The 72,089-nt window shown below is 45.5% G+C and overlaps 2 protein-coding genes across 3 annotated transcripts in view; both read right to left on the reverse strand.

Annotated features, from left to right (window-relative positions):
* Positions 1 to 17,099: 17,099 nt before the first annotated feature.
* LOC121554980 (small ubiquitin-related modifier 1) lies at positions 17,100 to 29,012 on the reverse strand. Its single transcript, XM_041868723.2, has 5 exons — positions 28,789 to 29,012; positions 23,761 to 23,835; positions 23,133 to 23,210; positions 17,575 to 17,646; positions 17,100 to 17,182 (listed from the first exon to the last, which is right to left on the reverse strand). Exons 1-5 carry the CDS (start codon positions 28,798 to 28,800, stop codon positions 17,114 to 17,116), a joined length of 306 nt encoding a protein of 101 aa, XP_041724657.1. The 5' UTR covers positions 28,801 to 29,012; the 3' UTR covers positions 17,100 to 17,113.
* A 23,933-nt stretch (positions 29,013 to 52,945) lies between these two features.
* Positions 52,946 to 72,089, reverse strand: part of carf (calcium responsive transcription factor) — a 20,051-nt gene continuing 907 nt past the window's right edge. The window contains exons 3-15 of one of the 2 annotated variants that reach the window (XM_041868648.1): positions 70,880 to 71,341; positions 70,497 to 70,614; positions 69,836 to 69,959; positions 69,649 to 69,730; positions 67,584 to 67,773; positions 59,948 to 60,068; positions 59,663 to 59,806; positions 59,189 to 59,464; positions 58,782 to 58,932; positions 57,609 to 57,672; positions 57,418 to 57,530; positions 56,946 to 57,294; positions 52,946 to 53,595 (exon numbers count right to left, since the gene is read on the reverse strand). In XM_041868648.1, the coding sequence (XP_041724582.1) occupies positions 53,537 to 53,595; positions 56,946 to 57,294; positions 57,418 to 57,530; positions 57,609 to 57,672; positions 58,782 to 58,932; positions 59,189 to 59,464; positions 59,663 to 59,806; positions 59,948 to 60,068; positions 67,584 to 67,773; positions 69,649 to 69,730; positions 69,836 to 69,959; positions 70,497 to 70,614; positions 70,880 to 71,341 (2,253 nt within the window). In that variant the 3' untranslated portion in view covers positions 52,946 to 53,536. Of the gene's footprint in view, positions 53,596 to 56,945; positions 57,295 to 57,417; positions 57,531 to 57,608; positions 57,736 to 58,781; positions 58,933 to 59,188; positions 59,465 to 59,662; positions 59,807 to 59,947; positions 60,069 to 67,583; positions 67,774 to 69,648; positions 69,731 to 69,835; positions 69,960 to 70,496; positions 70,615 to 70,879; positions 71,342 to 72,089 lie in introns of both variants that reach the window. The other variant, XM_041868646.1, reaches the window with a different exon arrangement.

Below are 72,089 nucleotides of genomic sequence, written 5' to 3' on the forward strand. Positions count from 1 at the left end.
GTAGACCAGGTAAACAGGTAGACAGATCAGTAGTAGACCAGGTAGACAGATCAGTAGTAGACCAGGTAAACAGGTAGACAGATCAGTAGTAGACCAGGTAAACAGGTAGACAGATCAGTAGTAGACCAGGTAAACAGGTAGACAGATCAGTAGTAGACCAGGTAAACAGGTAGACAGATCAGTAGTAGACCAGGTAAACAGGTAGACAGATCAGTAGTAGACCAGGTAAACAGGTAGACAGATCAGTAGTAGACCAGGTAAACAGGTAGACAGATCAGTAGTAGACCAGGTAAACAGGTAGACAGATCAATAGTATACCAGGAGTCTGCTGGTAATACAGCTGGTTGAAGAGCAGTAGCTAGTTGGTATTTCTGAACTCAACAGTGCTCTAATGTTGTATCTGTCCGGTCATTCAATAATATGTGAATTTTTTTACATAATTGAAATTGTAATAATTGTTAAAAATAAAGAGATATTTCTATAAATTTTATTAAAAATTGTACTATTAGTCCCAGACTGGGAAATAACTGCTCAGGTTCAAGTTTTCATATTAAAACTGATATTTGAAGAATACTGACTAATTCCTGTCTATTCCTTGAAATACAATTTTAGTAATTTGAGGAAAGGAATTTTTGCTGTGGAACTCATAATCAAAGCAAAGAGGAGGATGAAGATCATTTAAAAACTCTTTATCTCTGTCTCTTCTCATAAGGAACTGTACTGTATAGTCATTGAATAGACTGTAGCTAGCCTCAAGTCCCCACAGCTTCATTCGTGTGAAAAGACACACATTTTTGTGCAACTTCATTCATAGGAAAATAATTTTATGGGGGGTAAACTTCGGAACAATCTTTAGAAAGTTATTGGAGCAATGCATTTTGTGTAGTGGTGTTCTACACTGCCTTTTTTTGGTCCCACATTTATTTACTTAGAAATACTTATAATATAATAGCAGCCTTATGTTTTTTTTTAAAATTATTATTAATGCCAATGCTGTTTTCTATGCTTGTTTTCATTTAATACTTTTGGATACTGGTACTGTCAGATTTGATGAAGGTTACCAGATTGGAGTAAAAAGCTGTATTTGTCCGTTTTCTTTTTTGTGGTATCGATGATGGTATTTGATTGGGGAATGGGTATACATTTTTATGATGGTAAATTAATTAATCAATAAATGTGGGGAAACAGAAGACCTGCAAAAAATATCTGTTTGGTTTAAATTCCCCTGGTGCAACTGCATGGTATTTACAACTATAACGAGTCTGGACTGTGATAAATTAATCCATATCAATGCAGTTAAACAGGTTAATGAAAAATAATGAATTATGTTGGCTTACACTTAAGGCACTTCCAAGGCTGTTTCATGATGATTTTTATATATATTATGTTTTTTACCTCCTTTTTCATGGTATCCAATTGGTAGTTACAGTCTTGTCCCATCGCTGCAACTCCCGTACGGACACGGGAGAGGCGAAGGTCGAGAGTCGTGCGTTCTCCGAAACACAAGCCGCACTGCTTCTTGACACAGTGCCTGCTTAACCCGGAAGCCAGCTGCACCAATGAGCTGGAGGAAACACTGTACACCTGGCGACCGAGTCAGCATGCACTGCACCCAGTCCGCCACAGGAGTCGCTAATGCACGATGGGACAAGAACATCCCTGCCGGCCAAACCCTCCCCTACCCTGGACGACGCTGGGCCAATTGTGCGCCACCCCATGGGTCTCCCGGTCGCGTCCGGCTGCGACAGAGCCTGGACTCGAACCTGGATCTCTAGTGGCACAGCTAGCACTGCGATGCAGTGCCTTAGACCACTGCGCCACTCAGGAGGCCATGATGATTGTTATGGTCATGTCAACCATGTTACATACTGAGGCTATCTGCCCAGAGGCCTACTAGGCTGTCATGGCAACGGTCGTTAGAGCTCACTTTACCACGTATGAGCCCTGGTCAGAGACCCTGTTGCAGCTTTCACTTTCTTCCGCTACATTGGTGGCAGTGTTGGGATCACGTCCAGCTCACATCTAGTTATGTGATGTAGTGGTGGGAAGCATTCTGTTTTTCAACATTGTGTTGGGTGTAATTACATTGATATACAGTGGCTTGCGAAAGTATTCACCCCCCTTGGCATTTTTCCTATTCTGTTGCCTTACAACCTGGAATTAAGATTTGATTTACACAACATGCCTACCACTTTGAAGATGCAAAATATTTTTTATTGTGAAACAAACAAGAAATAAGACAAAAAAACAGACAACTTGAGCGTGCATAACTATTCACCACCCAAAGTCAATACTTTGTAGAGCCACCTTTTGCAGCAATTACAGCTGCAAGTCTCTTGGGGTATGTCTCTATAAAGTTGGCACATCTAGCCACTGGGATTTTTGCCCATTCTTTAAGGCAAAACTGCTCAAGCGCCTTCAAGTTGGATGGGTTCCCTTTGTGTACAGCAATCTTTAAGTCATACCATAGATTCTCAATTGGATTGAGGTCTAGGCTTTGACTAGGCCATTCCAAGACATTTAAATGTTTCCCCTTAAACCACTAGAGTGTTGCTTTAGCTGTATGGTTAGGGTCATTGTCTTGCTGGAAGGTGAACCTCCATGCCAGTCTCAAATCTCTGGAAGACTGGAACAAGTTTCCCTCAAGAATTTCCCTGTATTTAGCGCCATCCATAATTCCTTCAATTCTGACCAGTTTCCCAGTCCCTGCCGATGTAAAACATCCCCACAGCATCAAGCTGCCACCACCATGCTTCACTGTGGGGACGGTGTTCTCGGGGTAATCAATCAATCAATCAATTTTATTTTATATAGCCCTTCTTACATCAGCTAATATCTCGAAGTGCTGTACAGAAACCCAGCCTAAAACCCCAAACAGCTAGTAATGCAGGTGTAGAAGCACGGTGGCTAGGAAAAACTCCCTAGAAAGGTGAAAGCCTAGGAAGAAACCTAGAGAGGAACCAGGCTATGAGGGGTGGCCAGTCCTCTTCTGGCTGTGCCGGGTGGAGATTATAACAGAACCATGCCAAGATGTTCAAAAATGTTCATAAGTGACAAGCATGGTCAAATAATAATCAGGAATAAATCTCAGTTGGCTTTTCATAGCCGATCATTAAGAGTTGAAAACAGCAGGTCTGGGACAGGTAGGGGTTCCATAACCGCAGGCAGAACAGTTGAAACTGGAATAGCAGCAAGGCCAGGCGGACTGGGGACAGCAAGGAGTCACCACGGCCGGTAGTCCCGACGTATGGTCCTAGGGCTCAGGTCTCTCAGTTGGCTTTTCATAGCCGATCATTAAAGAGTTGAAAACAGCAGGTCTGGGACAGGTAGGGGTTTCGTAGCCGCAGGCAGAACAGTTGAAACTGGAATAGCAGCAAGGCCAGGCGGACTGGGGACAGCAAGGTGTCATCATGCCCGGTAGTCCTGACGTATGGTCCTAGGGCTCAGGTTCTCAGATGAGAGGTGTTGGGTTTGTGCCAGACATAGCGTTTTCCTTGATGGCCAAAAAGCTCATCTGACCAGAGTACCTTCTCCCACATGCCTTTTGGCAAACACCAAACGTGTTTTCTTATTTTTTTCTTTAAGCAATGGCTTTTTTCTGGCCACTCTTCCGTAAAGCCCAGCTCTATGGCGTGGACGGCATAAAGTGGTCCTATGGACAGATACTCCAATCTCCGCTGTGGAGCTTTGCAGCTCCTTCAGGGTTATCTTTGGTCTCTTTGTTGCCTCTCTGATTAATGCCCTCCTTGCCTGGTCCGGGAGTTTTGGTGGGTGGCCCTCTCTTGGCAGGTTTGTTGTGGTGCCATATTCTTTCCATTTTTTAATAATGGATTTAATGGTGCTCCGTGGGATGTTCAAAGTTTCGGATATCTTTTTATAACCCAACCCTGATCTGCACTTCTCCACAACTTTGTCCCTGACCTGTTTGGAGAGCTCCTTGGTCTTCATGGTGCCGCTTGCTTGGTGGTGCCCCTTGCTTAGTGGTGTTGCAGACTCTGGGGCCTTTCAAAACAGGTGCATATATACTGAGATCATGTGACACTTAAATAAAGTCCACCTGTGTGCAATCTAACTAATTATGTGACTTCTGAAGGTAATTGGTTGCACCAGATCTTATTTAGGGGCTTCATAGCAAAGGGGGTGAATACATATGCACGCACCACTTTTCCATTATTTATTTGTACTAATTTTTTGAAACAAGTTATTTTTTTCATTTCACTTCACCAATTTGGACTATTTTGTGTATGTCCATTACATGAAATCCAAATAAAAATCCATTTAAATTACAGGTTGTAATGCAACAAAATAGGAAAAACGCCAAGGGGGGTGAATACTTTTGCAAGGCACTGTATCTAGTAAACAATGGATAAGCAACAATGGGCGTGACAGACAGAAGTAGTCGCTACAGGTGTGATCAAGCCTTACATCAAAGTTACCTGAAGCTGAATGGAAAGTGCCATGTCCGGACCAGTTACTCAGAAGAAAATCCTCTGTTGCTGTCTTTACATATAGTAAGTTAACTTACCAGTGTGGACCCAAAATAAACACATTCTACTCATTTACAAACTACCTGTTTAAAGTGTTATTACAACCATGGTGTTCTTTTGTTACTGAAACGTATAAATGATATCAAATAACCTGACAATGATCCACATCATATGGGTAGACAAATAATGTAAGTGTGCTATGCAGCAAAACACAACTATCCTTTTAGGATGCAAACCAGTAATATGAGTCACTGTTGATCCGTCCTGTTCTGATATAATGAGATGGATGTAGGATTTTCTACGGCCTCAAATCGAGGCCTTTCCCAGTCATGAAGGACGAAGCTAGGTCCCTCTTGGTTCTCATTGGTGAAGACTGGACTCAGGTTAGGGGTTATATGTCAGACTCTCCTATTGCCCAACATGTTATACCCCAGACGTTGTAAATAAACCCTTTTTAAGGTGATATAACTTGCACCATTATTATAGGGCTGTAAAATCTCCCGAGTGGCGCAGTGGTCTAAGGCACTGCATCGCAGGGCTAGCTGTGCCACTAGAGGTCCTGGTTCGAATCCAGGCTCTATCGTAGCCGGCCACGACCGGGAGACCCATGGGGCGGCGCACAATTGGCCCAGCGTCGTCCAGGGTAGGGGAGGGAATGGCCGGCAGGGATGTAGCTCAGTTGATAGAGCTAATGCCAGGGTTGTGGGTTCAATTCCCACGGGGGGCCAGTATAAAAAAACAATGTATGCTTTCACTAACTGTAAGTCGCTCTGGATAAGAGCGTCTGCTAACTGACAAAAATGTAAAATCCATAGCCAAATGGCATCAGACGGTGCATTTCTCACCATTTATTTTATTGCTTTCTTCAGTGGAAATACAGACTATGTATAAAAATGCCAAATATACCAAAAGCTAAATCAAGCAGAGATTTACGACTATTCAACCATGTTAATCATTACTGAAACATGCAAACTACAAACATTTAACCAGTTAAAGATAATGAATACATGACAACTAGATACAAACATTGTATAAAAAATTATTCATACTAAAAGTCAAGAGTCGGCTATAACATGAGTACAAACAAAGTGTTTGTGTGTGTGTGTATTATGGTCTGTATTACAAATCATAAAAATGTATCCCCATTCCCCAATCAAATATCTTAATCGATACCAAAAACAAAACAAAAAAAACTCAATTTTTTTCTCCAATCTGGCAACTCATAAAAATTCTACCTAGCCTTGTCTAAAATGCATTATGAAAGAAATGGTGTAATGTTTGCAATGTACACGAAAAAGTGGAGCCTTGTATTAAACGCATTATAAAGAAAATTGTGCAATGTATGCTCCACGAAATATGAAATGCGTTATGAAGAATATCGCCTACTGATGCCTACAAGAAAAAATTGCCTTTCTGACTACAAGTGCACCAGTATCCCAAAGTAATAAGTGAAAACATTCATAGAAAACTATATCATTTAAAAAACAATAGATAATAAATAGCGAGTAGCAGCAGTGTAAAAACAAAGGAGGGGTGTCAATGTAAATAGTCCGGGTGGCCATTTGATTAATTGTTCAGTCTTATGGCTTGGGGGTAGAAGCTGTTAAGAAGCCTTTTGGTCCTAGACTTGGCGCTCCGGTACCGCTTGCCGGACAGTTTTTTGGGCCTTCCTCTGACACCACCTAGTATATACACTACCGTTCAAAAGTTTGGGGTCACTTAGAAATGTCCTTGTTTTCAAAAAAATAAATAAAAAAAAGTAAATTAAAATAACATCAAATTGATCAGAAATACAGTGTAGACATTGTTAATGTTGTAAATGGCTATTGTAGCTGGAAACGGCAGATTTTTAATGGAATATCTACATAGGCGTACAGAGGCCCATTATCAGCAACCATCAGTCCTGTGTTCCAATGGCACGTTGTGTTTGCTAATCCAAGTTTATCATTTTAAAAGGCTAATTGATCATTAGAAAACCCTTTTGCAATTATGTTAGCACAGCTGAAAACTGTTGTGCTGATTAAAGAAGCAATAAAACTGGCCTTCTTGAGACTAGTTGAGTATCTGGAGCATCAGCAATTGTGGGTTCGATTACAGGCTCAAAATGGCCAGAAACTAATAACTTTCTTCTGAAACCCGTCAGTCTATCCTTGTTCTGAGAAATGAAGGCTATTCCATGTGAGAAATTGCCAAGAACCTGAAGATCTCGTACAACGCTGTGTACTACTCCCTTCACAGAACAGCGCAAACTGGCTCTAACCAGAATAGAAAGAGGAGTGGGAGGCCCCGGTGCACAACTGAGCAAGAGGACAAATAGATTAGAGTGTCTAGTTTGAGAAACAGATGCCTCACAGGTCCTCAACTGGCAGCTTCATTAAATAGTACCCGCAAAACACCAGTCTCAACGTCAACAGTGAAGAGGTGACTCCGGGATGCTGACCTTCTAGGCAGAGTTGCAAAGAAAAAGCCATATCTCAGACTGGCCAATAAAAATAAAAGATTAAGATGGGCAAAAGAACACAGACACTGGACAGAGGAAGATTGGGAAAAAGTGTTATGGACAGACGAATCGAAGTTTGAGGTGTTTGGATCACAAAGAACATTTGTGAGACGCAGACCAAATGAAAAGATGCTGGAGGATTGCTTGATGCCATCTGTCAAGCATGGTGGAGGCAATGTGATGGTCTGGGGGTGCTTTGGTGGTGGTAAAGTGGGAGATTTGTACAGGGTAAAAGGGATCTTGAAGAAGGTAGGCTATCGCTCCATTTTACAACGCCATGCCATACCCTGTGGACGGCACTTGATTGGAGCCAATTTCCTCCTACAACAGGACAATGACCCAAAGTACAGCTCCAAACTATGCAATAACTATTTAGGGAAGAAGCAGTCAGCTGGTATTCTGTCTATAATGGAGTGGCCAGCACAGTCACCGGATCTCAACCCTATTGAGCTGTTGTGGGAGCAGCTTGACCGAATGGTACGTAAGAAGTGCCCATCAACAATCAAACTTTTGGGAGGTGCTTCAGGAAGCATGGGGTGACATTTCTTCAGATTATCCCAACAGATTGACAACTAGAAGGCCAAAGGTCTGCCAGGCTGTAATTGCTGCAAATGTAAGATTATTTGACGAAAGCAAAGTTTGAAGGACACAATTAGTATTTCAATTAAAAATCATTATTTCTAACCTTGTCAACGACCACATTCCAAATCAAATCAAATTTTATTGGTCACATGCTCCGAATACAACAGGTGCAGACATTACAGTGAAATGCTGACTTACAGCCCTTAACCAACAGTGCATTTTTTTTTTTTTTTTTAAGTAAAAATAAAACAACAACAAAAAAAGTGTTGAGAAAAAAAGAGCAGAAGTAAAATAAAATAACAGTAGGGAGGCTATATATACAGGGGGGTACCGGTGCAGAGTCAATGTGTGGGGGCACCGGCTAGTTGAAGTAATATGTACATGTGGGTAGAGTTAAAGTGACTATGCATAAATAATTAACAGAGTAGCAGCAGCGTAAAAAGGATGGGGTGGGGGGGCAGTGCAAATAGTCCAGGTAGCCATGATTAGCTGTTCAGGAGTCTTATGGCTTGGGGGTAGAAGCTGTTGAGAAGTCTTTTGGACCTAGACTTGACACTCCGGTACCGCTTGCCGTGCGGTAGCAGGGAGAACAGTCTATTCCCTATGCATTTTGCTATATTTCCTATTCAAACTCATTTCATGTATGTTTTCATGGAAAACAAGGACATTTCTAAGTGACCCCAAACTTTTGAATGGTAGTGTAGGTCCTGGATGTCAAGAAATAACAATAGCGAGGCTATATACATGGGGTACCGGTACCGAGTCAATATACAGGCTATATACAGCTATATACAGGGGGGACCGGTACCGAGTCAATATACAGGCTATATACAGGGGGTACCGGTACCGAGTCAATATACAGGCTATATACAGGGGGGAGCGGTACCGAGTCAATATACAGGCTATATACAGGGGGTACCAGTACCGAGTCAATATACAGGCTATATACAGGGGGTACCGGTACCAAGTCAATGTGCAGGGGGCACCGGTTAGTCAAGGTAATTGGGGTAATATGTACATGTAGGTAGAGTTATTAAAGTGACTATGCTAAGATAACAGAGTAGCAGCAGCATAAAAGAAGGGCGGGTGGGCCTTCCTCTGACACCGCCTGGTATAGAGGTCCTGGATGGCAGGAAGCTTGGCCCCAGTGATGTACTGGGCCGTACGCACTACCCTCTGTAGCGCCTTACGGTCAGATGCCGAGCAGTTGCCATACCAGGCGGTGATGAAACCGGTCAGGATGCTCTCGATGGTGCAGCTGTATAACATTTTAGAGCCTTACGGTCAGATGCCAATTATTTTCAGTCTCCTGAGGGGGAAAATGTGTTGTTGTGCCCTCTTCACAACTGTCTTGGTGTGTTTGGACCATGATAGTTCATTGGTGATGTGGACACCAAGGAACTTTAAACTCTCAACCCGCTCCACTTCAGCACCGGCAATGTTAATGGGGGCCTGTATGCTGCAAATACTGCGTACAAAATATGTTTTGTTTTACTCCAGTAATTTTGCAGTATAACTGCAGTTCAACTACAAAACACCACAGTTGACTACAGTTACTGCACTTTTACTGCAGTTTCAAAATTGCAATCTTTTTTTGTAAGGGTTATAATGCTTTTGAATGACACTTTCGGTTTTAGTGGGAAATATCGGGTTACCTGGGAAAAAAAAGGGATTGTTGGGATGGAACATTTGTAAAATACAGGGAAAATATTAAACCCTAGCCAGTATGGAGAAGTCCAAATCCCCATCCATGGCTAATTTAAGAAAGGGCCAATTTTAGCTAGCTAGCTAGCTACTGGAGGACAACACAACGAGATGCAACAATTCAAGTTGTTTCTGTCAATGATGTTGCTCTCCATGCGATTTGATAGGAGTGACGCCATCCAAACTGCCTTCCCTGGACACCTTTTTTTTTGGTGCGCCAGGACCATTCACAGTTGAGCTCACTCAATTTAGCTCAACGCTGATTGGCTATTACTTTATGCTTTTTTTCATCAATGCTACAGGCACCAATAATGACGTACTCTTTTGGACCAGACAGCATCAGATAGATGGCCTACACGTAGAGAGACAGAGGGCGCTGTTTCTCTCGCTAAGATGCTTTCTCAGGTGAGATACATTCAGCCTCTTGCAAATTGAAGGAAAATTGTGAAACACAGAGACGAAATACATAATTGTATTTTTTTTTTGTGGTCAATTTTTCGGGGAAGCCTGGCTTCCCTTGGCAGCCATGAATACACGCCACTGGTAACCACACCAGCCCAGGATCTCCACATCCAGCTTCTTCACCTGTGGGATCGTCTGAGACCAGCCACCCGAACAGCTGATGAAACTGGGGGTTTGCGCATCCGAAAAACTTCTGCACAAACTGTCAGAAACCGTCTCAGGGAAGCTCATCTGCTTGCTGGTCATCCTCACCAGGGTCTTGACCTGACTTCAGTGGGCAAATGCTCACCTTCTAAAAGGGCATTCTAGAGCGTGCATTATTTAAGTGATAATACCCTCGAAGCCGGTGTTTGGAGGATATATTGGCACGGTGTTGTTAGGCCCAAGGCGAAGTCGAGGGTTGGCAAACTGTGCCAACATATCCTCCAAACTCCGGCTTCGAGGGCATTAGCACTTTTATAAAATGGGTTACCAACATATTCAAATAATGATTGACATATTTATTCATACTATTTCATCCTTCCACAAGATATAGTCCCGACACTAATCTAGGGTTGCTACCCAAAGCCGGCTGGTCGTTCGTTCTATCGGTTCGGTTGCCAGAGTCTCGACCCAGCCGTTCAGTCTTTTTGTTCTGTATCTATGGACGCGACCCAGTCGTTCGTTCTAAATGTTCCATTGCCATACTTGCTGGCAACGTTCTAATCCCTTGCTTGCTAGCTAGCCAACTACGGCTAATTTACAGTCACGTCAAAAAGTGCAGCCAGAATAACAGCAAAGTAGCTCAATTTGCATAATCTGTTTTCTAGTGACATTTATTTTGATACATCGATAACAATAAGCTAATGAGGCGTGATTTTGCCTGCCATAGAAAATGTGCTCTCTCGTCAGGACACTGCTGTTCAGAGGAGCTAGCCAACAACACAGCTAACACAACCACTTCAAACTGAAGATGGAAAGACTGCAGACTAGCTGCACTGGCTGAGAAACGCTCCCTGTCCGTCCGTCTCGTCCCGACTCCCGACACGTTCATTACTATGGGACAGCTGGAGATCGAATTATAATATTTAAACAATGTTGCAAATGTCGGAGAGACAGACAGCAAGGTTTATACAAATCTCTGCTGTGGAAAACTAAATATTAGTCTAAAAGAAATGTGAGATAATGTCTAGGTGCTTTTTATAGTGGAGATCAAGTTCATAAATTGCCTGGCTGGGCTGATGAGACAGTGGATTGGGCAGTCAGATGGAACAGAGTAAATAGGCATTTTAACGTCATAGATTTAGCCGGTGGTAACTTGTGGAATAGACACCGGCTGGAATGCGGTTTTAACCAATCAGCATTCAGGATTAGACCCACACGGTTTTATTCAATCAGCATTCAGGATTAGACCCACCCCCATTGTATAATTAAGCAATAAGGCCCGTGGTGGTGTGGTATATTGCCAATATACCACGGCTAAAGGCTGTTCTTAAGCACAACACAATGCGGAGTGCCTGGACACAGCCCTTAACCGTGGTATATTGGCCATATATCACAAACCCCAGAGGATACAGCCCTTAGCCGTGGTATATTGGCCATATATCACAAACCCCAGAGGTGCCTTATTGCTATTATAAACTGGTTACCAACGTAATTAGAGCAGTAAAAATAAATGTTTTGTCATACACGTGGTATACGGTCTAATATACCATGGCTGTCAGCTAATCAGCATTCAGGGCTCAAACCACCCAGTTTATAATTCCCTATAATGCACGGTATATCCGCACAGTAGAATTCAATGGCTATAGTTCATTCTTACATGTTCTATGTTTGAGCTGCTTTTGAAAGAAAAGAAAAAAAGTCGAATTTAAAACATTATTGGCATTGTTTAATTAGATTTTCATAATAGCATCCTAGGACTGATGGTTTGGTTAGCTAAACTAGCGAGTCTGTTTGGTTACCAAGGCAGCTACGGTCGCTATCTAGTAAACTTGCTAGCTACTTCAGTGGATGTTGAACACATTTCTAGTGGTAAATGTGTTAAATTATAGTCATGGTATAAAAGGGATAATCAACTCGGGGCTCTATGCGTTCTCTGGGAAATAATGCAACTCCTTGGAAGGTAGTTCCACTAAAATAGCGAGTCGTGGAACACACCTTCCATGTTGTTCATTCCTCTGACCCTCGTTGATTATCCCTTACATAATCAAACCAAAACAGACCTCAAAAAGCACTAATTGCTCAGCACTACTACTGCAAGAAGGTGCCGTCTAACAGGAAGGCTCCTTCAGGTTAAGTAAAGAATTGTTCTTAGCAAGTCTAAGAAGCGGTAGATCTGTTCTATGTGTGCTATTTCTATGCTTCCCGTTCTTAAATGTTCAGCTTCAAACAGCTGAAAAGACTATTTTCGGTTATGGAAAATATATTTCACAGCGGTTTAGATGGTACAATGATTCTCTACACTACACTTGCTTATTTTGTCACATAAACTGAAATTAGGCTATTCGGATTTTAGCAACCGGTAAATGGCGGAGCGATTTCTGCATATCGCGCCTTTAAAAATACCTATTGGGAATGACTGGAATGGCAGCAGTCTTTTGACCATACCAGACCATGCTGTTTGTTTCTTTAGTTTGAATTAATCAGAATATGTTTTATTCGATTTTTCTTTACATTTTTGTAACCAGAAGAACGACTAATAAATTGATTATTGTTTTTCAACTTGAATCAAACTCTGGACGTTGGATTTGTATGCGTCAAGACCAACGTTTAACCACTCTCCATTCTGGCTAAAGAATTAGGATGGAAATTGTATTGAGACAATCATATTGGAAAATGTAGCCACTACAATTATATACACTGCTCAAAAAAAATAAAGGGAACACTTAAACAACACAATGTAACTCCAAGTCAATCACACTTCTGTGAAATCAAACTGTCCACTTAGGAAGCAACACTGATTGACAATAAATGTCACATGCTGTTGTGCAAATGGAATAGACTATACAGGTGGAAATTATAGGCAATTAGCAAGACACCCCCAATAAAGGAGTGGTTCTGCAGGTGGTGACCACAGACCACTTCTCAGTTCCTATGCTTCCTGGCTGATGTTTTGGTCACTTTTGAATGCTGGCGGTGCTTTCACTCTAGTGGTAGCATGAGATGGAGTCTACAACCCACACAAGTGTAGGTAGTGCAGCTCATCGAGGATGGCACATCAATGCGAGCTGTGGCAAGAAGGTTTGCTGTGTCTGTCAGCGTAGTGTCCAGAGCATGGAGGCGCTACCAGGAGACAGGCCAGTACATCAGGAGACATGGAGGAGGCCGTAGGAGGGCAACAACCCAGCAGCAGGACTGCTACCTCCGCCTTTGTGCAAGGAGGAGCAGGAGGAGCACTGCCAGAGCCCTGCAAAATGACCTCCAGCAGGCCACAAATGTGCATGTGTCTGCTCAAACGGTCAGAAACAGACTCCATGAGGGTGGTATGAGGGCCCGACGCCCACAGGTGGGGGTTGTGCTTATAGCCCAACACCGTGCAGGACGTTTGGCATTTGCCAGAGAACACCAAGATTGGCAAATTTGCCACTGGCGCCCTGTGCTCTTCACAGATGAAAGCAGGTTCACACTGAGCACGTGACAGACGTGACAGAGTCTGGAGACGCTGTGGAGAACGTTCTGCTGCCTGCAACATCCTCCAGCATGACCGGTTTGGCGGTGGGTCAGTCATGGTGTGGGGTGGCATTTCTTTGGGGGGGCCGCACAGCCCTCCATGTGCTCGCCAGAGGTAGCCTGACTGCCATTAGCTACCGAGATGAGATCCTCAGACCCCTTGTGAGACCATATGCTGGTGCGGTTGGCCCTGGGTTCCTCCTAATTCAAGACAATGCTAGACCTCATGTGGCTGGAGTGTGTCAGCAGTTCCTGCAAGAGGAAGGCATTGATGCTATGGACTGGCCCGCCCGTTTCCCAGACCTGAATCCAATTGAGCACATCTGGGACATCATGTCTCGCTCCATCAACCAACGCCACGTTGCACCACAGACTGTCCAGGAGTTGGCGGATGCTTTACTCCAGGTCTAGGAGGAGATCCCTCAGGAGACCATCCGCCACCTCATCAGGAGCATGCCCAGGCGTTGTAGGGAGGTCATACAGGCACGTGGAGGCCACACACTACTGAGCCTCATTTTGACTTGTTTTAAGGCCATTACATCAAAGTTGGATCAGCCTGTAGTGTGGTTTTCCACTTTAATTTTGAGGGTGACTCCAAATCCAGACCTCCATGGGTTGATAAATTTGATTTCCATTGATAATTTTTGTGTGATTTTGTTGTCAGCACATTCAACTATGTAAAGAAAAAAGTATTTAATAAGATTTTCATTCATTCAGATCTAGGATGTGTTATTTTAGTGTTTTTTTGAGCAGTGTATTATCACGAGTCAGGGAGAAATAGTTTAAGACGTTTTATTTAAAAAGAAAAATCTTACAACCTCAAACCTTTACAGAGTAACTACTCCTTTCCAGCGTCGTCATACCCAGAGGGCACCAAAATAATGCAAAAGGAACACAGTGCTATTTAGGACACACCCACTGTGTTGTCGTCATACCCAGAGGGCACCAAGATAATGCAAAAGGAACACAGTGCTATTTAGGACACACCCACTGCATTCACTTCCATGGCAACTAAAGTGAAAATACATCTCTAAGAGTGACTTAATCAAAGTGATTCCATGGTAAAGTTATAAAACGGTCTTACTCACATGTATACAAAATATACAAGAGGGTTAACATTTGAATGCATGATTTTCAACGCTAACATTGCTATACAAGTTTTGTCAGAAAAAGAAAACTGCTCAGTATTTTTGGCTGGGAACTCGCAGCCTTTATCCTTTCATGAATAAGTACAGGAGTGATGGGTTTTGTGGGAGTGCAGGGTATGTCGATATGTTTACCGTCATGATAAATTTTACCAGTCATTTTTACAAAAGAGAAAATGGATGCAAGGCTTCGGTTGATCCTCTGATTGTTAAAAAAGGTCCAATGCAGGCGTTTTTATATCAATATCAAATCAGTTCTGGCTGAACAATGAAGTACATTCATGTGATTGTTTTGAATTAAAATGGTCAAAAAAAAGAAATAAAAATAAACTTCTTAGCTTAGCAAAGAGCAATTTCTCAAGCAAGACTTTTGCTAGGACTGTCTAGGAGCAGTCCGAGGGGAAAATAGCCATTATTGGAACTCTCCTTTCGGTCTATTAACTAATTTACCGCCTGGTGATGTCACCAGGCAGGCCAAAAATCCATCCCACTAAAACAGGCTGAAATTTCAGGCAAATCTCACATTTATTTTCAAAACAGATCTTACACAAAAAAAAAAAAAAAAAACACTAAAAAAGGGGCATTATCATTATTTTCACAATATTATTCCAACCTCAGTGTGGAAATATTTACAAAACACAGGAAAATCTAGTTTTTGACTGCACTGGGCCTTTAACGTAATCAATGTACAGTAAATCAGTACTACAGAGTACTATTACAGTTCAGAGTACGAATTATGTACTATGGATTAAGGGCTCTATTCAACCTGTAAAGCGGATGCATTAGAGAGAGACTCCAACGACAGAAAGGAGATTTTCCGACTGAGCTGACACACGCAGCGTTTACCGTGAACACAGTCTCCGCTAAAGCAGAAACATTGTCTTTATATTTCAAAATCAGTCTGTAAAGCTGAACTTCCACGACGCAGACCGAATAGAGCCCTTAGTGAGGTATTTGACCAGTTCTCTAACATAAAGAGACAGGCAGTGAATGGGAACTTTGGTTATTAAATACCCCTGGTGAGTTCCTTAAAGACTGGAGACAAGCGTATTGAATGGCACCTATGGAACAGATGGCATCTGTAAAAGTAAGAAATGAACTGGATAAGGCCTGGACATAAGGTCAGGAATAAGGGAGTGGCGTGCTAGCTACATGTAACTGCCAAAATAAAGGAAACACTTGAGTAAATGAGGGATACAAAGTATATTGAAAGCAGGTGCTTCCACACAAGGTGTGGTTCCTGAATTTATCAAGCAATTAACGTCAACATCATGCTTAGGGTCATGTATAAAAAATAAAAAAAATATGCCATTCTTTTGGCTACCATGGCTATACCCCTATAGGATGACAACGCCCCCATCCACAGGGCACGAGTGGTCACTGAATGGTTTGATGAGCATTAAAACGATGTAAACCATTTGCCCTGGGCCGTCTCAAGTCACCAGATCTCAACCCAATTGAACACTATATGGGAGATTCTGGAGCGGCGACTGAGACAGCGTTTTCCACCACCATCAACAAAAACACCAAACTATGGAATTTCTGGTGGAAGAAATGGTGTCTCATCCCTCCAATAGAGTTCCAGACTCTTCTAGAATCTACGCCGAGGCTCATTGAAGCTGTTCTGGCTGCTGGTGGCCCAACGCTCTATTAAGACACTGTATGTTGGGATTTCCTTTACTTTGGCAGTTACCTGTATCTTCAATAAATGGTATGGACCTATCGCTAGTCAAATATATACTTGTCGAAAGCTATATATATATATATATATATATATATATATATATATATATATATATATATATATATGGGAACGGATGCCAAATCAACCAAACTGAAGGCAGGCGGTCTAGTTATTATGACCAGAAATGAGAAAACATCAGAATTATACTGTATCTATCCAACCTAATGAGCATTCTGATGGACCACACGGCTGGATCACAGTAACTTGAAGTAAGTTCCAGTGGCCGGTGCTGATCTGGGATCAGGCCCCCCCGTCCATGTAGTCTTATACATTATGATCTAGGATCAGGCCCCCCCGTCCATGTAGTCTTATACATTATGATCTAGGATCAGGCCCCCCCCCCCGTCCATGTAGTCTTATACATTATGATCTAGGATCAGGTCCCCTTCCTGTCCATGTAGTCTTATACATTATGATCTAGGATCAGGCCCCCCCCCCCGTCCATGTAGTCTTATACATTATGATCTAGGATCCCCCTGTCCATGTAGTCTTATACATTATGATCTAGGATCAGGCCCCCCCGTCCATGTAGTCTTATACATTATGATCTAGGATCAGGTCCCTTCCTGTCCATGTAGTCTTATACATTATGATCTAAAAGGCTAAACTGATCCTAGTTTAGCACTCCTACTCTCGGTCATTTGTCACGCCTACGTAGGAGTTGGCAAGACGGCACGAACAAACCAGGGACCAGGTGAGGATAAGAGAACAGAACAGTTATTCTCTCCTCCCTGAGAGGAGACACACAACACAACCAAACAAAATCACTCAGTAATTGTACAAATATAAAAAGAAAATATTATCAACAAAAAAACAAAAAAAGGTAAATCCAGGTAGATTATTTATTTCGACGTCCTCCAGTCTGTTCCTGATAGACCTCGATGACGTCCTCGTCTTCCATCCCCAGCTACAGGAGAGGAGAGGGGGAGGACAGAGATGTTTAGACGGGGGCACAATGGCTGTGTTTACAAAAAGGCCCAATTATGGGCGAAAGAGCTGATGTGATTGGTTTAAAAGACCAATTAGTGGGGGGGATCTGAATTGGGCCCATATGGCTGTATTTCTGCCTGCTGGAAACGGCAATAGCTCAGATACACAATGAAAACATGAAATGACCCTTGGGAATCCATAGAACATCGCTCAGAGATGCACAAAAACAAAATAACATTCAAAATGGGTGAATCTTTCCTTTAAAACCAGAGGAGGCTTAAGACACAAATCACCAGGTCCTGCATGTTGAAACCATGAAGAAGCTAAAATGGCGTGGCTCAGACAGAACAACACAGAAAGCATAGCTACCTCTTTTGGAGTGTGGTTGTCTGAGATTCTTTGTCCCTCAAATAGAAACCGTAAGGTACTCATATGGACACCCTACAAGAGAGAGCAGGAAAGGAATGTGGAGTGAATACATACAGTGTTGGGTAAGGAAGAACACACGGTACGTCCCAAATAGCACCCTATTCCCTATAGAGTGCACTACTTTTGACCAGAGAATGGCACCCTATTCCCTATAGAGTGCACTACTTTAGACCAGAGAATGGCACCCTATTCCCTATAGAGTGCACTACTTTAGACCAGAGAATGGCACCCTATTCCCTATAGAGTGCACTACTTTAGACCAGAGAATGGCACCCTATTCCCTATAGAGTGCACTACTTTAGACCAGAGAATGGCACCCTATTCCCTATAGAGTGCACTACTTTTGACCGTATCCCAAATTTGATTCAACCTTTATTTTATCAGGGTGCAATATTGAGACCATGGTCTCTTTTACAGATGAGCCCTGAATGACATAAATTACACATCAATATAAATACAAGCAGAAAGAAAAACATTCATCAGTAATAAGGTCCTCAGTCCGCTCTCTGAATTGACCTACAGCAGGGGTCTCCATCCTTTTCATGAGAGGTACTTTAAATAAAAATGAAACATGTCGCTAGCTACAAAGAAATGTCTAGCTTTCAAATAGGCACATTCCTCTTCCCCAGGTCCTTAGTATACAAGAGATAGTAGTACACTGTTTTCTGTCAATATAGCTGGTAAAAATAATGGTTAATAAACAACTAAGGGGAGCCCTATAAAATCTACCCCCCAAATTACACTACCAGTCAAAAGTTTGGACACACCTACTCATTCAAGGGTTATTCTTTATATTGTAGAATAATAGTGAAGACATCAAAACTAATAAGTTAACGCGTTTGAGCCAATCAGTTGTGTTGTGACAAGGTAGGGGGAGTATACAGAAGATAGCCCTATTTGGTAAAAGACCAAGTCCATATTATGGCAAGAACAGCTCAAATAAGCAAAGAGAAACGACAGTCCATCATTACTTTAAGATATGAAGGTCAGTCAATACAGAACATTTCAAGAACTTTTTTCAAGTGCAGTCTCAAAAACCATGAAGCGCTATGATGAAACTGGCTCTCATGAGGACCGCCACAGGAAAGGAAGACCCAGAGTTACCTCTGCTGCAGAGGATAAGTTCATTAGAGTTACCAGCCTCAGAAATTGTAGCCCAAATAAATGCTTCACAGAGTTCAAGACATCTCAACATCAACTGTTCAGAGGAGACTGTGTGAATCAGGCCTTCATGGTCGAATTGCTGCAAAGAAACCACTACTAAAGGATACCAATAATAAGAAGAGACCTGCTTGGGCCAAGAAACACGAGCAATGGACATTAGACCGGTGGAAATGTGTCCTTTGGTCTGGAGTCCAAATTTGAGATTTTTGGTTCCACCCGCCGTGTCTTTGTGAGACGCGGTGTGGATGAACGGATGATCTCCGCATGTGTATTTCCCACCGTAAAGCATGGAGGAGGTGTTATGGTGTGAGGGTGCTTTTCTGGTGACACTGATTTATTTAGAATTCAAGGCACACTTAACCAGCATGGCTACCACAGCGATACGCCATCCCATCTGGTTTGGGCTTAGTGGGACTATCATTTGTTTTCCAACAGGACAATGACCCAACACACCTCCAGGCTGACCTGGCCTCCACAATCCCCCTACCTCAACCCAATTGAGATGGTTTGGGACGGCAGAGTGAAGGAAAAGCAGCCAACAAGTGCTCAGCATATGTGGGAACTCCTTCAAGACTGTTGGAAAAGCATTCCAGGTGAAGCTGGTTGAGAGAATACCAAGAGTGTGCAAAGCTGTCATCAAGGCAAAGGGTGGCTACTTTGAAGAATCTCAAATATAAAAAATATTTTGATTTGTTTAACACTTTTTTGGTTACTACATGATTCCATGTGTTATTTCATAGTTTTGACTTCTTCACTATTATTCTACAATGTAGAAAATAGTAAAAATTAAGGAAAAACCCTTGAATGAGTAGGTGTGTCCAAACTACGTTGTTTTCAGTTTTATTTTTCTTGGTTTAAGATTTTGTTTTGTTTTTCATTCTCAAAATTCAAATTGTTCAATGCTTAAATGACATCAGAAATGTGCATTTTTGTGTTCAATTCCCCTTTAATTTCAAATCTAGCGTGTGTGCCGGTCTAGCGATGGTTCTGTACTCCTGCTGCTCATTTGAAATAACAAATAATAATAATAATAATAGACACAAATGATAGAACAGTGCATTCGGAAAGAATTCAGACCCCTTCCCTTTTTACATTACATTTTAGTCATTTAGCAGACGCTCTTATGCAGAGCGACTTACAGTTAGTGAATACATATATTATTTTTTTTATACTGGCCCCCCGTGGGAATCAAACCCACAACCCTGGCGTTGCAAACGCCATGCTCTATCAACTGAGCTACATCCCTGCCGGCCATTCCCTCCCCTACCCTGGACGACGCTGGGCCAATTGTGCGCCGCCCATGAGTCTCCCGGTCACGGCCGGCTGTGACAGAGCCTGGATTCGAACCAGGATCTCTAGTGGCACAGTTAGCACTGCGATGCAGCGCCTTAGACCACTGCGCCACTCAGGAGACACATTGTGTTACGTTACAGCCTTATTCTAAAATGGATTAAAAATAATAATAATACCTCATCAATCTACACACAATACCCCATAATGACAAAGCGAAAACAATATAAAATAACAGAAACACCTTATTTACATAAGTATTCAGACCCTTTGCTATGAGACTCGAAATTGAGCTCAGGTGCATCCTGTTTCCATTGATCATCCTTGAGATGTTTCTACAACTTGATTGGAGTCCACCTGTGGTAAATTCAATTGATTGGACATGATTTGGAAAGGCAAACACCTATTTATATAAGGTCCCACAGTTGACAGTGCATGTCAGAGCAAAAACCAAGCCATGAGGTCGAAGGAATCGTCCGTAGAGCTCCGAGACAGGATTGTGTCGAGGCACAGATCTGGGGAAGGATACCAAAAAATGTCTGCAGCATTGGAGGTCCCCAAGAACACAGTGGCCTCCATCATTCTTAAATGGAAGAAGTTTGGAACCACCAAGACTCTTCCTAGAGCTGGCCACCTGGCCAAACTGAGCAATTGGGGGAGAAGGGTCTTGGGTCAGGGAGGTGACCAAGAACCCAATGGTCACTCTGACAGAGTTCCAGAGTTCCTCTGTGGAGATGGGAGAACCTTCCAGAAGGACAACCATCTCTGCAGCACTCCACCAATCAGGCCTTTATGGTAGAGTGGCCAGACAGAAGCCACTCCTCAGTAAAAGGCACATGATAGCCCGCTTGGAGTTTGCCAAAAGGTACCTTAAGGACTCTCAGACCATGAGAAACAAGATTCTCTGGACTGATGAAACCAAGATTGAACTCTTCAAGCCTGAAAGCCAAGCGTCACGTCTGGAGGAAACCTGGCACCATCCCTACGGTGAAGCATGGTGGTGGCAGCATCATGCTGTGGGGATGTTTTTCAGCAGCAGGGACTGGGAGACTAGTCAGGATCGATGGAAAGATGAACTGAGCAAAAACCTGCTCCAGAGCGCTCAGGACCTCCGACTGGGGCGAAGGATCACCTTCCAACAGGACAACGACCCTAAGCACACAGCCAAGACAATGCAGGAGTGGCTTCAGGACAAGTCTCTGAATGTCCTTGAGTGGCCCATCCAGACCCCGGACTTGAACCCGATCGAACATCTCTGGAGAGACCTGAAAATAGCTGTGCAGCGACGCTCCCCATCCAACCTGACAGAGCTTAAGAGGATCTGCAGAGAAGAATGGGAGAAACTCCCCAAATACAGGTGTGCCAAGCTTGTATTGTCATACCCAAGAAGACTTGAGGCTGTAATCACTGCCAAAGGTGCTTCAACAAAGTACTGAGTAAAGGGTCTTAATACTTATGTAAATGAGATAGTTGTTTTTTTTGTATACATTTTCAAAACTTTCTAAAAACCTGTTTTTGCTTTGTCATTATGGGGTATTGTGTGTGTAGACTTATGAGGGAAAAATAACAATTTAATCGATTTTAGAATAAGGCTGTAACGTAACAACATTTGGAAAAAGTCAAGGGGTCTGAATACTTTCCGAATGCACTGTACTTCCTCATGATATACTTCTGCAAGGTAAGCCTACTTTGCCTACATTTAATTGAGAAGGTTTTGGGGAAAGTATTTCTGTCAACCCACAAGACCGTTATCACATCAACTGGCTACACACAGAGTGACAGACAGAGAGGGGCAACAGACAGAGAGGGGCAACAGACAGAGAGGGGCAACAGACAGAGAGGGGCAACAGACAGAGAGGGGCAACAGACAGAGAGGGGCAACAGACAGAGAGGGGCAATATGGCTGGAAATTAATTGGCAGATAGTGTGTTAGGTTTGGCTTTGGAAGCCAATAGTGGCTAACCAGGGGTGGGATAATGTCAGTGTTGCGTTGATTAGATAGTAGCTGGTGGCTTGTGGTGTCTGATACTTGAGAGATTTGTTTATGACAGTTTGCGGTGGAACGCGTGAAACTTGCATGTACTGTCAGAATAGTTTGGAGAGCTCCCGATTGGTGGGCTGGTAGCTACTGGTAGATCTCCATCGACCTGTTGGGAGACTTCTGGCCCATGGCCTTTAGTCAACAAAACATCACATTTTATTTGTCACATGCGCCGAATACAACTGGTGTACACCTTACCATTAAATGTATACTTACAAGCCCTTAAAAAAAAAAAATCTGCATTGTTGGTTGAGTAAAATAATTTTAGAACATTTTGAAGATTATTCCACAAATAAAGTGCATGAATGGCACCCTATTTCCCTATAGAGTACACCTATGGGCCCTGGTCAAAAGTAGTGCACTACAAAGGGAATAGGGTGCCATTCGAGCCTCACGCACAGAAAACATGTTGCTCACTAAGAATGACCAGAAAACCTTCAGTGAAGTTGTGAATGAGATGTGATCATTACCTGTCTCTGGCTATAAATTGTGAGTGAGATGGGAATATTACCTGTCTCTGGCTATAAGTTGTGAGTGAGATGTGAATATTACCTGTCTCTGGCTATAAGTTGTGAGTGAGATGGGAATATTACCTGTCTCTGGCTATAAGTTGTGAGTGAGATGGGAATATTACCTGTCTCTGGCTATAAGTTGTGAGTGAGATGGGAATATTACCTGTCTTTGGCTATAAATTGTGAGTGAGATGGGAATATTACCTGTCTCTGGCTATAAGTTGTGAGTGAGATGGGAATATTACCTGTCTCTGGCTATAAGTTGTGAGTGAGATGGGAATATTACCTGTCTCTGGCTATAAATTGTGAGTGAGATGGGATTATTACCTGTCTCTGGCTATAAGTTGTGAGTGAGATGGGAATATTACCTGTCTCTGGCTATAAGTTGTGAGTGAGATGGGAATATTACCTGTCTCTGGCTATAAGTTGTGAGTGAGATGGGAATATTACCTGTCTCTGGCTATAAATTGTGAGTGAGATGGGAATATTACCTGTCTCTGGCTATAAGACTCCTTCAGCTTCTTCAGGTGGGTCGTCATCTTCACTTTGAAGTGAATTTCACTGTTGTCCTGAGGTCGGAAAAAGATCAATAGATTCAAAAGTCAAACATTGCAAAATTGTGGATCAACTGATATAAGCAGATAAATTCACTCTGATAAACCAACATAGCTATGTAAGACCAAATAGCTACTTATCACCAGCATCTTCAGCATAATTTTGTAAATAGATTTTGTAAATGTGGTCCTCTGTAGCTCAGCTGGTAGAGCACGGCGCTTGTAACGCCAAGGTAGTGGGTTCGATCCCCGGGACCACCCATACACAAAAATGTATGCACGCACGACTAAGTCGCTTTGGATAAAAGTGTCTGCTAAATGGCATATTATTATTATTATAATAATCAGCCATAATCAGGTGGCGGTCGGTAGCTTAGTGGTTAAGAGCGTTGTGCCAGTAACCAAAAGGTTGCTGGTTCTAATCCCTGACCGGACTAGGTGAAAAATCTGCTGATGTGCCCATGAGCAAGGCACTTAACCCTAATTGCTCCTGTAAGTCGCTCTGGATAAGAGCGTCTGCTAAAAAAATGACTAAATGATTCTCCTACTCCAAGCTTCTTCTTACCTGACCGATCACTTTCAGTTTGATGTACTCGCCATCCTTTTGGTCTCCCCCATCCTGACTTGAAGGTTTTGTGTCCTTCAAGAGAATGGACAGTGCATTGGCATACAATACAAATCACAGGCTTCAACACTAATACAACAGTTACTGTTTTAGCTAGGTCTGCAGATGTGATCGCCCAATGGCTTTTGTTTTCATTTACTAGAAATGGACCACGCCATAAATCCCCAAATAAGTTGCGAGCTCTTTCCTACATACGAAACATCATCATCATCACGATATGTTGTTGGCAGTTTGATAACATTATCTATCTCTGGGCAAAGGAGCTTTATGGAGAGGGAAATTACAGATAACATCTGCTGTGCATAGCTAGCTAATTACAACTCTCCTAGAATCACCTGTGATCTGTTCTTGTTTCACATTAGGGCTGGGCGATATAGCGAATGAATTTTAGCACGATATTCCAAATGCCTGTACCGCAAGTTTTTATTTAATTTTTTGTTTTTATGAGCGTTTATTTCCACTTGTTCTAATGTGGTCTTTTTGGTCTCATCGCCTCCACTCCTGTGCACCTTCCTGTTTACACACACCAAGCCCCTCCCCCTGCCACTCACAACAACAAAGATGAGAGATCACTCCTTCCTGTTTACACACACCAAGCCCCTCCCCCTGCCACTCACAACAACAAAGATGAGAGATCACTCCTTCCTGTTTACACACACCAAGCCCCTCCCCCTGCCACTCACAACAACAAAGATGAGAGATCACTCCTTCCTGTTTACACACACCAAGCCCCTCCCCCTGCCACTCACAACAACAAAGATGAGAGATCACTCCTTCCTGTTTACACACACACACACACACACACACACACCAAGCCCCTCCCCCTGCCACTCACAACAACAAAGATGAGAGATCCCTCCTTCCTCAGACAACCGTTTCGGCTCACTATTTGCATTTGAGGTTTGGTCCAACAGAATCGGTCATATTGACACCGAAACACAATGAGACATTATTTTACTGTAATACAATTCTTTATACCATGGCATAATTGAATACTCATATCTGATTGGCTTGAAGGGCTTTCTAGAGCGTGCAGGCAGAGGGGGTGTGGTATATGGCCAATATATCACAGCTAAGGGCTGTTCTTAAGCACAACGCAACGTTCCTGGATACAGCCCTTAACCGTGGTATATTGGCCATATACCACAAACCCCAGAGGATACAGCCCTTAGCCGTGGTATAATGGCCATATACCACAAACCCCCGAGGATACAGCCCTTAGCCGTGGTATATTGGCCATATACCACAAACCCCAGAGGATACAGCCCTTAGCCGTGGTATATTGGCCATATACCACCAACCCCAGAGGATACAGCCCTTAGCCGTGGTATATTGGCCATATACCACCAACCCCAGAGGATACAGCCCTTAGCCGTGGTATATTGGCCATATACCACCAACCCCAGAGGATACAGCCCTTAGCCGTGGTATAATGGCCATATACCACCAACCCCAGAGGATACAGCCCTTAGCCGTGGTATAATGGCCATATACCACCAACCCCAGAGGATACAGCCCTTAGCCGTGGTATAATGGCCATATACCACCAACCCCAGAGGATACAGCCCTTAGCCGTGGTATAATGGCCATATACCACCAACCCCAGAGGATACAGCCCTTAGCCGTGGTATATTGGCCATATACCACCAACCCCAGAGGATACAGCCCTTAGCCGTGGTATATTGGCCATATACCACCAACCCCAGAGGATACAGCCCTTAGCCGTGGTATAATGGCCATATACCACCAACCCCAGAGGATACAGCCCTTAGCCGTGGTATAATGGCCATATACCACCAACCCCAGAGGATACAGCCCTTAGCCGTGGTATAATGGCCATATACCACCAACCCCCGAGGATACAGCCCTTAGCCGTGGTATATTGGCCATATACCACCAACCCCAGAGGTGCCTTATTGTTGTTATAAAACTGGTTACCAACGTAATTAGAACATTAAAAATAAATGTTTTGTCATACCCGTGGTATACAGTCTCATTTACCACAGCTGTCAGCCAATCAGTATTCAGGGCTAGAACCACACAGTTTATAAAGGGAATTATAAACTGGGTGGTTGGAGCCCTGAATGGCTGACAGCCGTGGCATATTTGTATTTATTATGGATCCCCTTGGCAGCAGCTACTCTTCCTGGGGTCCAGCAAAATTAAGGCAGTTATACATTTTAAAAACATTACAATACCTTCATAACAAATTTCACAACATATTAAGTGTGTGCCCTCAGGCCTCTACTCTACTACCACATATCTACAACACAACATCCATGTGTACATGTGTGTATAGTGCGTATGTTATCGTGTGTGTGTATGCATGTGTCTATGTTTGTGTTGCTTCACAGTCCCCGCTGTTCCATAAGGTGTATTTTTATCTGTTTTTTAAATCTAATTTTACTGCTGGCATGAGTTACTTGATCTGGAATAGAGTTCCATGTAGTCATGGTTCTATGTAGTACTGTGTCCCTCCCATAGTCTGTTCTGGACTTGGGGACTGTGAAGAGACCTCTGGTGGCATGTCTTGTGGGGTATTTTTTTATTTTATTTATTTCACCTTTATTTAACCAGGTAAGCCAGTTGAGAACAAGTTCTCATTTACAACTGCGACCTGGCCAAGATAAAGCAAAGCAGTGCGATAAAAACAACAACACAGAGTTACATATGGGGTAAACAAAACATAGTCAAAAATACAACAGAAAATATATATACAGTGTGTGCAAATGTAGCAAGTTATGGAGGTAAGGCAATAAATAGGCTATAGTGCAAAATAATTACAATTAGTATTAACACTGGAATGATAGATATGATAGGTATGCATGGGTGTCCGAGCTGTGTGCCAGCAGTTCAAACAGACAGCTCGGTGCATTCAACATGTCAATACCTCTCACAAACACAAGTAGTGATGAAGTCAATCTCTCCTCCACTTTGAGCCAGGAGAGATTGACATGCATATTATGAATGTTAGCTCTCTGTGTACCTCCAAGGGCCAGCCGTGCTGCCCTGTTCTGAGCCAATTGCAATTTTCCTAAGTCCCTCTTTGTGGCACCTGACCATACGACTGAACAGTAGTCCAGGTGCGACTAAACTAGGGCCATATCAGACCGTATACCACGGGTATGACAAAACATGTATTTTTTTTAAATGTCTTAATTACGTTTGTAACCAGTTTATAACAACAATAAGGCACCTCGGGGGTTTGTGGTATATGGCCAATATACCACGGTTAAGGGCTGTATCCTCGGGGGTTTGTGGTATATGGCCATTATACCACGGTTAAGGGCTGTATCCTCGGGGGTTTGTGGTATATGGCCAATATACCACGGTTAAGGGCTGTATCCTCGGGGGTTTGTGGTATATGGCCAATATACCACGGTTAAGGGCTGTATCCTCGGGGTTTGTGGTATATGGCCATTATACCACGGTTAAGGGCTGTATCCTCGGGGTTTGTGGTATATGGCCATTATACCACGGTTAAGGGCTGTATCCTCGGGGGTTTGTGGTATATGGCCATTATACCACGGTTAAGGGCTGTATCCTCGGGGGTTTGTGGTATATGGCCATTATACCACGGTTAAGGGCTGTATCCTCGGGGGTTTGTGGTATATGGCCATTATACCACGGTTAAGGGCTGTATCCTCGGGGGTTTGTGGTATATGGCCATTATACCACGGTTAAGGGCTGTGTCCAGGAACGTTGCGTCGTGCTTAAGAACAGCCCTTAGCTGTGATATATTGGCCATATACCACACCCCCTCTGCCTGCACGCTCTAGAAAGCCCTTCAAGCCAATCAGATATGAGTATTCAACTATGCCATGGTATAAAGTACTTTATAAACTGGGTGGGTCGAGCCCTGAATGCTGATTGGCTGACAGCCATAACGTATATCAGACCGTATACCACAGATATGAGAAAACATTTCTTGTTACTGCTCTAATTAGGTTGGTAACCAGTTTATAATAGCAATAAGGCACCTCAGGGGGTTGTGGTATATGGCCAATATACCACTGTTAAGGGCTGTATCCAGGTACTCCTTGTTGCGTCGTGCTTTTAGAAAAAGCCTTTAGCCATGGTATATTGGCCATATACCACACACCCTCGTGCCTTATTGCTTAAATATCTGCGAAATGTACAGCCTACATTATGAGATTATGGACAATAGAGCGAGATTATTTATATTTTTCAAATGGCAGCCAAACATCGATGATCATGCCACCAGAATAAGACCCTCAATATGTATTGGAAAGAAGCATCATGCTCATCACCTTGCACTTTCACCACCCTGTGAAGTTCATGATAACATATTTCATCTGTAGCCTTATTAACGACATGCTCTCCGAACCAGTCATCCAGACTCCAACTTTACTTAGATATGATGGTTATTGTATCAATATGTGCGCATAAAAGCTTTTCCACCGACATTTCTCGCATAATTCATTTTTACCTACAGAAAAAGATCCCCACATTTTCTAGCATATTTTGTTTTGTCGACATTTGGAAAGTTTACCGGAAACGTACATGCACTTTACTCTCGCATTAAAAGACTGGATGTTAACCTGGTGATGCAACGATACGCACAGTTAGCTAGCGATGTTAGCTAACAATGGACCTGCTTTCCCTCTCAAACTCTTCACTTCAGCCGACACATGTAGCTAGTTGGCTATATATGTCCTCTAGTTGAAAACTAACTTGGATAGCTAGTTAGATACATGTAAAAAAAAATATATATATATATATATAAGTCCACTGCACTAGCTACCTAGCTAAGTTAGCTAGCTACTATCTAACCAGACAGATAACGTAGCAGCAGCAATGCATTTGTCTGCAGCTAGCTGCTAACACGCCAGCTACCAAGGGGCTAACGCAGCTAGCGGTCTGTGCGAACTGGTGTAAGTTTGGTGACTCACTCGAGGTGTAAACTGTACTGTTTGGTGGTAACTGGTACAGGTCGTTATCACTTACTGTATCTGACATCTTGTTCTCTGTAAAGTAGCTAGGGCAGTATAGAAACTCGTGTTGACAACAACAATCTCTTCGCTTTTCTTCAACAAAAACCCCTCGCCTCCGAAAACCCGTCGCTCCGTGACGTCGTTAGAAAGAGGTGGATCTCCCCGGGAGAGAGAGGCTATACCGACACGCCCGGTGCCCAACTCGATGACGGTTGTAGCGCTGCGAGAGTCGAGTGGAGATGAACGGAATACGGATTCGGTTCAGTCAGTCGTCCTGATGGTGAGAGGCTGTATAGACACGCCTTGTAGTGGTGCACCGGTCGCTGTTTGTTGGCCCGCACCAGACCGCAATTGCTAATAACCCATCAGCAACCGCCCGACTATAGCCTATGATAAAGTGAAAATCTGAGGCCTAAACCGCTAATATATTTAAAAAAAAATTGTAGTCTACACCTCACCTAAACAGGTGTTCTACTCTGCTAGTGTATCCGGTGCTGTCCTGCACGGCTGTAGCTCTGCGTTGTGTGTGATTGATTGGGACTATAGACGTGGACTTCGGAGATCAGGCTGTTTTAATGAATCAGAATTCTCTCTACATCCAAAAGAAAATACAAAATATTTGTACAGCACAAATATGTTCTGCCCATTGTCACCTCTTTCTGCAACATAGACGCACAATACAAAGGACTGGGATCAGTGGAGGAGCTAGCCATCGTTCACACATACAATACCTTAGCTAGCTAGTAACCACGTGTTGAATTCAGAATGTTAATATCATCCTAAAAAGTACAATTACAATTGCATCTTAACAATACCATCCACTTATGAGTCAACTCTAAATATACAACATTATTCATGAACAAAATACTGTGTGTACGACTTTGTGCTTAAAGGAATCTAACTTTTCTGAAGAAGACAGGAAAAGCGTGCCTACCTCTCATAGTGCACCAAAATGATTTGAGCAGGAGCACGCAGGGCAAAACGTAAGGACACACTTCCCTATTCCCAGGAGGCAGGCATGCGTAATAACACATCAACATGCTATATTAATATATGAACCTGGTGAAATTCACAAAGTACTTTAACAACTGTTACACTAGACAGCACCTCTCCTAACCAAGTGTTCTACTCCGCTAGCCAGCACCTCTCCTAAACAGGTGTTCTACTCTGCTAGCCAGCACCTCTCCTAACCAGGTGTTCTACTCTGCTAGCCAGCACCTCTCCTAACCAGGTGTTCTACTCTGCTAGCCAGCACCTCTCCTAACCAGGTGTTCTACTCTGCTAGCCAGCACCTCTCCTAACCAGGTGTTCTACTCTGCTAGCCAGCACCTCTCCTAACCAGGTGTTCTACTCTGCTAGCCAGCACCTCTCCTAACCAGGTGTTCTACTCTGCTAGCCAGCACCTCTCCTAACCAGGTGTTCTACTCTGCTAGCCAGCACCTCTCCTAACCAGGTGTTCTACTCTGCTAGCCAGCACCTCTCCTAACCAGGTGTTCTACTCTGCTAGCCAGCACCTCTCCTAACCAGGTGTTCTACTCTGCTAGCCAGCACCTCTCCTAAACAGGTGTTCTACTCTGCTAGCCAGCACCTCTCCTAACCAGGTGTTCTACTCTGCTAGTGTTGATGATCACAAGTTTACTGGAGAACGGAGACCAAGTAGAGACTTTTGGACAAGGTGGATAATTGTATAATATAAGGCAGTTTATTCAGAGGTAAAGATATCTGAGAATAGCGTGCACGGACCCGTTCGTCAATCTCGTAGGGAGATATCTGAGAGAGAGCCCCTAAACATTGTGTGCTGACATTTTATACAATAAAATAAAGTAGGTTGATTCTAGTAGTTCTGATCTTCTGATTGGTCCTGATGAGTTGGTCGAGGTCACCTCCATTGCATTGGCTCTGAGTCGGGTTCTCTGTCTTCAGATGTTCAGCCTAAGAGAAGGGGGTTTTTGTGTGTGTGTGTGTGCTTAACAATGATGATGTGTGTGTGTGTGTGTGTGCGTGTGTGTATGTGTGTGTGTGTGTGTGTGTGTGTGTGTGAGTGTGTGTATGTGTGTGTATGTTTAACAATGATGATGTGTGTGTGTGTGTGTGTGTATGTGGGGGTGTGTGTGTAGTGTGTCCTCAGCGCAAGAACTCGTGAGTTGGGAGAACTGAGAGACCTATGGCGTGGGTGTTGTCCATAGCCACCTGCTGATAAGGCCGGCAAGATAGAAGTCTCTTGTGCATTGTATTAAATACAAAGGCCCAACACAAGATGGGTCATGCACAAGATTTTAGTCAGACCAAGCTATAACATTATATATTTACCACGACAAATCCCTCTCTTCACGTCTCCCCAGAGACGTGACCAAGTAACAGTAAAGAAGGAAAACTTAAGACGTGACACAAGCTAACAGTGTAATTGGCAAAATAGGGAAAACTTTATCAGAAGATAAAGTTTTACATTCCCCCTCTTCACGTCTCACAAGAGACGTGACATAAAGCTTAAATGCTGCAATTGGCAAAATAGGGAAAACTTTATCAGAAGATAAAGTTTTACATTCCCCTCTTCACGTCTCACAAGAGACGTGACATAAAGCTTAAATGCTGCAATTGGCAAAATAGGGAAAACTTTATCAGAAGATAAAGTTTTACATTCCCCCTCTTCACGTCTCACAAGAGACGTGACAAAAGCTTAAATGCTATTCATCATCCAGATATCCTTGGTCAGCATCGTCAATAGCAAGCAAAGGAAACATCTGACCGTTATCTGCAGGATGTGGATCAATAGCGGTGGTTATAATCCTGGTTGTCAGCGTCCGTATGCATGGAATGCAACAGCATCCACAAAGCACTAGAATTGCAGCAAAAACAGAGATGGATACAAGTATAGAAGAAACAAGCGTTTTATATTTACCAAACGCATCCATCCAAGAGTCCCACATTGAAGTATCCACCCCTGAGTGGCTCTTCATTTTGCCATTAAGAGTTCGTAACCCTTCCAGGGCGACAGTCAAGCTGCCATCTGTGGCTGTATTGTTGGGAATAAAGGTACAACATTGTTCACCAAACATAGCACATACTCCTCCTTTTTCAGCCAGGAGCATGTCGACAGCAATACGATTTTGGAAAGCCATGAGAGAGGTCGCAGCCAACTGGCCATGCACCGCCTCAAAACCTTGTTGTGTCCAATTGCCTAATTTTTGAACATTAAAATGGACATAATTGATTCTGTCAACATTTTTATTAATCGTGCACCACCAGCAAAATGAAGATTCAAAACCTGCGGCTACTTGGTCAATCAATTTATACTCATCTGGTACCCCCTAGGGACCCCAATTGCATCAATGTAGGTTGGGTCCCCATGAGTAGGGCCCACAGCGCGCCTGGTCCTGGTAGGAATTAAGTCAGACACATGGGTCACCAGCTCCTGAACACCTGTTGGATACACAGATATTGGTAGCAAAAGAGAGACTAGTGCACAGGTGCCTGTGGCATTTCCAGGCAGTCCATCAAACAGATGAACGCCTCCACACCACCACCAGACATCAGCCCTGGAAACAGGTTTAAACTCAGCATTAGGCGTATAGATAAACCGACACCATCCAACAGGTACCATACCCAACAATGGTAGACCTTTCGTGAGATTAACACAGGTAAAGTTAGCTCTAGCCACCTGATAGGAAAAAATTGGTTTCTTAGTTGCTTTAGTAACCAAGGGATGAACTACGTCCCATAGTGTACAATTTGCGGAAGGGTTGTCATGTTTCATGACAGACAGGAAGCATTCTGGCGTAATGGCGGCAGGGATAATGCGAAGCAATGGCCGTGCCCCCATACAAACCACACAACTCTGATGAGTCACCTTTGCCGCTTCCTCAGTCAACAAGAGCCAGTTGTTAGAAAGGCCGGAGACACCTGTAGCGGTCAGGATTGCATCATCCAAAGTAGGTGGAGTGGTAAGTAAAATAATAGAATTATTCTTATTACCATTTTCATTAATAGCCTGTGCTTTTGTGTTATTAATATGACAAATTCGAACATTCCAATGGACTGGTGCAGTGGTACAGCTTACATAAGGAGCAAGTCTAAAGTCCTGGCAGCCTAATGCAATACCAGGATAGATAGTAAATTTGAGTCCTTTAGAGTTTTTTGTCAAAGTCAAGAGTTTCCTCCATTATTTTCCTAATGTAGTAGAGGTGCAACTGGACCAGTCATAATTAGTCTCACATACCAAGTTTGTCCAAGTCCAATCGCTTTATGGGTGACCCCCACTGTCATATACCAGTCCCAGTCACGGTAGTAGGTAAGTTCTCTGAAGTCTACCCACGGCACTGTCGCAGTAGTGGTAACATTAAAGGGTATACATAATGTGGTGCTTCTATGCAATTGTCTGGGCCCACAGGAAAGGGTGTTAGAGACAACTTGTCGTTTATTTACGTGGTGGCTGTGGCTTACATTCTGATCTGGGCTCAATGTGTCGGAGTGCAGGTCGGTCGGACGTATGGTTGTGGCATTGAATGTGTCGTTAGGTTTACTAGTGGGTGTAATGGGTGTCTGTGTCATGTGCTGTACTGACCAGAGTATGATTCCTAGAGTAACCCCAATAGTTACAATCAGCAAAACAAGGAGTGGAGCAGAGCACCCCAGTCTCTCCCATGGTGGTCTGTCCCTCCTCTGTCTTTCCCCTCCAGTATCTGAAGATGGGAGTCTCCTCCACATATTCAGATAGTGTTGGTGTCAAGAATTTGATCCGAATTTAATGTGATTAAATCACTTCTGACTTCAGTCAGGGTTCTGGAAGGAGTTGGTGCTGGTGTACAATGTGTCAAGTGGTGCCAAGGTGCGCCTGATTTACCTTTGACCTGGACTGAGTGTGAAGTAACCTCCTTCACTTCGTGACGGTCCAGTCCACCTGGGATCTTGCCACTTTCTTTTGTGAACCTTGATCCTTACCCAGTCGCCAACCTTTACCTTCAGCGGCGCCGGATCTCCCGTCAGCTCCCCCTCTTGGACCTTGTGAATCTGTCTGGAGAGAGCTGCAGAGAGTTCCGTTAGTTTTCTCACATATTCAGACATTACAATTTGTTGTACATCAAGGGCGGGCATATGACCTCCCTCCCTTGGTGGACCAGGCATGACTCTACCAGTCATAATCTCATGTGGAGAGAGATGGGTGCCTGCTCCTGGAGAGGCTCTCATGGCCATCAACGCCAGGGGCAGAGCTTCAACCCACGTCAACTTTGAACCTGCACATACCTTGGCTATCTTAGCCTTCAAAGTTTGATTGGCACGTTCCACGAGGCCCTGAGATTGCGGCCGGTACACAGACCCAAACTTGTGCACAATGCCGAACCTCTCCTCCACCTGTCTCAGGTGTTGGTTACTGAAATGGGACCCGTTGTCGGATCGAATTTGTCTTGGAACCCCATACCTTGGTATGAGTTCAGTCTGCAGCCACTTAATAACTGACCTAGCATCCTCACGTGCTGTTGGTATTGCCTCAACCCATTTGGAGAATCGATCTACCATTACCAATAAGTACCTTTTCCCATTAGTTACATTATCAGCCCCCCATGTCAGTGTAATCTATGCTAATGTCCTGAAAACATGCATTAGGTACTGGGTATGAACCCATGGGTGTTTGGAAAGGTTTCTTTGGGTTGTGGCTGCCACAAATGCTGCACTCATCACAAAACAAGTCTGTCATGTCCTTAATGTGTGGGTGCCACCAAATATGGGAAACCTTCTGTAAAGTTTTGAGTTTCCCTTCATGGGTGGGCCCATGAGCCTCACGTATCAGCTCGGGGCAGAGATTAGCTGGGGCCACCAACCTGCCGTCATGGCATCTCCAAAGTTCATCAGGTCCTTTGGTGGCTCCCATCTGTCCCCATACCGAGTGCTCATACGGGCCCGCTGTAAATTGTAGTTCCTTTATGTGTTGGTCTGTGAGTTCTGTTCTAGCTGGTTGAGTCTGCAGCACCATCTGTCTTGGAGTGTAGCCCCCAGCTTTCTTGGCTGCTTTGTCAGCTGCGTCATTTCCTCGCTGACTTTGTTCTTGAGTTGCTGATGTCCTTTGCACTTCATGATGGCCACCTGCTCAGGTAGTGAGACTGCTTTTATCAGTCTCTCCATTTGTGCCTTGTGTTTGATCGGAAGGTTTCCTGTTGTGGTGAAGTTACGTCTGACCCATTGTGGTCCATCTGTATGGACTGCTCCATGAGCATATGCTGAGTCAGTGTAGATGTTCACAGTCTTTCCTTCAGCCTTTTCCAGGGCTTGAGTCAAACCAATGATCTCAGCTAGTTGGGCTGAGGCAGGTTGTGGGATGATGTCTGATTCCAGGGTCACGTGTGACCCGGTCTGGAAGCTGCTGTACCACTGCATATGCTGCTATGTTCCCTTCTTCTCCTCTATAGCAGCATCCATCGGTGTACAACCATAGATCAGGATTGGTAAGGGGTTCGTTTCCCAAGTCTGGTCGCAGTTTCAGTTCCTGTGCCGCCCTCTCTTCGCAGGAGTGTGCCAACCCTTCTTCTGCATTGAGTGCGTCTGCCATGTTTTTGTCGGGTGTTGACAAAAGTAATGTGTGATTGGGTGCATTTATTCTGGATTTTGTTCTTTCTTTCAGCGCTGAACGTGAATTCCTTGCTCATCAGATATGCTGCAACCCCATGGTGCGTATGGATTTCCAATTTGTGGCACATTACCAGGTGGGCGGTTTTTTCAATAGCTTTTGCCACTGCAGCCACGTACCTGGAACATGTTGTCTGACCTGCTTCAATATGGTCCAACTTAGAGGAATGATACATCAGTACTCTTCTCTCCCCCTCTTGTTTCTGAAAAAGGATGGAAGAAGTGAACCCCTCCTTTTCAGAAACATCAAGATGAAATTTGTTTTTGTAGTCGGGTGCTGTCAGAGCTGCTGCCACCGAGAGATCGGTTTTTAGGAGAGCAAATGCTGTTGATGCTTCAGGTGTCCAGGTAAGTGAGGAGTGTAAGTTTCTTGGTCCTGCTTCTCTCACTATTTCTCTCAGTGGTTCAGTCCTGGATGTGTAGTCAGGGATGTGGGTACGGCTGTACCCTGTCAACCCCAGGAAGGACAACATGCCTGACACTGTGATGGGACGTGGATGATGGAGTATGGAATCTCGGTGGGATTTCGAGAGACCAGCACCTTCTCCTGAGATTTCTCTGCCAAGGAAAAGGACAGTTCTGCGACAGGACTGGACTTTGCTCATTTTGACCTTGTAGCCTTTTACAGCCAAGAAGTCAAGTAGGGTTTTTGTCATTTGTAGACAGAGATCAGATGTGGGAGCCCCCAGCAAAAGGTCGTCTACATATTGGATGAGTATCACTCCTTCAGGGATTTTCAATTCGGCCAGGTGTGTCTTCAAGATATGATTGAAGATTCCGGGAGAACACCTGTAACCCTGTGGAAGAACCGAATACGTATACTGTTGATGTTCATATGTGAAGGCAAAGAGAGGCTGTGAAGCCTCATCCAGTGGAATGCTGAAGAAGGCATTAGCCAGATCCACAACGGTGAAGTATTGGTGTTTTGGTGAGAGATTACTCAGTGTAATGTGAGGGTCAGGGACAGGTAGGTCAATGGGTGCAGTGACGTCGTTCACTGCTCGGAAGTCTTGTACCATCCGGTATGTTTCGCCTCCTGTTTTCAAGACTGGTAAGATTGGTGTGTTCCATGGAGACACAGTGCGATATATGACACGAGCTCCCAACAACCCATCTATGGTTGGTTTGATCCCCATGGTCTGTTCAGGTTTCAGACGGTACTGTGTTCGGTAGATAGGAATTTGTTCAGGGTTGAGTAAGGTGATGGTGACTGGTGCCACCTGTAGTTGTCCAACATCAAATGGGGTGTGTGTCCATATGCCTTCATCAATGGTGGAAAGCAGTGCTTGTGATGAGGGGTGGTCTGTGTAAGGTTTACCATGGTGTCTTGGGAGAGTCAAACGTTCAGGAAGGCAATGTTCCTCTGTGTCAACTGTCATAAACCTCCACATGTTCTCAGTGGTGGCTTTGGTTATTCCTGGAGTTTGGGTGGGTTCCCACTGGAGTTTGGATGCTCTTCTGATCATAGGCCCAAGGCTCCTTGCTTCAAAACCGTGTCCAACTGCCAGTGTAACATGGGGAGCAGATTCTTCGCCCAGTAGGTACCAGGATTTCAAATGGGAAGGTAGGATAACCGGAGCAGCCACTCCTTCTTGTCCACACACTATGGTACAACATCTGATTGTTGGTGTCAGGTGCATCATGTTTTCATCCCAGTCATCGGTATATGGGTCGACATCATTGTCAGTCACATTAAGTGTACAGTGTATTTCAGCTTGAGGAGTCTTGTATGGGTGAAATGTGTAAATGAGTTGTCTCAGCTGGTTGAACTTGAATTGAACCTCAGGGGTTCCTTGGCCGGATTCGATGCACTTCAACCAGTATATTTCTTGGGTCAGGGAGAGCACTGGGGTTGGGATGATGGGTAGCATCAGCACCCTAACTGGATGAACTGGTGTGGAGGTAATGGGATCAATGGAAACCTCCACACCCTTTTCGGTAAGGTAGATTGAACATTTCAGTTTGCACAATAGGTCCCTTCCTAATAGGTTGATTGGACAGTTGGGACAATATAGGAATTGATGCTTCAAATTGGAAGGGCCCCATTGGAAGAGCAATGGTATGGTCTTGTTTTGTGCTTCGGGTGTTCCTGATACCCCCACCACCTGTATTGATTCGAAGAGAGTGGTTGACGAGATCTTATGGCAGAGTACGTACATCCTGTATCTACCAAAAATTGGTGGGTAACTCCCTCCACTTCACACATGACAGTTGGTTCAGTGTGGAGTGGAAAATGCTGACCCCCATTCCCGTTCTGTGGTGGTGGGCAGCTTCAGGGCCAGGGAGGATATTCGTCTGACATGCCCTGGAAGGTAGGAGCTGGCTGCTGGTTAGGCTGTTGGTTTGGGTCTTGTTGTGGGTGGTTATATGCTGGTAGGGCAGCATGTGGCTGGTACATCGGTCTTGGGCCTCCTCTTGTTCTGAAGGCATATCCTCTACCCCTGTTTGCCAGCCAGTGTAGTTGTTGCGGACTAGGTGGTAATGGACACCATCTGACAGAGTGGCCATATTGATGACAATTGTAACAGGCCCCCCCATTACCTTGTGTCCTTGGCTGTCCCCATTGAGTCTGGTATGGTGCCACCGGTGGCTGATATGGTGGAGTTGGTGCTTGATAGTATGGCTGAGGCACCATTGCGATCGTTGGGAGTGTTGTTGGAGGCGGCTGCTGTGTTTGCATCATTTGTGAGACAGTCTTTTCAATTATTTGAGAAATGTCAGGTTGGTCTTCAGCCACCATCTGTTTCTTTGGCTTATCTCCCTTCTGTGCCTCTTTCAGTTGTAGTTTGAGCAGCTGCACCTGCAGGGATTGGACATGTGTTTCCGCCCCTCCCTTGTCTTTATTGTATTGGGTGATGTGATGATGGACATGGGAGCTAAACTGCGCCCCTAGGGAGTGCCATTAATCCCACAGTTCCCCTTAGTTTGGTTCGAACGTCACTTGGGGTCCCGCTCACCACCATCTCTTTCCACATGCTGCACGTGGTGTCGGAGTGATCATATGGTTCGTCATGGACCGTTCTCCAGGTGGTTTTGGCCCTGTCCAGGTAGGCAGCTGGCTGTTCCCCAGGGCCGATGGTAAAAGAGGTCAGTGTTGCATGGTTTCGTTCGGTAGGATATGCCCTCCTCAGAACTTCCCACAACACAGTTCTATAGACTTCCGGTGGCGTCACACCTCCGCTCTTTTCCAGACCTGCCTCTCTTGTCAGTACCATCATGGTGGTGTGATCTGTGGCCCTGGCCAAGAGTGCCTTCATGTCTGCCAGAGCAAGCCTAAATCCAGATGTAAGGGTTTGAAGTTGCAACAGCCAAGCAGACGCTCCACCATGGAGGCTGGGCATCTGATCCATCAGGGCGGTCAGGTCAGTCATCTTCCAGGGTTGGTATTCTTCATGTTGTCGGTCTGCTGTTGGTCTAAGTGGCATTTGGGAGTTCAATCCCCTTTCCCTAAGTCTGGCAGATTTTCTGATGGGTTCATGCAAGTCAACAACTTCCCCCACCATCACCCCTTTCAAGGCCCAGGTCTTCCCCTTCTCTGCTTCTTCTATTATGGTTGTGTTATGTGACGCCTGTCCCTGACACGCATCCCACTCATCCTCATAGGTTTTTTCTTCCTTCCTTTGTTCTCCTTCATCATCCTCACTTGGTTGGTCCCCGATTGAGACCCCCCGTGAGCTTCTTAATGAGCCAGACCCTATCGACCCCCAAAGCTCATTGTCCCCTGCACCCCCTTCTGTCATGGATTGGGTACTTCCCCTTTCTCTTTCGACAAACCATTCTGAGAGTCTGGGTTTAGGCTGATTGGGTGCAGTTGCTTGTCTTAGGCCAGATGCTCCCCCTTTCCTGTATAGATCTGATGGTTGGTTTGGAGTCATCATTACCAGGGACTCTGGGTTGGAACCCCCTCTTGTGGGACTGGGTCTGGGTTGGGTTCCGCCGGCCGGGTGTGGCCCCTCTCGTCCTTGTGGCTCGCTGTTGGCTCGGACTTCCACACAGTGAAGCACTCCTTGCCCTACGCTTAGTGCCATGTTCCCCTCTAGGTGTCCTCCTTGCACCACGAACACAGGCGCTTGTACCACTGCAGGACTTAGGAATGGGTTATAAGGGTTAGTTGGAGGAGTGGGTGTGTATGCGGGTGGTGTGCTCTTCGCTTCCTGTGGCAGGGTCGGATACAGTGGTGCTGAGGGCGCTGGTATGTCACTCATGGACTGTGTCCCCACTATTGGTGTTGTCTCAGTTGTGGGTTCAATCACCACACCCATCATGTCTGGTTTCTTGTATGGGTGTGCTCGTCGTGTTTCCTCAATTGCCCACGTACCTATCCTTAGCTCAGCCTCTGCTCTCTCTCTGTGTTTAGTTCCTTCCTTCTTGAATAAGTGAGACTTATTCCTTTCCACTTCACTTTCTGTTCCTTCCTCCACTGCCTCCTGTAGCCCTTTCTCCATAGAGGTGAGTTGCCCTTTAGACGGGGCACCCCCGCTAAAGTAACCTGCCTGTGTCCATTTGAGTTTCACTCCCTCCCACACTTTCTTTACTGTCTTATACTGTTCTTTCCCTCCCGCTCTATCCTGTATTTTTTGATCTAGATATTCATTAAATTTGAGTTTTGGGACGGTAGTGGTTGCCATGGTTATACAGTTTATTAGACTATCTTGGTGCTCTTAGCCCGTCACTGGCCGAATCCAGCAATGTATTCTTGGCGCTGACTCAGACTTATCTCTGATGTCCCACCCTCGTACACAAAGAATTTTTCAATAATTTATTATTAGGAATTATTTTGCAAAAGGTACTATTGTTTTTCAATTATTCGAATTATTATATATTTTCCCAAAAGGTATCAGAATCGCCCTTTTGGAACAATATATTAACAAACTCGAGCGCTTCCAAAATAATTATCAATTTAATTTTAGGAATTATTTAGCAAAAGTTATTATTGTTTTTCAGTTATTCGAGCTATTATATATTTTCCCAAAAGGTATCAGAATCGCCCTTTTGGAAGAATACATTAACAAACCCGAGCGCTCCCAAAACAATCATCAATTTAATCCCAGGAATTATTTTGCAAAAATTATTGTTGTCTTTCAGGTACTCGAGCTATTATACATTTTCCCAAAAGGTATCAGAATCGCCCTTTTGGAAGAATATATTAGCAAACTCGAGCGCTCCTAAAATAATTATCAATTTAATTTTAGGAATTATTTGGCAAAAGTTATTATTGTTTTTCAGGTATTCGAGTTATTATATATTTTCCCAAAAGGTATCAGAATCGCCCTTTTGGAACAATATATTAACAAACTCGAGCGTTTCCAAAATAATTATCAATCTAATTCTAGGAATTATTTGGCAAAAGTTATTATTGTTTTTCAGGTATTCGAGTTATTATATATTTTCCCAAAAGGTATCAGAATCGCCCTTTTGGAACAATATATTAACAAACTCGAGCGTTTCCAAAATAATTATCAATCTAATTCTAGGAATTATTTGGCAAAAGTTATTATTGTTTTTCAGGTATTCGAGTTATTATATATTTTCCCAAAAGGTATCAGAATCGCCCTTTTGGAACAATATATTAACAAACTCGAGCGTTTCCAAAATAATTATCAATTTAATTTTAGGAATTATTTTGCAAAAGTTATTATTGTTTTTCCAGGTATTCGAGTTATTATATATTTTCCCAAAAGGTATCAGAATCGCCCTTTTGGAAGAATATATTAGCAAACTCGAGCGCTCCTAAAATAATTATCAATTTAATTTTAGGAACTAAGGAAATACCAACTCCACAAGAGGGAAAAAGTTCAAGTCAGCTTTTAGCGCAGCGGCTACATAACAGGCAAAATAGGACTCGGTGGTCCTCTTAAAAGTTATCAACTAGTTAGTCTCATGAAACGGCCAATCTTACACAACATTCAGGTTATCATTTTAACAATTACATTTTTCATTACATATCAGCATCAACACACGAATTCAGTTTAAGTTCCTCACAGTACATATAGTTGAGTGCCACGTCAACCAATTGCCCGACTATCTGAACTTGTATTTTTTTTTTTTTTTTTTGATTCTCCTCAAGGAGACTCCCAGTCGTTTAAACCATTCAACTGGCGTCTAGTCGGGAGAACCTTTTCTGGACTTGGATTCTCACGGAATTAACTCAACCCGACTATCTGAATCTTTTTATCAAGTCACCAGATCCTTCTCTTGTGGATCAAATAAAAGGGGTCCATCGCTTGTGGACCAAAACCTCTGTAATAGGCTCCTCACTAGAAAGCCGCATTTCAACAGAAAATAAAACCACTGTAACTAGACTTCTTCTCTTAGAGTCACATTTCAACAGTAAAAACCTAAGATTTCAGATATCAACAGTAAAAATAAAAGGATCCGTCTCTCGTGAACCACAACCTCTGTAACTAGACTCCTCTCTAGAGTCACATTTCAACAGTAAAAACCTAAAGAATTCAGATATCTTTACATATGTGCCTTTTGAGTCATAATAGATATGTTATAAATTTAACAGTAATCCATACTCACGCCCAGTACTACTGATCATAATTTAGTTTATCCTACAATACAATATGCAGATTTTGTTTTAACAGGTTCTGCTTACCTTTGTATTGACGGCCGTCTAGATCAGTTTCCTGAGGCGAGCTGGATTCCCGGCTGCTCCTGCGGACAGGTCACCCGTCCTTTCAGATCCGTCTCTTACCTGTCTCCTGTCTCTATCAACTTTTATGGACCGAATTCAGAGTTAGAAAACCATCCTCTGCTACCAATTTTGTTGATGATCACAAGTTTACTGGAGAACGGAGACCAAGTAGAGACTTTTGGACAAGGTGGATAATTGTATAATATAAGGCAGTTTATTCAGAGGTAAAGATATCTGAGAATAGCGTGCACGGACCCGTTCGTCAATCTCGTAGGGAGATATCTGAGAGAGAGCCCCTAAACATTGTGTGCTGACATTTTATACAATAAAATAAAGTAGGTTGATTCTAGTAGTTCTGATCTTCTGATTGGTCCTGATGAGTTGGTCGAGGTCACCTCCATTGCATTGGCTCTGAGTCGGGTTCTCTGTCTTCAGATGTTCAGCCTAAGAGAAGGGGGTTTTTGTGTGTGTGTGTGCTTAACAATGATGATGTGTGTGTGTGTGTGTGTGTGCGTGTGTGTATGTGTGTGTGTGTGTGTGTGTGTGTGAGTGTGTGTATGTGTGTGTATGTTTAACAATGATGATGTGTGTGTGTGTGTGTGTGTGTATGTGTGTGTGTGTGTGTGGGGGTGTGTGTGTAGTGTGTCCTCAGCGCAAGAACTCGTGAGTTGGGAGAACTGAGAGACCTATGGCGTGGGTGTTGTCCATAGCCACCTGCTGATAAGGCCGGCAAGATAGAAGTCTCTTGTGCATTGTATTAAATACAAAGGCCCAACACAAGATGGGTCATGCACAAGATTTTAGTCAGACCAAGCTATAACATTATATATTTACCACGACACTAGCCAGCACCTCTCCTAACCAGGTGTTCTACTCTGCTAGCCAGCACCTCTCCTAACCAGGTGTTCTACTCTGCTAGCCAGCACCTCTCCTAACCAGGTGTTCTACTCTGCTAGCCAGCACCTCTCCTAACCAGGTGTTCTACTCTGCTAGACAGCACCTCTCCTAACCAGGTGTTCTACTCTGCTAGCCAGCACCTCTCCTAAACAGGTGTTCTACTCTGCTAGCCAGCACCTCTCCTAACCAGGTGTTCTACTCTGCTAGCCAGCACCTCTCCTAGACAGATAGAATGAACGCTTCAATGTAGTTGACATCGGTAAAGTTTTCTCTGTCATCTCTGCTTCTTGCACGGACAGGGGAAAACATGGAATAAGAAGAAAAACAGGAACGATTTTCAGTTTGACCGGTTGTAAGGAAATAGAAAGCTCTGAAAACGACCCAACATGTTTCTGATAAGATTTCATTTAGGTTTGGATGCATATTTTATGTGGTTGAAATACTATCAGCTTTTATGATGCTGGTAAAGATACCACCTCTACAGACAGTCCGACTTACATGAGCATCCCATAACAAAATATGTCAGTGACAGTTCAAATAGACTCTGGGACAGTTCTGGGAAGATAGATCCAAAATTCATACAACTAGGCCTACTGTACATCAAAACATGTAAATGAGGAACAGATCAGAACATTGATACATCAGAACGTTGATAAACTATTATTTCTCCACATTATAAAGTGCACTAAGCACAGCAATGCGTGGACGGCTGTAGGCTACGCACGAATGTTCCAAAATGCAATCAGTGGGAGGTTTCATTGTGACAGAGATGAAAATATAAGGAGATCTAAAGATGCAACAACTAGCATGGGTTGCTAATATGACTAGGATTGTGTCTAACGTCTGCTGGAGAATAAAATAAAGTTGATTTGAAAACCAATAGAACAATAGAAAATGCTGGTTTCAATGGCATAAATTAGTGTTTATAAAATAATTCCCTATTATGGTCTGATTTTGGCTACTTTGAAACAATGTAAGACACGCCTCATAAAATGAAATAAAACCTCCAGGTTTTAAACAATTAAGTTTATGGTTAAATAGTTTTGAAATGATGACTGCCTCCACTCAGATTGCAAGGTGGGTGATGTGTGCAGGGTGCAACAGGCACTGGCCTTTCTTTCCGCTCGTATGACCATTTGATCTGAACAAGCCTCGAGAATGTCAACAGAATCAAGCCTTTAGACGTTAATGGTAATGATCCTACATTGTAATTGTCAAACATGACTTGCGTTTAGCCTATATTTGTGTAATTAAAAGTCTCATTAAAGTTTGGCTACATTTTCTTGCGCCTCCCTCACGTCAGTCAGCATTGGTGTGGACATGAGAGGCTGTAGCCAATATGCATATAACTTGTCCTACACTTTTACATGTAGGCTAATTACTTATGTACATTTATGCAAAATAGATTCAAATATTCCAATGTTGGCTTTTTTAGAGGCACGTTGTTTTTGTATGGATTTCTGTCTCAGTTGACAGACCCATTTATCGTTCAGCAGTACGCTACTCTTATTAAATCACTGTGGATGACCTACGCCCTGTACGCATGTTGGCATGTCAAAACATAACAAATATATATGTTTTAATTTGGGACGGTTCATCTTTAGTTTGGGATGGTTTAAATTGCACCTCCGGGTTGATTCTGGGACGGTGTCGAAAAAAAGTGAGTCTTGAGCCCTGTATGTAGGAAGCTAGCTAGCTAACATTGGCCAGAAAGTTGAAGTCAGAGGAGGTGAGGACAGAGGTGAGGACAGGTGAGGACAGGTGAGGACAGAGAGGAACCGATTAACTCCATTACTGACTATCAAATTATAATAGTAGTGATGATTGATTGATTAATAGTAGAATAAAACTCTCTTGATGACTCATGATTGGGTCTCCTCTCTCTCTTCCTTTCATCTTGCTCCAGCGTGATGAGGCTGCAGCAACACATTAATTAAGAAGCCAGAAAAGCAAACTGTTGGGGCTTTTCGATGTTTACACTACAGTTGAAAATACAATTATTTTAGTGCAATATGACTTCTATTAACACCCTTTCACAGTAATGTTTTATGGAAAAAAAACATACATCTAAACCATTCAGTATCAATCACTTCTTCAGAATAAATAATTTTGTGTGATGAACCAATAACAAAGGTAGAAATACAGCGAACAAGGTAAAGTTATTTTACTAGTTGTATTTAGATTGTCATTATAGAGACACCTATATTGGATAAATGTGGCAACTCCTAACTCCCCCTACCACTGTTGAGAATTAGAATCATACAGTACAGCCATATAGCTCATCGCAATACTTAAAACCTCTTCGGGCAAATAGAACCCTAGACTGTCCTGATCATCTAGTTGAGCATTCCAGATAATTCCTCCATCCCAGCAGAAATGTCCCATCCACAAAGTAGGATTTTAGATAGACCAAAGCCCAGTCTATTTTAGCGTTACTATAGTCAAGTCTGTGGGTTATGGTATTTAAATATAGATGTTACCATTTTAGTAATCAACATAGCTAGCTAGTACTTTTTTTTGCCTTTCAGACGGGTGGAACGGAAACCTAGTGACAACACTTGGGTCTGCAGCTGCCATTTTCCGGTGGGAAAGAGAAATGGGCCTGTATTTACCAGGAAAGGTAGCTCATCCACCATGGCAGAAGAGGGAGATCCAGACTCATCCACCATGGCAGAAGAGGTAGATCCAGACTCATCCACCATGACAGAAGAGGAAGCTCCAGACTCATCCACCATGACAGAAGAGGAGGATCCAGACTCATCCACCATGGCAGAAGAGGGAGATCCAGACTCATCCACCATGGCAGAAGAGGTAGATCCAGACTCATCCACCATGACAGAAGAGGAGGATCCAGACTCATCCACCATGACAGAAGAGGAAGCTCCAGACTCATCCACCATGGCAGAAGAGGGAGATCCAGACTCATCCACCATGGCAGAAGAGGTAGATCCAGACTCATCCACCATGGCAGAAGAGGTAGATCCAGACTCATCCATCATGACAGAAGAGGAAGATCCAGACTCATCCACCATGACAGAAGAGGAAGCTCCAGACTCATCCACCATGACAGAAGAGGAAGCTCCAGACTCATCCATCATGACAGAAGAGGAAGATCCAGACTCATCCACCATGACAGAAGAGGAAGCTCCAGACTCATCCACCATGACAGAAGAGGAGGATCCAGACTCATACACCATGACAGAAGAGGACGATCCAGACTCATCCACCATGACAGAAGAGGAAGCTCCAGACTCATCCACCATGACAGAAGAGAAAGCTCCAGACTCATCCACCATGACAGAAGAGGAAGCTCCAGACTCATCCACCATGACAGAAGAGGAAGCTCCAGACTCATCCACCATGACAGAAGAGGAGGATCCAGACTCATCCACCATGACAGAAGAGGAGGATCCAGACTCATCCACCATGACAGAAGAGGTAGATCCAGACTCATCCACCATGACAGAAGAGGAGGATCCAGACTCATCCACCATGACAGAAGAGGAAGCTCCAGACTCATCCACCATGACAGAAGAGGAAGCTCCAGACTCATCCACCATGACAGAAGAGGAAGCTCCAGACTCATCCACCATGACAGAAGAGGAGGATCCAGACTCATCCACCATGACAGAAGAGGACGATCCAGACTCATCCACCATGACAGAAGAGGACGATCCAGACTCATCCACCATGACAGAAGAGGAAGCTCCAGGCCCCTCGGCCGCTGAAGAATGTAGGAGGCTGCTGTCTGCACAAGTTGCAGAATGTTTTCACAGAGGTGCATCTTGAGGAAAAATTAGCACAGTTGAAGGTTCTACAGGATAATCCGCTGTATACAGATATTCAGCATCACAGCTGTCTGATAAATGACTTAGGCTGGAAACAGGACTTCCAGACAAAGACATGTTCAACATCGTTGTTGAATACTTAGAACGTTACAAGGACTGCGTTGTCTACTTTGCCAAGTGGAGGGTCGAGATGCTGTCATTTGAGGATCAAGTGTTTATGAAGTTACATCAACTTGCACTTGGCTCAACTATTCCGTTGGAGTGCAAGCACTGTCAGCAATGTTACCATCACTTTCATTCACGTGATCCACAAGAGAGAAATAGAGAGAGAGAGAGATTTCGTCATTTCAGTTTCACTTACTTAGCTAGCAAATGAAGCTGGCAAGTTTAGCCTACTGAAACACCCGGCTCAAACAAAGGGATGCTATGTTAGCTAGCTGGCTATGACTTTCCAACACAACACTGGAACTGTTCCAAGTCAAGGTAAGCTTTTGGTTTTACTAATTTATATCCACCGGGGCCCGCCGGTGTTACTGCTTACTGACTGTACACTGTAACGTTACTGCATGATTGTAGCCGGTTTACTAACGCGTTAGTTATATTAGCTATGTTGACGACGACGTTACTTTAGCTAATATGGTGACAACGATGTAGGCTGTGTGTAGCGGTTATGATATGGTTTGGCTTGGAAAGGTTTTTTCGCCTGGTCACATACAGCTGATGTGTTGTGCATTGAAGTCCACAAGCGAAGGGAAGAGAAGGAATAAAACGTGGCTGCAACGCCAGGGTTGTGGGAACCAGTACCAGCCGGGAGGGGGGTCAGTATGAAAAATGTATGCACTCACTAACTGTAAGTCGCTCTGGATAAGAGCGTCTGCTAAATGACTAAAATGTAAATGAGAGTGAACTCTGTTTACACGTGATCAGGGGTGTATTCATTCCGCTGATTCTGTTGAAAAACGTTTCTTAAACGAAAGCAAACGGAACAAAATGGGGATAAACATACCTGAATTTGTCCAATAGAAACTCTTGTTTGCAACTGTTGGACTAATGATTACACAGATCAGCTAGATGCAGGCCAGAGTGTGCAAGGCGGTATTCTCTGTCACGGTCTGTCACGGTCTGTCACCTCAAATTTGTCTCTCGACCTGTGTGCACCTACGTTGTAACACTGACCAAATATCTCTGTTTTCTGTCCAGATAAAGATGTTGATACAGCATTGGAAAAAAAAACACCACTGACCATGTCTCTGTTTTCTGTCCAGATAAAGATGTTGATACAGCATTGTAAAAGACCCACCACTGACCTAATACCTCTTTGTTTTCCAGTCCAACAGGAGTGCGTCCCTCAGACCATCCGGTGCCTGGACATCCCGTGCCAGTGGGATCCGGTTGGGGAGACTACAGCACATCGAGCCTGTGGACGAACAGGTCAGTAACTCATCAAATATGATACAAGATTGTGTAAAACATTGAATTTGTAGATGCATGGACATTTCCCAAATGTTTTAGACATGAGGCGTGACATGCGGAACATCAGCCTCACCCCACGAGAAGCAGTGCATGATCAACCCCACGCTCAGCAAGGAGATGTGCTGGAAGTGATGTCACTCCCATCCTTAGATGTACTCTCTCTCGCTCTAGTTAAGCAGTCCAGATGATTTCCGTAGGGCGTGTCCTATCCAACTCTACTTGCTTTGATGTTGGCAGTTAATTTGAAATATTGTCAGTTAAATTGAAATATTGTCAGTTAATCATTCCACTTAAACTGTCTGGCTAGTTAGCTGACAAACAAATATACTATGCAGATATATCTACAAATTCACCTGGATAATTGATAGTTTGAGGAGGAGTGATATGATGCCGTGTTGTTGTAAATGACCTGGTATAATAGCAAAATGAGCTAAACTAAAAACATCTGCTAACTACTTTAGTCATTGCATTACTGCAAATGCTCAGGCAGCTGCCATTTCCCGTTGGGAAAGAAAAATGCCCCTGCATTTACCAGAAAAGGAAGCTCCATACAATGAAGGGGGTAAGAAATAATTTCAACATCGGAGATGTAAATTCCCACTGTGCCCATGATAAAATGCAATGTGAATTGTGTTGTACTTCTGAATGAAACTGAGAGGAGATGCACTCAGACCAGTCTTTGGGACTGAACGTAGTTTAACTACATTACTTTAGTTGGCTGCTTTGAGCAAAACTTGTATGTAATATAACCTATTCTGGGAGCCTACTGTCTGAACTACTGTAAGTGGAATATTTTTGGACCACTGGCTTCCCTGAAAACAGGCACTGACAGGAGGAGCGACGAGAACGCTGATCCAGTGACCCGCCCAAAAAAAACTGATTGGAATAAAACCTCAAGGTAAGAAAAAAACTGCTGTGTGTGCAAAACTATTTACAGATGTTCAATGTTGCAGTGCCAACGTTGGGCGCATGTGGTCCTTGAAAAACTCCTCTAGTCCAGCAGTATGAGTCAGCCAGAGGTCAGAGGTCGTCACGCTGGATGGTGGCCAGAGGTCAGAGGTCGTCACGCTGGATGGTGGCCAGAGGTCAGAGGTCGTCACGCTGGATGGTGGCCAGAGGTCAGAGGTCAGAGGTCGTCACGCTGGATGGTGGCCAGAGGTCAGAGGTCGTCACGCTGGATGGTGGCCAGAGGTCAGAGGTCGTCACGCTGGATGGTGGCCAGAGGTCAGAGGTCGTCACGCTGGATGGTGGCCAGAGGTCAGAGGTCGTCATGCTGGATGGTGGCCAGAGGTCAGAGGTCGTCACGCTGGATGGTGGCCAGAGGTCAGAGGTCGTCACGCTGGATGGAGGATGGAGGTCAGAGGTCGTCACGCTGGATGGAGGATGGAGGCTTTGGTGGGCCACACAATGAAGAAGCAAGTGTCCCATCCATTTACATTTTAGTCATTTAGCAGACGCTCTTATCCAGAGCGACTTACAGGAGCAATTAGGGTTAAGTGCCTTGCTTAAGGGCACATCAACAGATTTTTCACCTAGTCGGCTCGGGGATTAGAACCAGCGACCTTTCGTTTACTGGCACAACGCTCTTACCCACTGAGCCACCTGCCGCCCATCCAGTAAGGATGGTCTTCATAGAGGCGGTAGAACCCTCCCTCCTCCTGGATATAGAAATCCTTCGACTTCACTGCCTCTTCAAGGGTAAGGTCCCTTGCACCATAGGGAAACTTGACCTCCACCACTGCTGTGGTGCCCACCAGACCATCCGGTGAGGCGCCCAGGATCCCAGACCGTGTGACTCCAAAGTCCTGACTCCTGCACAGCCATCCCTGTAGCCATTTTGAATTCCTTGATGACCTCCTCTTCATCTGTGGCCCACATTACAGACAACACCCCATCCAACGACTGTGATTTGAAGACCTTTTTTAGCAGCGACGGAGTAACGCGCTTGGCCCTAACCACTGCTCCAAAATTGCACCAACCTCCCTCTCCTCGTGTTGGGCCAGTTGGGGTTGGTGCGCTGTCCATCTGTTGCCTGCCGTATAGCCTCCTGCTGCTCCACCGACAGCGCCATGCCAGCCAGGATGCCTGCAAGCCCCAGGTGTGCCCTTATTTTTTAACAATGTCCGGGACAGACAGGGATGACAGGGAGAGTAGCGGTTGTTCTCGCTCAGGTTCAAGGAGACATGCCATTCCACTGAACCTGCCCCGGAGACGTTTCCTCAGCCACTGAAGATCCTCCTCTGTGGGCTCTCGGGACAGAGGGTTGTAGTCTTCGGTCGGGTAGAGGTCCTCCACTGACTGCACCTGGTTGGGCACGGCTGGCTTCCTCCACTCTCATTCCACATCCGTACGGCCGATATTGTGAACCGCCAAATTAGGCTGCATGGCTACACTGATGAGCTCCACATGGGCATTCACATGGTAGAGGGAATCCCCTGGTCACCTATAGAGACCTGCCGAGAGGAAGGATGTTAAGTGCCACATGCCTTTCAATGCATGACTTTGAACACCTTGAAATGCATTTGTTGTAATAAATGTGCTATATAAATAAGGTTTGATTTGATTGATGACGTTACATCTGTAGAATATTTAATAAACTGTAATGTTCACATGAGGACAAGTGCAGTTTTTCCATAAAGTTTTAATTGATTACTTGGGATTTTTATCACTTGACATATCAATCATACAAGTGGGAAGAATCCTATAAATCAAGACTGTGTGAATGCATGTACCACTCTGAATAAATAAATACTGTGCCTTTGAAGATTTTCTCTGGTCATGAAACTACAATACAGGCTGGATGTCTAAATGAAGTCTATTCTGAATGTCAATAGATTTAGATTCATTCTCATCAATGACAACGTTCTGGAACGGCGTTTATCACTCATCTAAGTCTGGTATCCGGGGTAATCTGGTTAATTATTATATAATCGATTAAGTGTCTCTCGATTTAGTGATTGATGCACGTCGGATGAATCGTGTGGTGAATAGTGAAAAAGGGGAAGAGTATCTGTTATTTCGTTTTTTTGATATGGAGTCTCTCCCTACTCAAGTGCAGTTGGGGTATATTAACTACAGAGTCAGAGCATTTATCCCGAGACCAATGCAGTGTGGTCACTGGAAAGCTTTTGGTCATGTAGCAAGTGTTTGCAGAAGGGAGAAGCCGAGATGTCCAAGTTGTGGAAAATATCATATCATGTGTTATAAAAGTGATGAAAACATGACATGTTGTAATTGTGGTGGGAACCATGAAGCTATGTCTTTTGAATGCCCCACAGGGGTGAAAGAGAATGAGGTGGCCAAAGTCAGGGCTGTCCAGAGCATATCATATGCTGCAGCTGTTAAAAGGGTTGAGGGTTTGAATGGTGCTCCTGAAGAGTCCATGGTGGTGGATAGGACTTCACTGCAGGCAGCAGGGGTTGCCCTTCACCAGCAGGATCCTGACATTTTAAAGGTTAAGAAGGTGGCCTTTATAGCTATGGTGATTAATGGCACTGCCAAGGTGGAGGGAAGGTCCAGGAAGATAGAAATCATTGTGGCGGAGCGGTTCCTGGGCTGAAAGATTTCTGGGCAGAGGAGCGACATGGAATATTGTCACAAGCCGTCCCACCCCCTAAGGCCCTAGAGCCCGAGAAGGGGGATATGGAGATTTGAAAGAAGGAAGAAGTGGGAGTTTTGTTTAGTTTAGTCAATTTACTATTTTTATTTGGGTGGATGAAGTTAGTTTCCCGATCAGGTATGGGTTAGATTTTTGTCCTTTTTATTTTTTACCCGTCCAGTTAGTGGCGGCAATACATATTTTTGGGTTGTAGTCCGTCATAAAACCCATAGAAGAAGAAGAAGAACTAGAAGAACTATTGCCGTGTTCAAAACAACTGGGAACTCGGAAATAATCTCCAACTGGGAAAAAAACAATTTGAACGGTCTTTCAACTTGCAATTCCAACTCGGGCCTCTTTATGGAGCTTCGACTTTCCTAGTGGGTTTTGAACGCGGCATATAGCCTCTCCCGTCCTAATGAGCCCTTCCCAACTAGCTTGTGACTAGAAACTTGTCTGCCGATTAAGTGTTCAGAATCATTCCGTTTTTATCTGAGTAATTGTTCAGGGTTTTTTCACTCCACGATTTTCGTCTGCAGTCGGTTGCTTCAGCCGTACTACTCAAACAAGCACAGAATCATGCTTATCACTTTCTCTTACAAGTTTTAATAACTTGCGCCATGCTACTGTTGTTGCCAGCATAAACTAGCTTGTAAGGGCTCTCAGGACGACTGAACCGACTCCATTCGTCTTCATACTCATTCTCAGCTACGTCATCCATTTGGGCACGGTAAAGCCAGCCTCTAACGGATCTCCAGTTTCTACTAGATAGCACAGCCACAAAGTCAAAATAAGCTAAATCGTAAAAATGCATGATTTTTTGTTGTTGTTGCTTTTTGTTCTTAATGTAAGGTTAAGCATAAGGTTAGCAGTGTGGTTAAGGTTATCTTTAAAAACACATTTGAAGAAGATAAATTGTAGAAATTGGCGGGGTTTATGACTTTGTGGCCGTGGTAACTAGTCACGCAGAGCATGCTGGGTAAATCATTTGTAATTTGTGGGTTCTGTTCACATACAGAACGTCAAGTGGTGTTTTCTCAGTCTTGTGGAATATACCCAAATTAGTCTTCCATTTTTTATTTTATGGAAATAATTTCAAATCTGACTACTGATTGAATCCTACTTGTTGTGACAAAGTCCCACTAGAATGTATTAATTAATTTTTTATTTCACCTTTATTTAACCAGGTAGGCCAGTTGAGAACAATAATGGATGGATCTTTATTGGCAAATGGATAGAATAGTCCGTAAACAACTTAAAACAATTGTATTAAGGAATGAATTAACTTAAACAAATAAAATAAAGCTTTATCAGCTTTAATGAGTCGAGTGGTAGCCCACTGAAGTACAATTACATCATCATCTCAGAAGACTATGCAACAGGGTTAGAAACACTATTAAAAAGACTACATTGCCTTTGCACTAATATATACACATGATATCAACTTTTTACACCCACGGCTCTTGTAGTTGTCATTTTTAAATTAATAATTATACAAGATTCGTTGGATTCCATGATTTTAAAGCGAGATGGCAAATAAGTTCCTCATGATGATATCAAAAAACATAACATGCAGAAAACACTGCATTAATTGCATTTTCAGTCAATTGTCCAATAAACGTGATCAATAAACATGACAGTCCTGAGGTGAAACCAACCCCTCTCACAGTTAGTATATAGTATAGATGTAACGCGCCCCTGTGAGGGCTTAAATACACCCTGGTGTACGGCACACCCCAGTCGGGTGTCAATCTACAGGGTTGACAGTGACCTCCTCCTCCTTGACCTCCTCTGGACTGGTCAGGGCTGAGGAATAGAACACAGCAACAGGAAGAGAAAAAACAAGTCAGACTCTCGTTTACCCAGTCATCATGGATACCTACTCCTGACTCTCAGCCTGTGATCTGTCGTCTGCCCAGTCATCATGGATACCTACTCCTGACTCTCAGCCTGTGATCTGTCATCTACCCAGTCATCATGGATACCTACTCCTGACTCTCAGCCTGTGATCTGTCATCTACCCAGTCATCATGGATACCTACTCCTGACTCTCAGCCTGTGATCTGTCATCTACCCAGTCATCATGGATACCTACTCCTGACTCTCAGCCTGTGATCTGTCATCTACCCAGTCATCATGGATACCTACTCCTGACTCTCAGCCTGTGATCTGTCATCTACCCAGTCATCATGGATACCTACTCTTGACTCTCAGCCTGTGATCTGTCATCTACCCAGTCATCATGGATACCTACTCCTGACTCTCAGCCTGTGATCTGTCATCTACCCAGTCATCATGGATACCTACTCCTGACTCTCAGCCTGTGATCTGTCATCTACCCAGTCATCATGGATACCTACTCCTGACTCTCAGCCTGTGATCTGTCATCTACCCAGTCATCATGGATACCTACTCCTGACTCTCAGCCTGTGATCTGTCATCTACCCAGTCATCATGGATACCTACTCCTGAGACTCTCAGCCTGTGATCTGTCATCTACCCAGTCATCATGGATACCTACTCCTGAGACACTCAGCCTGTGATCTGTCATCTACCCAGTCATCATGGATACCTACTCCTGACTCTCTGCCTGTGATCTGTCATCTACCCAGTCATCATGGATACCTGCCCCTGACTCTCAGCCTGTGATCTGTCGTCTGCCCAGTCATCATGGATACCTACTCCTGAGACACTCAGCCTGTGATCTGTCGTCTGCCCAGTCATCATGGATACCTACCCCTGACTCTCAGCCTGTGATCTGTCATCTACCTAGTCATCATGGATACCTACCCCTGACTCTCAGCCTGTGATCTGTCATCTACCCAGTCATCATGGATACCTACTCCTGACTCTCAGCCTGTGATCTGTCATCTACCCAGTCATCATGGATACCTACTCCTGAGACACTCAGCCTGTGATCTGTCATCTACCCAGTCATCATGGATACCTGCCCCTGACTCTCAGCCTGTGATCTGTCGTCTTCCCAGTCATCATGGATACCTACTCCTGAGACACTCAGCCTGTGATCTGTCATCTACCCAGTCATCATGGATACCTACCCCTGACTCTCAGCCTGTGATCTGTCATCTACCCAGTCATCATGGATACCTACTCCTGACTCTCAGCCTGTGATCTGTCGTCTACCCAGTCATCATGGATACCTACTCCTGACTCTCAGCCTGTGATCTGTCATCTACCCAGTCATCATGGATACCTACTCCTGACTCTCAGCCTGTGATCTGTCATCTACCCAGTCATCATGGATACCTACTCCTGAGACTCTCAGCCTGTGATCTGTCGTCTACCCAGTCATCATGGATACCTACTCCTGACTCTCAGCCTGTGATCTGTCGTCTACCCAGTCATCATGGATACCTACTCCTGACTCTCAGCCTGTGATCTGTCATCTACCCAGTCATCATGGATACCTACTCCTGACTCTCAGCCTGTGATCTGTCATCTACCCAGTCATCATGGATACCTACTCCTGACTCTCAGCCTGTGATCTGTCATCTACCCAGTCATCATGGATACCTACTCCTGACTCTCAGCCTGTGATCTGTCATCTACCCAGTCATCATGGATACCTACTCCTGACTCTCAGCCTGTGATCTGTCATCTACCCAGTCATCATGGATACCTACTCCTGACTCTCAGCCTGTGATCTGTCATCTGCCCAGTCATCATGGATACCTACTCCTGACTCTCAGCCTGTGATCTGTCATCTACCCAGTCATCATGGATACCTACTCCTGAGACTCTCAGCCTGTGATCTGTCATCTACCCAGTCATCATGGATACCTGCCCCTGACTCTCAGCCTGTGATCTGTCGTCTGCCCAGTCATCATGGATACCTACTCCTGACTCTCAGCCTGTGATCTGTCATCTACCCAGTCATCATGGATACCTGCTCCTGACTCTCAGCCTGTGATCTGTCATCTACCCAGTCATCATGGATACCTGCTCCTGACTCTCAGCCTGTGATCTGTCATCTACCCAGTCATCATGGATACCTGCTCCTGACTCTCAGCCTGTGATCTGTCGTCTACCCAGTCATCATGGATACCTACTCCTGACTCTCAGCCTGTGATCTGTCATCTACCCAGTCATCATGGATACCTACTCCTGACTCTCAGCCTGTGATCTGTCGTCTACCCAGTCATCATGGATACCTACTCCTGACTCTCAGCCTGTGATCTGTCATCTACCCAGTCATCATGGATACCTACTCCTGACTCTCTGCCTGTGATCTGTCATCTACCCAGTCATCATGGATACCTACTCCTGACTCTCAGCCTGTGATCTGTCGTCTGCCCAGTCATCATGGATACCTACTCCTGAGACTCTCAGCCTGTGATCTGTCATCTGCCCAGTCATCATGGATACCTACTCCTGAGACTCTCAGCCTGTGATCTGTCATCTACCCAGTCATCATGGATACCTACTCCTGACTCTCTGCCTGTGATCTGTCATCTACCCAGTCATCATGGATACCTACTCCTGACTCTCTGCCTGTGATCTGTCATCTACCCAGTCATCATGGATACCTACTCCTGACTCTCAGCCTGTGATCTGTCATCTACCCAGTCATCATGGATACCTACTCCTGACTCTCAGCCTGTGATCTGTCGTCTGCCCAGTCATCATGGATACCTACTCCTGACTCTCAGCCTGTGATCTGTCATCTACCCAGTCATCATGGATACCTACTCCTGACTCTCAGCCTGTGATCTGTCATCTACCCAGTCATCATGGATACCTACTCCTGACTCTCAGCCTGTGATCTGTCATCTACCTAGTCATCATGGATACCTACTCCTGACTCTCAGCCTGTGATCTGTCATCTACCCAGTCATCATGGATACCTACTCCTGACTCTCAGCCTGTGATCTGTCATCTACCCAGTCATCATGGATACCTACTCCTGACTCTCAGCCTGTGATCTGTCATCTACCCAGTCATCATGGCTCCCTACTCCTGAGACTCTCTGCATCCCAAACTGAATCCTATTTCCTATATTGTGCAATACTTTTGATCGGGGCTCTCATCAATAGTAGTGCACTATATACGGAATAGGCTGCCATTTGGGATGCAGACAGACACACCACAGGAAGTCTACAGCAGCAATATCTCAGGTCAACTCCTGACTGTCTCACCAATAGTAGCAGGGGAAACTATCTGGACAGGGATGGTCTGTCCGTCCTCCAACAGTATCTGGTGTGTCCCCACACTCCCGTCCCCTAGAGATGACACGCTGACCACCTGTCCGTCCCCTAACGATGACACGCTGACCACCTGGCCGTCCCCTAACGATGACACCACGACCACCTGACCCATGCCCAGAACCACTGAGGGGTCAGCCAGGGCCATAGCTTCCCCCTGGGAAGGGCTGGACTGGAGGAACTGAGGGGGTGAGGTGCTGGGCAGCTCCAGGGAGTCTGTGACTTTAGACAACTGAGACAGACCTCCATCGAAAGAACACAGGCCTGGTTGGAGCTGGATGCCCTGGAAATGAAACAGACAGTTTGTTTGCTGAGTGACTAAGAAACACAGACATATCATTCTGTCCGATTCGATTAAAATTGGATAGGGATTAATCAGGTGTGTAAGACACATGCAGAACGTCACCTGTAGCTGGGCAAAGATCTTGGGCTGCAGGGACGTCAGAGAGCTGAAGAGTTGTACGGCCTCAGGCGATAACGTGTCGCTCCCCTCCAACACTGCTACTCTCTGGAGGGCACCTGGACGGAATAAACACCGTAAGAAACCGAGCTAGTCGGATAACTATTGGGACTCGAAGCGACATGCAACGTCACTACCTTTAGCAGGGGCTGGTGTGAGGGTCAGAGTCACAGTCTCAGTCATTGGGTCCACTTCAGTCCACTGAGGTGAGGCAGCGAACATCAGGCGTGACAAATGGAGAACAACAAGTTTTAGCTGAAAGAGCTGGGAAAAACAGATAAGAAGCAGGGTGACCCCAGCCTGCTGGAAGGTCTTCCTAGTTACCTGTGTTAAAATCAGTGGTGACCCCAGCCTGCTGCAAGGTCTTCCTAGTTACCTGTGTTAAAATCAGTGATGACCCCAGCCTGCTGGAAGGTCTTCCTAGTTACCTGTGTTAAAATCAGTGATGACCCCAGCCTGCTGCAAGGTCTTCCTAGTTACCTGTGTTAAAATCAGTGATGACCCCAGCCTGCTGGAAGGTCTTCCTAGTTACCTGTGTTAAAATCAGTGATGACCCCAGCCTGCTGCAAGGTCTTCCTAGTTACCTGTGTTAAAATCAGTGGTGACCCCAGCCTGCTGGAAGGTCTTCCTAGTTACCTGTGTTAAAATCAGTGATGACCCCAGCCTGCTGCAAGGTCTTCCTAGTTACCTGTGTTAAAATCAGTGATGACCCCAGCCTGCTGGAAGGTCTTCCTAGTTACCTGTGTTAAAATCAGTGGTGACCCCAGCCTGCTGGAAGGTCTTCCTAGTTACCTGTGTTAAAATCAGTGATGACCCCAGCCTGCTGGAAGGTCTTCCTAGTTACCTGTGTTAAAATCAGTGGTGACCCCAGCCTGCTGGAAGGTCTTCCTAGTTACCTGTGTTAAAATCAGTGGTGACCCCAGCCTGCTGGAAGGTCTTCCTAGTTACCTGTGTTAAAATCAGTGATGACCCCAGCCTGCTGGAAGGTCTTCCTAGTTACCTGTGTTAAAATCAGTGGTGACCCCAGCCTGCTGCAAGGTCTTCCTAGTTACCTGTGTTAAAATCAGTGGTGACCCCAGCCTGCTGGAAGGTCTTTCTAGTTACCTGTGTTAAAATCAGTGATGACCCCAGCCTGCTGCAAGGTCTTCCTAGTTACCTGTGTTAAAATCAGTGGTGACCCCAGCCTGCTGGAAGGTCTTCCTAGTTACCTGTGTTACGTCAGTGATGACCCCAGCCTGCTGGAAGGTCTTCCTAGTTACCTGTGTTACGTCAGTGATGACCCCAGCCTGCTGCAAGGTCTTCCTAGTTACCTGTGTTACGTCAGTGATGACCCCAGCCTGCTGCAAGGTCTTCTGGGCCTCATGGATGTGGTTCTTTATGTCATTGACGGTGGGGAAGTAGCAGAGGTTATGTCTCTCTGGGACCTCCTCTGATTTAAACATCTCCCGCTCCACAAACCGCCTGGCAGGATAGGAAACAGGAAGACAGGTTAGCGCCGGGGATAGTGGTAATACTGGGGACCATGACGACCTGTGCATCCAGTGTGATCCTGGGCTGTATGCGTCATGTGTCTCTCAGAGTGAATCTCAGCCCAATTAGTGGCAAAATATCAGAAGTGGGCTGCCTGTGTAAACGCAGCCTAAAATGCAAAACTAATCCTAAATCAGCTCCTACTCTGAGCTGTTTGATACATACGGCCCCCTGAGGTCCTCCTTACCTGAGCTGTTTGCGGACCTGGTACACCTGATGATATCCCTGATCCACCAACTCCCTGATTTTCTCTGCCACCCTGGGGTGGAGGCGAGATGGCATGGTTCCACCATCCTCCACACCTCCATCACAGACACATCCCCTCTCCTCCTCCTCCTCCTCCTCCTCCTCCTCCTCCACCTCCTCCATGGGGAGGAAGAGGAGGTCTGGAGGAGGAGGTGGGAGGAGAGCCTCCATGTCATGGTAGAGGTGAGCTTTCTGGGTGGGAAGCTGCATGTAGTACCTGGTAAACCAGAGAAAGAACAAAGGAACCGATGTAGCTACACATATCAGTCAACCAGAAGGTTTACTTATTTAAACATTCAGAGTCTTATTAGCCCATATGGGCTGGGCATCTGCAAGACGCTTTAATAATATATAAATATATCAAATCACGTACAAATAACAGAATCAATCAATCAATCAATCAATCAATCAATACCTCAGGACTCCGCCCACATCCCACAGGGTCTTCCGGAGGTTGAAAAAGGCCTTCTCCTGCTCTTGCCGAACAACCCTCTTGTCTACGTTCGGGTCCGTCGGCACCCGGTACTGCGGAAACTTACACACCTTCTTGATATAGATCCTGAAAGAATGAGAGCAATGTCAGAAATACTACCTTTACACACGGCTCTTATGGCATGTCCACAGAGTTGGTAGCGTTTTGTTTGTCGGCGTAGATGTGGATGGGGTTTGAGTGTGTGTGTGTATATGTGTGATTGTGTACCTGGCAGGACATGTGGCTTTGTAATCAGCGTTCTGCCTGATGGTCTGCTCGGCAGTCTTCTTGGGCTGGAGGCCTTTCCTCCTTGGGCCATACTGACACTCCATCACTACAGCTCTGCTGCCTGGAGACAGATGGAGAAAGGAGACGTGGGTCGCGTCCCAAACGGCAACCCATTCCCTATTTAGTGCACATCTTTTGACCAGGGTCCACAGTGCTAGTACGGCAACCCATTCCCTATTTAGTGCACATCTTTTGACCAGGGTCCACAGTGCTAGTACGGCAACCCATTCCCTATTTAGTGCAAATTTTTTGACCAGGGTCCACAGTGCTAGTACGGCACCCCATTCCCTATTTAGTGCACATCTTTTGACCAGGGTCCACAGTGCTAGTACGGCAACCCATTCCCTATTTAGTGCAAATTTTTTGACCAGGGTCCACAGTGCTAGTACGGCAACCCATTCCCTATTTAGTGCACATCTTTTGACCAGGGTCCACAGTGCTAGTACGGCACCCCATTCCCTATTTAGTGCACATCTTTTGACCAGGGTCCACAGTGCTAGTACGGCACCCCATTCCCTATTTAGTGCACATCTTTTGACCAGGGTCCACAGTGCTAGTACGGCACCCCATTCCCTATTTAGTGCACATCTTTTGACCAGGGTCCACAGTGCTAGTACGGCACCCCATTCCCTATTTAGTGCACATCTTTTGACCAGGGTCCACAGTGCTAGTACGGCACCCCATTCCCTATTTAGTGCACATCTTTTGACCAGGGTCCACAGTGCTAGTACGGCACCCCATTCCCTATTTAGTGCACATCTTTTGACCAGGGTCCACAGTGCTAGTACGGCACCCCATTCCCTATTTAGTGCACATCTTTTGACCAGGGTCCACAGTGCTAGTACGGCACCCCATTCCCTATTTAGTGCACATCTTTTGACCAGGGTCCACAGTGCTAGTACGGCACCCCATTCCCTATTTAGTGCACATCTTTTGACCAGGGTCCACAGTGCTAGTACGGCACCCCATTCCCTATTTAGTGCACATCTTTTGACCAGGGTCCACAGTGCTAGTACGGCACCCCATTCCCTATTTAGTGCACATCTTTTGACCAGGGTCCACAGTGCTAGTACGGCACCCCATTCCCTATTTAGTGCACATCTTTTGACCAGGGTCCACAGTGCTAGTACGGCACCCCATTCCCTATTTAGTGCACATCTTTTGACCAGGGTCCACAGTGCTAGTACGGCACCCCATTCCCTATTTAGTGCACATCTTTTGACCAGGGTCCACAGTGCTAGTACGGCACCCCATTCCCTATTTAGTGCACATCTTTTGACCAGGGTCCACAGTGCTAGTACGGCACCCCATTCCCTATTTAGTGCACATCTTTTGACCAGGGTCCACAGTGCTAGTACGGCACCCCATTCCCTATTTAGTGCACATCTTTTGACCAGGGTCCACAGTGCTAGTACGGCACCCCATTCCCTATTTAGTGCACATCTTTTGACCAGGGTCCACAGTGCTAGTACGGCACCCCATTCCCTATTTAGTGCACATCTTTTGACCAGGGTCCACAGTGCTAGTACGGCACCCCATTCCCTATTTAGTGCACATCTTTTGACCAGGGTCCACAGTGCTAGTACGGCACCCCATTCCCTATTTAGTGCACATCTTTTGACCAGGGTCCACAGTGCTAATACGGCACCCCATTCCCTATTTAGTGCACATCTTTTGACCAGGGTCCACAGTGCTAGTACGGCACCCCATTCCCTATTTAGTGCACATCTTTTGACCAGGGTCCACAGTGCTAGTACGGCACCCCATTCCCTATTTAGTGCACATCTTTTGACCAGGGTCCACAGTGCTAGTACGGCACCCCATTCCCTATTTAGTGCACATCTTTTGACCAGGGTCCACAGTGCTAGTACGGCACCCCATTCCCTATTTAGTGCACATCTTTTGACCAGGGTCCACAGTGCTAGTACGGCACCCCATTCCCTATTTAGTGCACATCTTTTGACCAGGGTCCACAGTGCTAGTACGGCACCCCATTCCCTATTTAGTGCACATCTTTTGACCAGGGTCCACAGTGCTAGTACGGCACCCCATTCCCTATTTAGTGCACATCTTTTGACCAGGGTCCACAGTGCTAGTACGGCACCCCATTCCCTATTTAGTGCACATCTTTTGACCAGGGTCCACAGTGCTAGTACGGCACCCCATTCCCTATTTAGTGCACATCTTTTGACCAGGGTCCACAGTGCTAGTACGGCACCCCATTCCCTATTTAGTGCACATCTTTTGACCAGGGTCCACAGTGCTAGTACGGCACCCCATTCCCTATTTAGTGCACATCTTTTGACCAGGGTCCACAGTGCTAGTACAGCAACCCATTCCCTATTTAGTGCACATCTTTTGACCAGGGTCCACAGTGCTAGTACAGCAACCCATTCCCTATTTAGTGCACATCTTTTGACCAGGGTCCACAGTGCTAGTACGCGGTATTAAAAACGTATGCACTCACTGACTGTAAGTCGCTCTGGAGAAGAGCGTCTGCTAAAATGAGTCAAATGTAAATAACTCCGAATATGACCTAGGAAACCATACCTTTCATTCATATGGACACAGTTATTACATTGGAGTAGAATACTTTGGTAACACTTTCCTTAAAGCCTGCAGGTATAATGTTATAAGCATGTATGAGTTGGACTGTTGCGGCCACAGGGGCAGTCCTGAGTCATGACCGCAGTAAACATCTGGATGACCGTTGAGTCACGGTAATCTCCTCTGATGCCCTCTGTACATTGCCTTTGTAGTAGCCTACACAACTCACCATCATTAGTAGACTGACACATGACCTTTAGCGTCAGAATATCTCACCACTGTGCGTTTCCATCTCCTCCCCTCTCTCCTTCATTCCTTTTTCCAGCACGCAGAGAGAGAGGGGCTGTCAACAGTTTAATGAAATATGTTTCGTTGTGAAAACATGTTGCTATCGATGTTCACAAACAGATTTCACTTGGTTTCCCAAATTAAGTACTGGGTAGCTGGAGGAACAGGGTTGGAGAGCCCATGGCGTACAGAGTACTGGGTAGCTGGAGGAACAGGGTTGGAGAGCCCATGGCATACAGAGTACATTTACATTTACATTTTAGTCATTTAGCAGACGCTCTTATCCAGAGCGACTTACAGGAGCAATTAGGGTTAAGTGCCTTGCTCAAGGGCACATTAACGTCATTTAGCAGACGCTCTTAGCCAGAGCGACTCACAAATTGGTGCGTTCACCCTATAGCCAGTGGGATAACCACTTTACAATTGGGGGGGGGGGGGTAGAAGGATTCCTTTATCCTATCCCAGGTATTCCTTAAAGAGGTGGGGTTTCAAATGTCTCCGGAAGGTGGTGAGTGACTCCGCTGTCCTGGCGTCGTGAGGGAGCTTGTTCCACCATTGGGGTGCCAGAGCAGCGAACAGTTTTGACTGGGCTGAGCGGGAACTATGCTTCCGCAGAGGAAGGGAGCCAGCAGGCCAGAGGTGGATGAGCGCAATGCCCTCGTTTGGGTGTAGGGACTGATCAGAGCCTGAAGGTACAGAGGTGCCGTTCCCCTCACTGCTCCATAGGCAAGCACCATGGTCTTGTAGCGGATGCGAGCTTCAACTGGAAGCCAGTGGAGTGTGCGGAGGAGGGGGGTGACGTGAGAGAACTTGGGAAGGTTGAACACCAGACGGGCTGCGGCATTCTGGATGAGTTGTAGGGGTTTAATGGCACAGGCAGGGAGGCCAGCCAACAGCGAGTTGCAGTAGTCCAGACGGGAGATGACAAGTGCCTGGATTAGGACCTGTGCCGCTTCCTGTGTAAGGCAGGGTCGTACTCTCCGAATGTTGTAGAGCATGAACCTGCAGGAGCGGGTCACCGCCTTGATGTTGGCGGAGAACGACAGGGTGTTGTCCAGGGTCACGCCTAGGCTCTTCGCACTCTGGGAGGAGGACACAGCGGAGTTGTCAACCGTGATGGCGAGATCATGGAACGGGCAGTCCTTCCCCGGGAGGAAGAGCAGCTCCGTCTTGCCAGGGTTCAGCTTGAGGTGGTGATCCGTCATCCATACTGATATGTCTGCCAGACATGCAGAGATGCGATTCGCCACCTGGTTATCAGAAGGGGGAAAGTAGCTGGAGTACTGGGTAGCTGGAGGAACAGGGTTGGAGAGCCCATGGCATACAGAGTACTGGGTAGATACAGGAACAGGGTTGGAGAGCCCATGGCATACAGAGTACTGGGTAGCTGCAGGAACAGGGTTGGAGAGCCCATGGCATACAGAGTACTGGGTAGCTGGAGGAACAGGGTTGGAGAGCCCATGGCATACAGAGTACTGGGTAGCTGGAGGAACAGGGTTGGAGAGCCCATGGCATACAGAGTACTGGGTAGATACAGGAACAGGGTTGGAGAGCCCATGGCATACAGAGTACTGGGTAGCTGGAGGAACAGGGTTGGAGAGCACATGGCATACAGAGTACTGGGTAGCTGGAGGGAACAGGGTTGGAGAGCCCATGGCGTACAGAGTACTGGGTAGCTGGGGGAACAGGGTTGGAGAGCCCATGGCATACAGAGTACTGGGTAGCTGGAGGAACAGGGTTGGAGAGCCCATGGCATACAGAGTACTGGGTAGCTGCAGTAACAGGGTTGGAGAGCCCATGGCATACAGAGTACTGGGTAGCTACAGGAACAGGGTTGGAGAGCCCATGGCATACAGAGTACTGGGTAGCTACAGGAATAGGGTTGGAGAGCCCATGGCATACAGAGTACTGGGTAGCTGGAGGAACAGGGTTGGAGAGCCCATGGCATACAGAGTACTGGGTAGCTGGAGGAACAGGGTTGGAGAGCCCATGGCATACAGAGTACTGGGTAGCTGGAGGAACAGGGTTGGAGAGCACATGGCATACAGAGTACTGGGTAGCTGGAGGAATAGGGTTGGAGAGCCCATGGCATACAGAGTACTGGGTAGCTGGAGGAACAGGGTTGGAGAGCCCATGGCATACAGAGTACTGGGTAGCTGGAGGAACAGGGTTGGAGAGCCCATGGCATACAGAGTACTGGGTAGCTGCAGGAACAGGGTTGGAGAGCCCATGGCATACAGAGTACTGGGTAGCTGGAGGAACAGGGTTGGAGAGCCCATGGCATACAGAGTACTGGGTAGCTGGAGGAACAGGGTTGGAGAGCCCATGGCATACAGAGTACTGGGTAGCTGGAGGAACAGGGTTGGAGAGCCCATGGCATACAGAGTACTGGGTAGCTGCAGTAACAGGGTTGGAGAGCCCATGGCATACAGAGTACAGGGTAGCTGGAGGAACAGGGTTGGGGAGAGCCCATGGCATACAGAGTACTGGGTAGCTGGAGGAATAGGGTTGGAGAGCCCATGGCATACAGAGTACTGGGTAGCTACAGGAATAGGGTTGGAGAGCCCATGGCATACAGAGTACTGGGTAGCTGGAGGAACAGGGTTGGAGAGCCCATGGCATACAGAGTACTGGGTAGCTGGAGGGACAGGGTTGGAGAGCCCATGGCATACAGAGTACTGGGTAGCTGGAGGAACAGGGTTGGAGAGCCCATGGCATACAGAGTACTGGGTAGCTGGAGGGAACAGGGTTGGAGAGCCCATGGCATACAGAGTACTGGGTAGCTGGAGGAACAGGGTTGGAGAGCCCGTGGCATACAGAGTACTGGGTAGCTGGGGGAACAGGGTTGGAGAGCCCATGGCGTACAGAGTACTGGGTAGCTGGAGGAACAGGGTTGGAGAGCCCATGGCATACAGAGTACTGGGTAGCTGCAGGAACAGGGTTGGAGAGCCCATGGCATACAGAGTACTGGGTAGCTGGAGGAACAGGGTTGGAGAGCCCATGGCGTACAGAGTACCGGGTAGCTGGAGGAACAGGGTTGGAGAGCCCATGGCGTACAGAGTACTGGGTAGCTGGAGGAACAGGGTTGGAGAGCCCATGGCATACAGAGTACTGGGTAGCTGGAGGAACAGGGTTGGAGAGCCCATGGCATACAGAGTACTGGGTAGCTACAGGAATAGGGTTGGAGAGCCCATGGCATACATAGTACTGGGTAGCTGGAGGAACAGGGTTGGAGAGCCCATGGCATACAGAGTACTGGGTAGCTGCAGGAACAGGGTTGGAGAGCCCATGGCATACAGAGTACTGGGTAGCTGCAGGAACAGGGTTGGAGAGCCCATGGCATACAGAGTACTGGGTAGATACAGGAACAGGGTTGGAGAGCCCATGGCATACAGAGTACTGGGTAGCTGGAGGAACAGGGTTGGAGAGCCCATGGCATACAGAGTACTGGGTAGCTGCAGGAACAGGGTTGGAGAGCCCATGGCATAAAGAGCTTTGGGCAGGATTTATCACCTGTGGCACAGCGAACTGACCAGAGTAGCCTACCCAACATGAGTCAAAAACATACCGGCGGGAAAGTGGCCTCCATTCGCTTCTCCAGTACATACGGATGACATGTCTGTTTTCCCCTGCTCCTGCCCATTTGATAATGGGCCATTCTAAATCTAAACTAATTTTACATATTAGTAAAGACAAGATTAAATTGACAATAGTCTGATGGGTGAAAATATGATCACTTGATGAGAGAACAGCTGTGCAGCCTGAGGCAAGGAACAGAGCACAAGCTTTTTTCCCCCGCCTTTCTCAAATCATCAATAGCCTGTCGTCGCATCATACAGTCCAAATATCTTTTGATTTCTAGCACATTCTAAGGTTTGTATCAACTAAAGTTGCCAAATAACTCTAAATCTAGCATGTAGGACCTGTTTTAAATGATCACTTTTACGCTCAATATAGCCACTTCATATGCGCGCATTCTCGCACCAGAATAGGAAAAATATGGTTTCTATTTTATTCAGATAAGTTGAATTATATTGTTCTTACTATAAAATCATATAATATAAAATAGTGGCTTGGGACTTACAAGCATATCTTGTCTGCTAAATGAACAAGCCTACCGCCTATGGCATGGAGCACAGCCAGATAACATACAGTAGGCCAACTCATATTCTGTTCTTCTGAAATACATCTTCATATCATAATGTCTCTTTAGACCTGACTAAAATAAATATTGGATTTGTTGTTATGATGTATATTAAATTGATATATTATATATTTTTTATGTAGATGTTCCAAAGGCAGCGGCTTGTATGCATCTTGTATGCAGCTTGAATGCAGCTTGTACGCAGCTTGTATGCAGCTTGTATGCAGCTTGAATGCAGCTTGTACGCAGCTTGTATGCAGCTTGTATGCAGCTTGTACGCAGCTTGTATGCAGCTTGTACGCAGCTTGTATGCAGCTTGAATGCAGCTTGTACGCAGCTTGTATGCAGCTTGTATGCAGCTTGTATGCGTTGAGGCCTGGTGATGCTAAACATGTTTATGTTAATTAACGGTCAATTACCGTGAGACCGGCAGGCTTTTGCATGACAATCACCAGCAAAATGTCAAGACGCCCTGTGAGCCTTTACAATGTGTCTAAAGTGTTATCACGTCTCTTAACAACTGTTACTGTGATTGTATACCTGCCTTGACAAAAGGGACGCCATCGTAGGGTACTAACCAGTACTGTGACTGTATACCTGCATTGACAAAAGGGATGCCATCGTAGGGTACGTATTGTGACTTCCACATCAGACGGCTGGCAGGCTTGGCAGGGGAGGGGGACTGGCGCGTCCCAAACACACTGTTGGTCTGCTGCTTGTGGAGCAGGAGAATGGCCTCCAGCTCCGTGTCTGTGTTACAGTAGCCACGGTAGGAGTCCCCGATCTTCTGCTCCGGGGGAGGGAGGGAGAGAGAGAGAGAGAGGGGGGGAGAGAGAGAGAGAGGGGGGAGGAGAGAGAGATAGAGAGAGAGAGAGAGGGGGGAGGAGAGAGAGATAGAGAGAGGGAGGGGAGGAGAGAGAGAGGGAGGGGGATGGGGAGGAGAGAGGGGGGAGGGAGAGAGAGAGAGAGAGAGGGGGGGAGGGAGAGAGAGAGAGAGAGAGAGAGAGAGAGAGAGAGGGGGGGAGGAGAGAGAGAGAGAGAGAGAGGGAGGAGAGAGAGAGAGGGAGGGGGGAGGAGAGAGAGAGAGAGAGAGAGGGGGGAGGAGAGAGAGAGAGGGAGGGAGGGGGGAGGAGAGAGGGAGGGGGGAGGAGAGAGAGAGAGGGAGGGGGGAGGAGAGAGAGAGAGGGAGGGAGGGGGGGAGGAGACAAGAAGAGTCAACATGGATGACTGTTGAGGCCCTTCCTTTCAATAGAGTCAACATGGATGACTGTTGAGGCCCTTCCTTTCCATAAATGTGCAAAGCCATAAGCCTGAGGATGCTAACGATCACAATCCTTTCTTGTTAGCATCCTCAGGCTACAAAGCCATGTGTTAGGGTGTGAACATGTGTTAGGGTGTGAACATGTGTTAGGGTGTGAACATGTGTTAGGGTGTGAACATGTGTTAGGGTGTGAACATGTGTTAGGGTGTGAACATGTGTTAGGGTGTGAACATGTGTTAGGGTGTGAACATGTGTTAGGGTGTGAACATGTGTTAGGGTGTGAACATGTGTTAGGGTGTGAACATGTGTTAGGGGTGTTGCACTCCACCCTGCCCTTTCCCACCTGGACAAGAGGAAAACCTATGTGAGAATGCTGTCCATTGACTACAGCTCTGCGTTCAACACCATAGTGCCCTCAAAGCTCATCACTAAGGACCCTGGGACTAAACACCTCCCTCTGCAACTGGATCCTGGACTTCCTGACAGGCCGCCCCCAGGTGGTAAGGGTAGGTTACAACACATCTGCCACGCTTATCCTCAACACGGGGCCCCTCAGGGGTGCGTGCTCAGCCCCCTCCTGTACTCCCTGTTCACCCATGACTGCGTGGCCAAGCACGACTCCAACACCATCATTAGGTTTGCTGACGACACAACAGTGGTAGGCCTGATCACCGACGAGACAGCCTATAGGGAGGAGGTCAGAGACCTGGCCGTGTGGTGCCAGGACAACAACCTCTCCCTCAACGTGATCAAGACAAAGGAGATGAATGTGGACTACAGGAAAAGGAGGGCCGAGCACGCCCCCATTCTCATCGACGGGGCTGTAGTGGAGCAGGTTGAGAGCTTCAAGTTCCTTGGTGTCCACATCACCAACAAACTGTCATGTTCCAAACACACCAAGACAGTCGTGAAGAGGGCACGACAAAGCCTATTCCCCCTCAGGAGACTGAAAAGATTTGGCATGGGTTCTCAGATCCTCAAAAAGTTATACAGCTGCACCATCGAGAGCATCCTGACTGGTTGCATCACCGCCTGGTATGGCAACTGCTCGGCCTTCGACCACAAGGCACTACAGAGGGTAGTGCGTACGGCCCAGTACATCACTGGGGCCAAGCTTCCTGCCATCCAGGACCTCTATACCAGGCGGTGTCAGAGGAAGGCCCTAAAAATTGTCAAAGACCCCAGCCACCCTAGTCATAGACTGTTCTCTCTGCTAACACATGGCAAGCGGTACCGGAGCGCCAAGTCTAGGTCCAAAAGGCTTCGTAACAGCTTCTACCCCCAAGCCATAAGACTCCTGAACAGCTAATCAAATGGCTACCCAGACTATATGCATTGACCCCCCCCCCCTCCCCCGTACCTCAGCGTTATGAAGCCTCTGGGCCCAGTTGGTATACGTACCTCAGCGTTATGAAGCCTCTGGGCCCAGTTGGGGGCGTTGGATGGGAGAGGTTTCAGAGGAGAGGTGAAACAGTCCTGAGAGCTACACACAACACAACAATACAGTAACAGTTACAACTAATTGTCAAACTAACCTAATATTCCTTAAACAGTTACTGAGAGTAACACTAAGAAGAAGTGAGCCCACCTCTGTGCCGAGGTCTTAGCTGCAGCCGATGTTACTGTGGTCAAACTGCTGCTGTCATCAGTAACAGCTGTTAACGTGATGGTGTGAAGCTCTTCCTCATCAGCAGTATTCTCCCCACAGGAGCCTAAACAGACCAGACAATCTCAACTTAATACACCAACTATAGAGATCACAGGAGGTTGGTGGCACCTTAATTGGGGAGGACGGGCTCGTGGTAATGACTGGAGCGGAATCAGTGGAACGGTATCAAGTACATCAAACAGATGGTCTCCAGGTGTTTGATGCCGTTCCATTTGCTCCGTTCCGGCCATCATTATGAGCCGTCCTCCCCTCAGCAGCCTCCTGTGGTAGAGATAGTGTTCTATTCAATGATGTGACACCAACACTGTACAAGGAATTTAATCCATTTCTGTTCAAATTCCTTGACACTGTCTAACAAGAAATAGAATAACTAATATATTTCCTGAGGGAACGTCAGAAATGCAGAATTCTGTTTGCCTGATGACTCATCCTGAATTGAATTCCGCTGCTCTGTCGATCGCTCCATACGTCAGTCTGAACTGAAGTCATTTGTAGGCCAGCTCTGGTCAAACACAGTGCGCTAAATAGGGAATAGGGTGATGGTCTCTGTAGAAGCAGGTGAGTCCCAGGTTAACAATACCTGTAGGGTCTATGATGTCCAGCAGTTGTCCCCTGGGCAGTAACACTTGAGCCCCTCCTAGCTGAGTAGAGGGGATAACATACATCTCTCCGTTGTCCGACTGACCGCTCACTAGCACCTAGGGGAGCAAAGATGTTCAGGGTACACAAAGACCGTAAACATAACAGTTCATAGACTGTGTATGAGAAGCATGGAACAAACAAAAACAACGAACGAATTGACTAGTCTTGCCTGGTGCTGCCAGATCTGTTTGTGCTGACCAGCCAACTAACTAAGCTATAACAAGTTGGCTAGTCAGCACAAACAGATCTGGGATCACCAGGATACCTTTTGGCAGCTGCCTGGACCTGTTTCTGTGCTCTTGTGAAACCCTCTCTACTCACCATGCGTTCACACTGCAGGGGCTGTCCGTTCTGATCGAGTATGATGAACTCATCTGTCTGTGTCTCGTCCTGTGTCTGCATCGCTGCCTGATTCTCTGTCTGTGATAATGTCTGTGTCTGGTCCTGTGTCTGCATCGCTGCCTGATTCTCTGTCTGTGATAATGTCTGTGTCTGGTCCTGTGTCTGCATCGCTGCCTGATTCTCTGTCTGTGTCTCGTCCTGTGTTTGCATCGCTGCCTGATTTTCTGTCTGTGATAATGTCTGTGTCTGGTCCTGTGTCTGCATCGCGGCCTGATTCTCTGTCTGTGACAGTATGAGCGTTTCTGTCTTTGTCAGTTCCTCAGGTCTGGTATCAGTGTGGACTGTTTCCCAGCTGTCTGGAGGTGCTAGGCTGTTGATAACAAGCAGCTCTGAGGACTGTCGCTTTGTCTCATTGTCTTCAGGTGCAGGTTCACTGGGCTCCTGGAACACAATACAATACTTTACATGCATGTGACTATGCTAATATCCATTGATTTGGTCTCCTGATATCTGCATTGTATTACTTTTTCTTATCACAAATCATTTTGCAACTTATAGGTTTGAGTCGTACCAACTCATAGGTTTAAGTCCCACCAACTCCTAGGGTCAAGTCCCACCAACTCCTAGGGTCAAGTCCCACCAACTCCTAGGGTCAAGTCCCATCAACTCCTAGGGTCAAGTCCCATCAACTCCTAGGGTCAAGTCCCACCAACTCCTAGGGTCAAGTCCCATCAACTCCTAGGGTCAAGTCCCACCAACTCCTAGGGTCAAGTCCCACCAACTCCTAGGGTCAAGTCCCACCAACTCCTAGGGTCAAGTCCCACCAACTCCCATCAACTCCTAGGGTCAAGTCCCATCAACTCCTAGGGTCAAGTCCCACCAACTCCTAGGGTCAAGTCCCATCAACTCCTAGGGTCAAGTCCCACCAACTCCTAGGGTCAAGTCCCATCAACTCCTAGGGTCAAGTCCCATCAACTCCTAGGGTCAAGTCCCACCAACTCCTAGGGTCAAGTCCCATCAACTCCTAGGGTCAAGTCCCACCAACTCCTAGGGTCAAGTCCCACCAACTCCTAGGGTCAAGTCCCACCAACTCCTAGGGTCAAGTCCCACCAACTCCTAGGGTCAAGTCCCATCAACTCCTAGGGTCAAGTCCCACCAACTCCTAGGGTCAAGTCCCATCAACTCCTAG

The sequence above is a fragment of the Coregonus clupeaformis genome, unplaced genomic scaffold, assembly GCF_020615455.1.
Source record: "Coregonus clupeaformis isolate EN_2021a unplaced genomic scaffold, ASM2061545v1 scaf0075, whole genome shotgun sequence".
Classification (NCBI taxonomy): Eukaryota; Metazoa; Chordata; class Actinopteri; order Salmoniformes; family Salmonidae; genus Coregonus; species Coregonus clupeaformis.

What these genes read in the sequence shown, in the direction of transcription:
- LOC121554980 (XM_041868723.2), bottom strand. An exon ending in AACTGAAAGTGATCGGTCAG is followed by an intron (nt 23,211 to 23,760) that starts GTAAGAAGAAGC and finishes TTCCGACCTCAG; the next exon opens with GACAACAGTGAAATTCACTT. An exon ending in ACAACCACACTCCAAAAGAG is followed by an intron (nt 17,183 to 17,574) that starts GTAGCTATGCTT and finishes CCTCTCCTGTAG; the next exon opens with CTGGGGATGGAAGACGAGGA.